We start from the raw sequence: 72,089 nt of genomic DNA, 5'->3' as shown, positions 1-72,089 counted from the left end.
ATAATTATTTTTTCTTCAACAAATGAAAGACTGAAATCAGGAGAAGCCAATTTTTTGAGATCCCCTACTTCATCACCTTTATGACTATTTTGAATTTTCTTTTTCTTATATTATCAAAACATGAATTAATAATTTGCAAAAAATATATGTATAGCAAAAATATAGTTTGCGTTTTTTATGGTCTTTCAAAAATTGCATTAAATTCATGTTCCAGACCAGAATACCCCATTGATTTGATACAATTTAACTATGAAAAGTGCTTCATGCTACTTATCATCAAATATAGATGGATTTTAATTGATGTTTTGTTTCAAGAGCACCAATATACTTTAAAAAACCTATGTATGTATTATAGCAAGAATGTAAAAACTATATGATTCTTACTTCTTTCACAACTTGTTCATTTTCTTGAGTATGTGTTGAACATGTTGAATATAAAACTCTTTTAGCTTTGGGAAAAGCAGTCAAAGCTCTCCTTAATATTAGAATTTGAAAACCAGCTAATCTTTCTAATCTCTTATCTTGAATGGTTGGAGCGGCGGTTTCTATGCGACCTAACATACCTAAAACAAACATTATATTATGAAAAACAACATTATTATTTTGATTATACTACTAATAGATTCACTGCTGGGAATATCTATAATAAAATCCTCAAAACATATATCAAATGATATCTATAATAACCCAATGTTATTCCATTTTTATATTATTAACAAACTGTGCTCATTGTTTTATCTAATAGATTGCAGAATAAATTTAATTAGGAACGAAAACATAATGATTTCATTTTACAAAAAAATAATGACTTCATCTTTCAAATCAAATATTCTTAATTCTTTTCACTAACATGATTGTTGTTGAAGTATTATTTTCACTGAAAATGTTTGTTTTTTGTCAAATTAGCTTTTTTTTATCCACTGAGGAAGTCAAATTTGTATATATATATATAACCATAATTACCTGTGCCTGAACAACTAGGGTCAACTAAAATGTATTCAATGTCTGGACATTGCTCATCAGTAATTTTAAGAGCGTCTTCATTTATAGTTTTCACACAAGTTGAATTGGTTGCTTGAACAATATCAGACAGAACACCATGCCTTCGTGTATCTTTTTCAATTGCATAAATTGTTCCCTTATTTCCAACTATCGCTGCTAAATGGGTAGTTTTCATTCCTGGAGCAGCACACATATCTAAGACATTTGAACCAGGTTCAGGTGCTAACATATGTGCAGCCATGCATGAGGCCTAAGAAAATAATATGCATTAATAATCAGTAATAATTACAATATAATAAAATCATCTAATGATGATATGATCTATAATTAAATTAATGCACAAATTAGATAATTCATGGTTATTTTATAATATTACATATTCATTATATAAATATAGAAATAATAATTATATATTTATATAATTATAGAATATATTATATTATTATGATAAGGAATATTTTTAAATCACCTTGTCTTGTAAAACAATGTGTCCTTGTAAATAGCATTGATAATCATGAAATTGTGTATCAGGCGGAAACACAAGCAGTTCGGGTATATGAAAGTCCGGTATGAAATGTTCAGCTGGTAGTTCTAAAACCACTTTTAAAAAATCTCTGTAAGTCCAATCGATGTTATGCCGAATCAAAGTCCATCCTTCGTCCCTAAAGCCATCTATTGCTTCTTGCATCGTCAGAGTCAGAGTATTGACCCTTACATATCTTGGATGATAGAGTTCTGGCAGTTTTTTATCAGTCGATAATGCTGTTAATAAATGACAATGGAAATAGATGTTAAATGTTCAAAACAAAATATTTTTCATTTTTATATTTTGAAATCATTACATGTTTTGTTATAAGAAAATAATTGATATATGTAAAAGTAGTTAATTCAATACATTTGCATTTCAATTCAAATAAAATTCAAGTAAACTCAAAAACTTAAACTTCTAACAATTTAGACTGGTTCATCAATTTTCTATAGTATGGATTTTACATTAATTCAAAATATGTTTTAAAAAAAACAAATATACAACTACTTTTGTATTAGATTGGCAACCAAGTAACTTTGGATTTTTGTTAGAATTTTCATGGAACTAAATAACTTTATTTTGTAACGAATTGCCCATTTTGATCAATAACTTTTTGTCATCTTTCAAGCAGTATCATTATCTTACACTATCAGATTTTCATTAGCCAAAAACTGAATCGGGTACAATATAACACCATAAAATTGTTCACCACTCAAAAGTAAATACAAAATTATCAGAAAGAAATTTGACACAACAACATTTTTATGACTTCATCACCATAAGCAGCTAATAACTTTTTGTGAGTTTAAGATGCCTTTTTTTGGACCTTTGCAGAAATGAAAGAGCAAAATATAATTCATTTTCCAATGCCAAACAAAAACACAATCATCTATGATATCTAATTGCTTACTATCCATCAACGAAAGGTATTTTACATTTGAACTACGTCAGCAAATCTAAAAATTCAATTGAAACCATCTGAGTGTTAACACCGCAATTACTTAGTTGCCAACCTAATCGTTTCACGTTTTATTACAAAAATAATTATATAAAATAAAATGTAATTAAATTAAATTTTCCAGTAGTATCTTTACATATGAGAAACCAAATTATTGAGAAAAAGAAATATATTTCACATGTATACAGAAAACTTTCACACAAACAGAATACTAAATTTAATCAAAACTATAAATTAATTATTCGTCTTTGGGTTTAGGGGGTTCAGGAATAACACTTTGGTCGATTTCTTTTCCTTCTTCATCATACTCTTTTTCATGATATGCTCTATACGCATAGGCTATAATAACTGCATTTGCTGCTATAACGGCTGTTAATACAGAACAAGCCGTATTAGTAAATCCTACAATATGCAAATGCTCTGCTAAATAATGTCTCGTGCCAAAAAATGCAGCAAATGGGAATGTAAACATCAGAACACTGTATATGAATAAATAGAACATAGCCCAAGTAGCTTGTTTGGAATGTGCAGGGGTCCTAAATCTAGGCAATTGCGTGGTCTCATTCTCAGTAGTGCTAGTTTCCATATTGTAACGATCTGCAACAAACAAAAATATATAAATTACCTTCTTTAAGTTGCTCGGGCATTCCAGTTGAAAGATCTCTTAAGACTGCTTGAAATTTTTTGCTGTAGGTTAATATTGTTTTAACGGGCTTAGCGTCCGAGACTAATTTGTCTTTTTTGCCCCATAATAATTCTGTCATAAGCACTCTAGCTAACCAAGGATCTAACCTAGGTTCATTGAACAAAATACTCGTTCTTTGTATCAATATATCCAAAACTCTAGCATGTTTCAACGTCTCAAAAACTAAAGCATTCAAAGTTTTGATATTCTGAAATAAATAAAAAATATATACATACCTGCGTTTTCTAATTTATATACAAACAGAGTCACATGCTCTGACAAAAAGTTAGGTTCGAATGTTTACTACTTACGACGTGGGTTTGCTCGAATAATAATTGTTTGACACCTTTGCCATCTTCTAAGACCTGCTTTATAATTTTGGCAGCAGTTTTGTAAACACGATGAACTTTCACAGAATGTATAAACATTTTGTTATTATTTATTTATCACTAACTTAAAACTATTCAAAAAACGTGCATGAATACACGAAGCTAATTTATGATAATATCACATTTCTTTGTCATACCAACATACGACGCTCAACCGAGAATAAAAAAAGTGTAACAACATTGAAAGACAAAAAACCTATGTGCGTCAAACAAAACTGTCAAACAAAAAAACAAAACTGTCAAACGTCAAAATAGTACACCCATTGTTATATTGTCTCTCACCTCTCACATTTAGACACCTTTTAGACAGTTAAATAGAAATCCCAAATGTAAGTATATAATTATTTACGAAAGCGGTTCTTTTACATTTACATGGTCATACATTGTCTCTTCACAACCAATATTATTTCAGGGAACCAAACATATAGTTATTCAAAACCTAGTACAGTTTTGTTAGAAATTATTAGGAAATTTTTAATTAGGGCTTCGCAGAGTGTTTTAGTGTAGTTATTTTATTTACCCAGGTAAATGTTATTCAGGTTGTTTTTGTTTGCTTAGTGTGTTTTAATTCTATTGTAGGGTTCACTGAATTAAGATTAGGACTTCAGCCTGAACATCAAAATAGCTACAAGAGTCTTGTAGCATGTAACATCTGATTATTAGAACTTAACTCATATGTATGCATGTATATATATATATATATATATATATATATATATATATATATATATTAAATGCTAGCATATGTATAGTAATGTAATAAACTTAAGTTCAGTCCGATATTTTTGCCTATTTTTATCTTTAAGTGATCTGATTACTTTTTCTAACAATGATTAACATAGGTAATAAGGAACACAATTAAAACCATCTATTTATTTCATCAAATATTTTTATTCAAAATATATACACATACTATTTACAATATAAAGCATGTCACAGGAAACATGTAATAAATAATATAGAATAAATATAAATAATATAGAATAAATATAAAAAATATAGAATAAATATAAACATTGAAATTAAACATAAAAAAGAGAAAAAAATTGCATTTTGAAGAAATGATTAGCCAAACCAAAGTTAAACCGAACAATAAATGAAAACTGAATTTTAAAATTTAAATGGAAGTATGGACAGAAACCTTGTTATATAACTTCCACCAACCGAAAAACCGTATTTTTTGTAGAAGTTATTAATAAAACAAAAATGTATTTAGTTTTATAATCATACAAGTCAATTAAAAATTTACCCTTGATATGTTCTTTCAGGTTCTTATCTAACGAAATAAATTTTATATCTTGACTGTGTCCCACATGTGTCTTCCAAAATTCAACATGAACTGTTCCATTGTGATTAATAGTACAACCAATCCTTGATGGGCAAGCATATCCGGTTTTGTTGCTCGTTTTAGTAAACAAGCGTACAGTGGGTTTTTGGTCATTTGTATATGACCTGTGGCAATCGAAATAAATTGTCTTGTCATCAGTTTTTGATTTATATCCTGAATTGCATTTTACATAATGCGAAAACTCTTTCCGCTCTATGTCCGTTTTCCACAATTCAAAATCTACAAAGTCAAAAATGTAGGTAATTGTGTAATTGGGGTTATAAATTATGAGAGAGAAGACTTCAAACCTTTAATGTTTTGAAACACAAACTGTTCATAATCAATTGTAGTTTTGTGATAAAACTCAATATGATCGTATAAACCTGTGTACCTAGAAAAAACAGAGGAGCAGGGAGGGAGTGGACATCTTATTCTGGATTTCCTTGATGGTGTACCTACAAAAATGATTTATATGTAACACAATAATAAATAAAATGAATGTACATATATAAAAGCACTACATACCTGTAAAATTTTCCTTAGTACTGATTGGGGAACAGGGAATGGGAGGCGTGTGAATTTGAACTTTAATAGAGGAAGTGCAAGGATGCGGCAATAAACTTACGTGGGGATGTTTGTGAAGAGGATCTGATGTGGGTGATAGTAAATTGTAAGGTGATGTCAAGCATGTAGTAGTATATGAGGTGGGTAAAGAAGGATGCTTTATATTTGTTTTAGTGGAGGAGGAAAGGTGTGTAATGTCTTCAAAAGATACCGAAGAAGATTGGGCAGGTGAAGGGTTAGGGATATTATTATGAACTTGGCTCACATGACGAGTTAATAAATATTTAAATTTAAAAGTTTTAAGGCAGAAAGCACACGCATTGGGATAAACAGCTCTTGGCTCTTTGTCATGTTTTTGTCTTATGTGGCGATACAAGGAGCTACGAGCTGTGAATGGAATCTGACACTCGGTACAGAAAAAGTCGCTGTCCATGTTGCTACATAAGTAAAGTAATAAAGTGAAATATAAAATAAAAGTAATGAAGGTAATAAAACGTAAAGAAAATTAGAAGCTAAAAAGTAAATGTATAATGAGTAAAATCTAAAAATAAGCTTATAAAATAGAATGTAACCTAATGTAAATGAGCAAAATCTAAAAATAAGCTTATAAAATAGAATGTGACCTAAAGTGAAATAAAAGTAAGTATCTAAATAGTAAAAATATGAAACGAAAAATAAACTTACGCAAGCTAAGTAAAAATCTAAAAAAACACGTAACTAAACTAAAGAGAAACTTACGCAATCTAAGTAAAAAATCCTAAAAAACACTTATTGTAACTATGAAATATGAAAAATAAGCATGAATTATAATAAGAAGCTTACTAATAGAGCAAAAAAGCAACGCAAGGAAAGCGATCCAGAGCAAAAAAACGAAAAACCGAACCGAAATATGTGAAAAAAACTGTTATAAACAGAATTAGAAATAGCAACAGAACGAAAGAATTCTAATTACACGAAAAGAAAAAGCAGAAAATATAATAAAACGCTTACTTGAAACGAAACCGACGCGACGCTATACCATCACAAAAATGAGAAAAGAACGCGGGACTAAATATTCCACGAAATGACAGGTTATGCCATACATAAAAGAAGAGTTATGCTCTATCCCGGAGCCAACTTCAGAGCGTAGGTGCTTTTTAAACGTCAAAACCCATCTGTCACGTATCAGAATTTAGTGGCTCCTGTGCATGAATAGATTATAATCAGCGCCAACTTCAGGACATTGTATGTCAAACTAGACTTGTTTGACACTAGCTTTGGCGGGCGATTCAAATTTCATACACATAAATAAATATGAATTTATTATATTATAATAGTATATTATTGACATTAAACAGCGATAAGAAATAATTAATTAGTAACTATTAAAAAATAATTTCTTAGATCGTGAATAAATATGACACTAAACATACACTAAAGATTTATACTAGATCTTGTTGGCAAATATATATAAACAAGTATAAAAGTAAAAATCAAGTATAAATATAATCATAGATAAAAGAAGAGTATAATTTGAATACAATATAATATAGTATAGTATAATATAATATAATATAATATAATATAATATATGAATATATTATATTTTATTATTTTCCATTATGATGGCAACTATAAAGGGCTCAATTGAAAATTAAAAAGATTTGATAGCTGTTTTTTAACGAATAAATATAAGTTTACTTAATAAATTTAGGACATAGTATGTTTTCTATGTAAGAGATTTGGCGGTCGATTCAAATTTCATATACATACATAAATATATTTATATGTATAATGTATAAAGTATAATATATATTTATATAATATATAAATATGTTACAGTTGTTCTTAGTTAAGATTAATCAGCAATAGCAAATAATAAATTAGTAACTATAAGAAAAAATAATTTCTCAGATCGTAAAAAGGATTGTAAGGATTTATACTAGACCTTGATGGTAAGAATCTACTATAAAAATAATATAATAAAATATAATACATTCTATTTTTGTCCATGCTAAAATTATTTGATAACTGATAACAAATGATATTAATTTACTTAATACATGTTGTGATAATTCTACTTTGAATTAATAACCAAAAATTCTTTTAATTGCTAAAAGAATACAGAAGAAATGTGATGTGAATGACAAGGAAAATATAAATATTTATTAAGTAAATTAAATATTATTATATTATTTATTAAAATAAAACTTAAATAATACAAAGGATATTTTAGAATATGAGAGTCATATTCATATTCGTATATTACTTAAAAAGTAATTAATATTAACAGATTCGCATATTTTAATTTTAAATGTAATAAACTGAATAAAAAATGTATCTACCCTACATGTGATAATTATGCCAAATTTAATTTTATTTAAATGTAATAATATGGATAATATATTCAATTATTCATACAATAGCAATGAGTATTATTAGGTATCTTTTCTGTTAATAATATTACCAATTTTTTAACAATACATATTAATACTAAATAATTTTATACTAAATTACATACAGTTTGAAAAACACCTATTTACTTAATAATTTCTTAGAGTTTAGTTTGAAGAAGATAATACAGATGTTTTAGTCAAAGGTTAATCTTGGTTTTAAGTCATATTCTAAATATTTTTCAATAGTGTAAAAACCAAATTACTTAAACATGTTAAGTAATTTATAAAAAAAATATTTTCCAATTTCCTAATACCTGATTGCAATTTGTTAAAAAGCAATAATCTATTGAATTAGGTTAGTTAAAGTAAAAAAAAATGAACAAGTTATGAAGAATATTCATAAAATTTAAATAAAACCATTATTACTTTTGATGTTGTATTTTTAGGTTATTTGGTCTTTCATATTTTCGTATTTTTTATAATACTAAACCCACATTTAAAGTTTAAATTAAACTTTTCATGACAATGTTTCCTGACCATGTTATCTCTTGTCAAATGGCGGTGGGTAAGGTGGTAAAGATGGTAAAAATTTGAAGGCAATTCCAGCCGTTGTTGGAGGGTCGCATGGGTCTACATTTATCAAATAATAATGAGCATTGTAGACATCTTCTATGCCCACATTTAGGGGTCTTGAAGTGGGTCGGTATTCCACTACCGGAATGTGAGTTATTAATGGCAACTTGGATGGGTCGTACACATCTGTACAGCGTTCTCTGAAAATAGATATTTGAAATAAATTATTAAATTTGAAGTAGCGTCGTAAATATTCGGTTTAAATAAAATTTATACAATGTTTCATCTATATATGTACAACAATGATTTAATTCACATTTTGTTTTTTTTTAAATATTTACGAAGGAAATGAAAATATTTTACTTAACTTCTAAAAAGGCATTTAAATTACCATCGAGCCATTGTTCAAAACTTTTTTAAAAAAGTCATTATATACTTCAAAGTCTACTAGCTGTACAAATAAAAATTTCGCAAATATAGGAATATTTCAAAACTCCTTAAATTTCAGTTATCAATAAATTATTTAAAAATTTTCTAGTCTTTTAGTAATTTTAATTTTGAAATAGTGGTGCATAGCATCGTGCCTTAAAGCAAATTGCTGGAACTAGAGCTGAATTTTGATTATTTTTGAAAACTGGTTTAAAACTGTTTTTTTCTCGGATGTCTGAAATTGCTGGACCTGCCTTCCTAAAAATTTAATCATTACTTTACTCCGCTAATACAAACGAAATACATTGTGAATCATTCAAATTGGACTCTTAAAAACTGAATTGCTATTTTATGCACTTCTGCCCCGTATCTCCGAAATGGCTAGACCTGTCTGCGCTGATACTAATCACCACGTCTCCCCATCAATACTAATTGAATGTCTTTGGAATCATCAAAATCATGCACGCACACATCCATGCACACATATATACAACAATTTTTTTAAGGTTTGCCAAAATTTTCAGGTACCTTGGAAACGTAAAGATATGCAAAAAGTTTTCTTTTCGATTTTTTTGCGATTATGTACTATAATTAACTACATGGGAAGTTAAAAATTAAATGTTTTATTTGAGATTTTAATAACATTAAAATAATTAAAACGTCTCGATAATTTCTAATATATTTAAATACAAAATTTCAAAATATTAAAATCGAACTTGGACTCATTCACAATTTCAGAACTTCTTTGAATTTTGAATTTTTCCAAAATCTAAAATATCTAAGTCCTTTATTTTAATGTTTCTAGAAAAAATCACTTATTTCTCAATCAGTTTCACAAAGTCTATTATATTACAATTCTAGCCATACAAATTTTGCTCATATTGAAATATTTCATAACTTTTTCATAAAGTTAAATTGTTAATATTTAAAAATCTCCAAGAATTTCACTAATTTTAACGTTGATACATACATTACCATACTTTAGAAATGTCGTTAATTTCGAATATTTTTAAGATACAACTTTTTTTTTCTAAATTTTTTTTTCTATGGCAATCAGAACACAGTATAATTCTATGAGCTATTTGGGCTTATATCATTCACTTACACACAATTATTATGATAAATATTATATCCATAGTTGGAGAATCACTCCAATGGGTGAATATGTCACCAATACAGTTCATATGCGCAATATTTTTCAAATTTTCAAAGTTCAATGTTCATAATATTTTTAACAAAGTGTTCGTCGTTTTGATTTTTTCAAATTTCAAAGTTCAGTTCAGTTTCATTGTCAGCCGTAAAGGAACATTGTATACTAAATGGGCATATTGGAAAAACAACTCAATAGTTGTTTTCCCATTCGTTATAATATTAACAATATTTTATTGATAATGATATAATCTTAACTATTCACTTATAAATAATGACTAAGTTATTTCAATCTTTACTAAGAAAATTGATGACTTAAATCCAGTGGAGCTTTTCTTTTCAAACTTTGTCGATAGTTCTCTGTTATTAATGAAAATTTGTTTATTGAAAATTGTAAAAGAATTATTCCAAAAGTCACTTGTATTCACATTCAAAGTTCAATGTTCATAATATTTTTAACAAAGTGTTCGTCGTTTTTTTTTTCAAATTTCAAAGTTCAATGTCCATTATATTTTTAACAAAGTTTTTGTCGTTTTAATTTTTTCAAATTTCAAAGTTTAATATCCATTATATTTTTAACAAAGTTTTCGTGGTTTTAATTTTTTCAAATTTGCAAAGTGCATGTAGTGCTAAAGGTCGTGAATTTCAGTATATTGAAATCGAACTTAAGGTTCATTTACAACTTCAGAATTTTTTGAATTTTGAACATTTTCAAAATTTATAAAATGTCAAAAAATCCATGATTTTTGAATTTCTGGAAAACTATCTGATTTTAAAGTCTATTAGTCTAATGCCGCACATTTATAGTAACTTCATAAACTGCATATAATTATTATTTATATTTATACTCATATTAAATTTTAATAACTATATGATTGTTCATGACTTACCCGCAGTTATTCGACGCATAATGATAATGTTTTCCGCAAGGTGCCAAAACCAAACGCGGCCGTCGCGCTTTTCTCTTGTTCTTTCGAGGGCATGGGGGCCCACAATGATTCATGTTGGTTTTGATAATCGAGACTTTTGAATTTTGTAAAGTTATATTGTTTTTTTTTTATTTTTTATATTTATATATTTTTTTTTTTTTGTTTTTTTTTTTTTGTGGCTTGGTGAAGTTTAAAATTTAAGCAAGATTTGTTTAGATTACTTGGATCTTAAAATATTTTATGTTTTTTAATCTAGGGTTGATTGTTGATATTTATATATCAGAAGACTTTATATTAGCATACAGAAAACGATACTTTCGAATAAGTTGAGTTTTTGTACAAAATTTGCCGTTGTAGTTTTGAACGATATTCTAATAGGTCTGACTGTCACTTTTATTAATTTATTTATTTTTTATTCTCTATTTTATTTACAACTGTCCAGTTAAGGACATTCAATAAATTTGGGAAATTTACAATTGTCAGTCGTAAAGGGACATTGTGTACAAAATGGTCATGTTAGAAAAACAACTCAATAATTGTTTTCCGATTCGTTATAATATTAGCAATATTTTTTTGATAATAATATATTCTTAACCATATACTAATAAATAATTTCTTATAAATAATGACTAAGTTATGTCAATCTTTATCAGGAAAATTGATAACTTAAATCTAGTTTTCCTTTTTTTTCAACCTTCGTCGATAGTTCTGTTATTAATGAAAATTTGTACTGAAATTTCTGTATTATTTCTACATTAGTCTTATGAGCACTGTCCTAACTACTTTATGAATGTAGTATTTATGGTAAGATTTTGTTAATTCTTAATACACTGACCATATGAGATTACTTAGATTTTTACGGTTAAGGTGGATAATTTTATTTTAAATCACTCGCATGTTGAATTACATATAAAAACAGATTAATTTCAAAATTTGCTATTATTGTACTAAATAAAGACATGAGGTGTATTTGTATTTCACTCGTAAATATGTCGCAATCGCAATAGGATGCCATTAATGAAATTATATTGATAACAATTCTTATTTTTTTTTATTTTTCTATCTTATATTTTTCAGTCAGTTTTTAATTTTTGCTTTGCATCCATTTTTTCTGAAAATTTTAAAATAGATTTCAAAATGTTCAGCCTTACACCTTAAATAATTTTTTTAAAATAGCATAATTATTTGTAATTACCTGATTATATTCATACAAAAATAAGCGATAGTTTCATTTTAATTATTTAGATATTTATACAAAAATAGTAACATATTCATACAAACATAAGCGATAGTTAAATTAATAAAATGCTTTTTTATGAAAATAGTACGGAACAGAAAAACTTAATAAATAGTAGTTAACAAGGTAAAAATTATTATCTATCACTAAAATTTTAGTGTGAATAAAAATGAAATATTTTAATATTTTCAAGTATTAGGTTTTTGAAATAATTACTTTAAATTTTTAATTTATTTAAAACCTATAGTTTTTGCGTAATAATATTTGAAATCGCTTATTGTGTTAAAAAATCTAGGTACTGAACATTTGGTAAATTAATAATTCAACATCGATTTATTTAATCAATACATAAATAACCAAAGATTTTTTACTGAAAATCGTTTATTTAGTTTCAATTTTATATTTGATTAAATTCATGAATTTCTTCGATTTTGATAAAAAAAAAACAGATTTTTAAAATTTCCAATCAAATTTTACCTAGTTTATATAAAATTTTAAAAGTTTACCTAGGTTGAATTTTATAAGTAATTTTAGGGAATTTTTGGATTTGCAATTTTTTAACTTCCCGTAGGGCAAGTTATAGTAATTTATCTCTATATTGGAAATTTCTCGACTTGCCTACCGAATGATAATGAATTCTGTAAACCACTAATACGAATCTAATATTTTTTTGAATTGGTTTAACCGCTCCCTAAATCGCAAAAAAAACTAAAAACTCTTTTTTACTAAGGTTTGCCAAAACGATCAGAAAGTGTTGAAAGTAGAGATATAAAAATATTTTTCATAAATTTTTGTCGCGTACAACAATTTTTATCATACCCTATGATATGTTAAAACAAATAAATTTTATAGATGGTGTTCTTTTCCAATTCTAAAAGATTGAGTTCAAAAGTCACTTGTTGTTTTCACGCAAATATTGTTTATAATTGCGTGTATAAAATATTTGGTTTATACATTTAAATTATTTATAGTATAATCATATATGCAAATACGGTTTTCCTTCGCAAAAATTGCTGATAATGCTTGCATAGCAAGTTTTACTATACACATAAATATTTTGTTACACAATTTATGTAAATCGACATTTTGGAATAATGTATGATTTAATAATATTGTTAGTTTCAAGTCGATTTATAAAATTTGTAGGTTTCAAACGAGAATCTATTGTATGATTATATGCATTATATGAGAGTCTACATAGTCAGACGCAATAGGTTTTTCTGCTGAAATAAACCTGGACGTAGAACTTGTAAAACTTGAATCTATGATTAAAAAAACTAAGGTTGTCAAATATCTCCCTTCCGCCTTTTTGTATTATAAACCAAGAGCAAAAAAGCGGAAGGGAGATATTTGACAATTTAATATGAGTACAGATTTAACGCTAATTTACTTGCTAAAATTAGTTTGAATGCTTCATATTGTCTTCGATGCACGATACACAATAGTGATTTGTATCTATTTTTTTTAATTGCAACACGTGTATAATTACAAGTTGATGACATTACCAAAAATGTGCAAGAACGTTTTGATAATTATTTATAGTATAGATAATATTACAAAACTATAATTGGTATATTTTTAACATATATCACTCGTATATTTTTTCAACTCTGATTTATAAAACCCAATTGTTGAAAATTGTTTTTCAAAAACATTTGGATGGGACTTTTTTTTAAAAAAAAAAAACATTATGAGTTTGTTAAATCATATTGAAACTATGTCAGCCTTATTAGATTAATTCTAATAACAAAAAATCATCAAATATGGATGGATTAACCATACGAAGTAAGGAGAAGTTTTAGCCCAACAGCTCATAAGACGTAAGATTCTGATTGCTGTTCAAAAATTAAAAAAAAAGAAAAAATATTGAAACTAATGTACATATTTATTTACTTACTTAAGGTAACGGTACTTTTGTAATTCGTGCAGAAATTTCAAATGTTTTACCAAACTTAGGACCAAGCGTGCGAAATTATTATCCTTTGAATTAAATTGTCTATAATTGAATGGCAAAAATTATATACAAATTAGTCTGACTACAAAGATTAAAAAATTCACAAAATTTCTATAAAAAATCTCAATTTCCGAAATACCAGAAATTATTAATTGAGTTTTTTTTTTAATTTGAAATTTTTATATTTTCAAGATTATAACCATTATATTGCTATATGTTATTTACTAGATTACACTTCTATATATTACATCTAAAATATTATAAAAAAATTGACTGTTACACGATGTCGAAAATGAACATAAATTGAGGGGACTACAATGTTTGAATCAGAATAGATAGCAAAATTTTATAAATAATAGCGATGTTAAATTAATCATCAAATTGATATTTTAAATTTATTGGAGATTAAATAAAAAACAAAACATTTCAAATTTTTAAAAATGATTTTAAAACATTGAAGATATTTTTTTTGAAGTCTGTATACCGCCACGTAATTATGAAATTTATTAAAACTCTTTATATTTAACTCGTTATAATTTAATCTTTGTAGCTTTGGACTGTATTAAACACTGATTTGTTTTGTATTTGTATGTATTTGTTGCAATTATTATTACAATCACTGATTTGTCACTAAGTTATAATGAAAGAAGATTTATTTATTGATTATTTATTATTAACTTTATCTTTAGAAGTGGACAATTAGTTTCATTAAATTCTCTCTTACCCCCCTCTACCAGGGGTAGCAACTATTCCGTGTAAAAGATCAATGCCATGAATATTGTCACCTTCATGGTCAATGTAATAAAACTAAAATACGTTCGAACAAAGTCCAAAAATGAATAAGTTCGAAATTTTTGACCTTCTGGAAATAATATGTAAAATATTCGAAATTTTGGAAAAAATCTGTAATCTGTAAAATATTTCCAAAGGATTTGGGGAACATGAATAAGAAATTGGTACCACAATATTATGCACTTGCAATGGCGCGAAGTTGGAATGCATTGCTCGTACCGAATAAAGGTGCTCAATAATGCGAGCATTGTCCAAATAGTTCGATATTTTTGCTGCTATTATATTCGATCATGAAGTCCATTATAAATTTGGTTTGACACACTTATCAACAAAATGCCGATGTGGCAATCGAGCTTCGAAATCAAAAATCAAATCGAGCATAGCTCATCAAATTCTGAGCATCGAGTAAGACATTACGAAATGACACGATGTGCTCTAGCACATTAGTCTATGTGTTTTGAAAAAATCGACCGGCTCAAAGTGACAAAGTGGGGGCCCACCGCACTTTGCATTCGCACATTTGCGCCCAAAACCAGGGCCGTAGCAGGAAAACAGGGGAGAATCCAAGAGCTTAATTCTGGAAAATAGATAAACAAAAACAAAGCTAAAGTTTTTCAATCATTGAGATTAGTATTAAAGTGACCATACGTCTCGGTTTGGCCGGGACAGTCCTGCATTTCCACCTTGTGTCTCGGGTTTTTCTTAAAGCAATATTTGTTCCAGATTTTGATTTTTTGTTCCGGATGCCCCGATTTGTCGAAAATTAATAGTTAATTTAACAAAAATTAAGAAAATTAACAGATGCTATTTTTTTCAAATTAATTATGAAGAAAATTAAATAGAACATATAGATAAAAAATGTAAGATGTATTATAATACCATAGATAAAGAAGTATTAATTAATTATAATAGAAAAAAAATTTATTTAAAAAAGCTGTTTTTTTATTGTATCCTTGAATAGCATTTGTTATAAAATATAAACAACTAATAACCCCCCTTTCCCCAACGTCCCAGATTATTATAACTAAAAATTGCCGTCGCAGATTTGACTTAAAAAAATATGGTCAACTTATAGTATGGATTAGTATTGGTGCTAGACAAGTTTTTTGATACTCACTAGTACTGTAAATAAATAGTATATGAATAACAATAATTCATCAATTAAAATTTTAAATTAAATCAGAAATATTTATATAGGGTAGGGCGGGCACAAAGGTTCAATTTGATTTTTGGTACTACTGTCTAAACCAAATGAACTACATCATAGCACACGTGTCAAATACATAAGAGACACATACGTTTCTTCACAATCTTAAATGTTTATTTTTAATTTTGAAAAAAAAAATCTTAAAAAAAATACTTATATTATTATAGTTAAACTTTTTTAATATAGGGTAGTGCGGAGCTTAAAGGTTCGAGAGAGGACTTTTTAACAACAATAATTGAAAGTCGAGGGAAAAATGTGTAATTAGCAATCGCAATATCGCTTTCAAGAGATAAACGGCCATGTTTGAAAGCTCAACTTTCATGAAGTTTTTGCGCCCAAAATGAATATTAATAATAATTGACTTGAATAAGTTAATTAATTTTGATACTCCTGACATCTTATTTACTAAAATCAGAGTTGCATAATAATAAATGAGAATTTTTAAAATTATTATTTCAAATTGACAATTGACAAGATGTACCCTAAACATTTTAGATTTTTAATGCCAACATTGGCTATTTTGATAGCGTAAGGAAATAAAATTGACCAACAAGTATTTTTAATAGCAGTTTTAAAATTTTACCCTGTAAAAAATAAAAAATGTAAATATCAATCTATACTATTTAATACAGTAATTTTATAAGTATTTAGACTTATTAATAAATATTTTTTATATAATCTCAGTTTCTACATTATTTGTGAATTTTTTTTGTCGAATATATTATTTCTGAAAAAATAATTACCATAATAGTTTAAGAATAATAGATTTCATAATTTTCACAAGTATTTAATATATTCAAAATCAAGAATTGTAAAAAAATTCACTTTTGTTCAAATGTATTACTTATATTATGTTGTAAAACGAAAAGCTTCAGTAATTCACCATAATATACAGGGCTTTGCACCACTGCATAAAAGCAATGATTAATATTTATTTGAATTTTTTATTGTTTTTTAATTAAAATAAACATTGTTAATCAGCAGGTGAAAAATACGGCAATAATAGCAATATAAGATTATAAATTTATTGTGATAAATAAAATTACTATATCAATATTCCAATTGATCAAGTTATTTCAATCAATTGTGCCTAGCAAAAGTTTTAAAGGCAAAATTTTTTGTTGTATTTTTCATGCTTTCTATTTAATTCAATGTATATTGTACGTGTTCAGTTATACTCGTTTATTGGCAAAAATCTATGCAGGATAAAGTATATTAGTATATTAGTACTTATAGCCAAGCTAATAAGTTTGATTTTTGATACTAATATTTTTTATATTAGTTTTTTATTTACAATCTGTGTCCCTTTTGTCTTTCACTACAATTGTTCTGTGATTGAGTTGACATGCAAGGAAAACTTCATCCATCTATTTATCCACAACTGAAATTTTTTCACTTATCTTTTATCACTATACAACATAATTTTTAAATTTTAATTTAAGTACTCAATCTATGACAACAAATACAAATTTAACTAGCTGTAAGTGGAATTCTGTCTTGAGGCATTTATGGCATCGTGCCTTAAGGCAAATTGCTGGAACTTCCCGTACCGAAATGTTCGAGGAATACTGAATGTTTTCAAATAGATTATTATAAATATTGTAACATTGTCTAATATTTATGAGAATTATATAAACTGAATTGCAGAGTTGAAAATATTTGTAAAGTATATTAGAACTATAGCCAGAATTAAAAATAAAATCTGAAATATTTTTGATAAAACTAAAAAAAAAAAAAAAAAAAAAAAAAAAAAAAAAAATTGAACAAAATTTTTTTTTCCAAAATCAATTATTTTGTTAAGACAAGCAGAAAGTTCTTTGAATCATTTAAATCGGACGCTTAGTTCTCTCAAAAACTGCCATTTTTTACATATTTAGCTCCATATCTTTGAAATGGCTGGGCCTGCCTTTGCCAAAAACTAATAAGCACTTCTCCCAATCATTACTAATTGAATGCTTTTTAGATCATTCAAATCAGATACTCCGTTCTCTCAAAAATTCGATTTCTATTTTCTGCACTCTTTGCTCCGTATCTCCGAAACGGCTGGACCTGCCTTTGCCAAAAACTAATCAGCTCTTTTCCCTATCAATAGGAATCGAATGTTTTTTGAACCATTCAAATCGGTTGATCCGTGCGCCCTAAAACGTGACTGGAAATTTGTATCCATACATACATACACACACACACACACACACACACACACACACACACACACACATCCATTTTTTCTGAGGTATGCCAAAACGTTCAAAAACCTTCAAAACGTCGAGAAATGTTAAAATTTTCAATTCCGATTTTCGGCCCATTACAATAACTTACCCTACGGGAAGTTAACAAGAGTTAAATTTATATTTGATGTCATAGATTTAGTACTCAGATCTTAAAACGTCTATTCATCGATAAAAAAGATCTAAACGAGTTAAAATATAAAGCAAACTCTGTACCCCCAAAAAATCCCATTTTCCCACAGCATTGTGCATTTGGCCGCGTAATGAGAATTAGCATCGCGATGGCGTAGAGCAAATTATAGACAAATATTGCACCTAAGAATTTAAATAAACATTACATCAGATCGTCTAAGCTTTTATTTTCTTATGTCTTGACTTGACCTCCACAACAATTCGGCGATTTATGTGAGATTCCGACGATTAATGAATCATATACGTCAATTGAATGAAATTAATGAATGGGTCTGTTGGATTGTTGGCATAGTCGATGTCATCTACGTCAAGTTCGGTTTGTCCATCTCGTAAATGGATTGAAAATCCCAAATTAGATATAATAGTCAAATCAATGAGGAAGGGTAATAAATGAAAAATTTAAATTTGTATCATATAACAGGAAGCTGATTTTCAAAAATTCGGTGGTAAGGAAATAAAAAATTAACATGTAAATTAAATGCAAGATACAAGATAGGAAATGGTAAAAGCTGTGCTTTCACATTATGGATCTAGTTTATAGGCCAAAAATTTATAGTTCAATAATTCAAGGAATAAATTCAATTAAATTTACTTTCTACATCTCTTCTTTAGGAATAAATAGTCAACAAATTGTCTCCTATCTTGTGAAAATTATTACGTCTTTGTGTCTATATTTAAGCACAAATATCTTTTTTCTCAGCTAATTGTTAGCATTCTAAATTTTAAATGTTAATTTTTTTTTTAAATTTTCTACTTCTTTGTTGTAATAATTTAGTCGAGTTGTATTATTTGCGTTTCCCAACCGTTTTCCTTTCAAACTAAAAAGTAAAGCTTTAAAATTTCAACAAATCAAATATAAACTGAAGGAGATCTTTCCTAGTTGCTGTTGAACATGTTTTCAGAAAATTAAGGTATGATGTGTTTTGCTATCAAAACACAATTGGCCTTAACTCATTCAATAGCATAAAAAGGCACAGATGTTAAATAAAATGAAACGTGTCATGATTTAAAATTATTCATTATAAAATCATAGTTTTTTGATTTTTATCAAAAATTCATTAGTTTAATTTCTAATTGATATATTTCTACAAAGCTTTGAATATTTTAAAAGCTTTAACGCAATTTAAAATATTAATTGAGGAAACAACTCGGTGGATTTTCGTTTTTCTTTCAAACTAAAAAAGGTATAGCTATAATAAATATAAATCGATAAAAAAATTTCAGAATCGCTACTGAGAATGTTTTAAGAAAATTAAGGAATGATATCTTCAGCTATTAAAATATATTTGTCTTTAATTCATTTTAAAGAAAAAGACGCAGATATTAAATGATAATTATTTCAACAAACACTGTTTGCATTTTTATTTTGACTATTTTATTTTAAATTACTAATTACAAAATAATGCTCTATTAGTGTTTATCAAATATTAATTAGCATAATTTCTATTTATAAAAAGGTTTGGATATTTTAAAAGCTCTAAAAGAAAATTTAAACTATTGAGATGAAACGACTCAGCAGATATTCCCATAAGTTCTGTTAGTGAATGCATACATTAATTAAAACAATTTAAATATTTTTGAAATATTTTGAAATGTTTCATGTCCTTTAAACCTATTACCTGTATAATATCATTGTAACAGTTTTTGAATTTCAAAAATATTCACAGGATTTATTATGAAAATGTTGATTTCTTTAAAAATTACTTTTGATTTTATTTAACGATCAATTTTATTTAATTTCTTATATTATTATATTACCGTAAATTATTATTGATTTTTATCAAACGACTTAATTTTTTGTAATCACTGCACCTATATTAGAGAAAACGCAGACGAATGTAAAATTTAAATTCGCAGACTCAGACGTGTATCTTTTCTGATAAAATTGTCAAACAATTTAGCATGATATAAGAATTCTATGAAATATAATATTTGAACAAAGACATAAACTTCTCTATAAAAATCGAAATGCATTCCATCCAAATGAATCGAGAGCAGAATGAAATTTGATGGAATGCATTAATGAAAATACAGATTTTCAAATATATTGATATTTATGTAAAAAAAACTTATTTTTTGCAACATTTCATGACTTTATGCATATCATAGGGCAATAGTTAAAGCAGACGAATGCATAGATAGATATTCAGGCAAACTTACATTCTTTAACGATGATTCCAGAGAAATGTACTTACATCGTAATCACATCAAGTTCTTATGAAAATTCATTTTTATTAAATCTATTTTGAATATATACTCTAAGTGAGTGAAGCGAGGCTTAAAGGATCGCAAGTTAAAAGATCCATCGTCATTATCTCAAAAACAAGCGAAGTATAGAATTTTTTATTTATCCACTAGTTACCACCTTTATTATTACGGCGGCGCTATCAGAAAATATACTGAAATGTATCAATTTTCATATCAAAAGTTTTTTTCGTTGGCAGTTTTTATGGTTTTGAGCTTTTGTATTTAGTTTATGATACCTGAATATAATTTCTAGGTATACATTATTTTGATACATGTTATGCGCTGCCATGTAGTTCAATTAGTTATTAATATAATACTAAAAGTCTTATACCAAAAAGTTATTATACCAATTTTATTTGAAAAATAACTTTACATAATATGTCTGAATTGAATTTGAAATAAAAAACATTTACTTACTACTGAATATTTTTGCGCTAAAAATTATTGTAAATATGATGCAAATACGAAGATTACTTTTGATATATTTTCTCTAGGTAAATTTTATAATTATATATTCTTGATAGATTAAAAAAATGCATGCTAAGCTAGGTAGACTAGAGATCTTTGGGATCTAATACTCTATAGGATGATCAATATTTGATACAAACTATATGAAAAATAATTATTATCTATTAATAGGTGGCGAATACTAAGATTAGTAGTTCATGGCATCGTGCCTTAGGGCAACTTGCTAGAAATTCCCGTACCAAAAATTATAATTTTTGAAAAAGATTCAAACTTTTTTTAGAAATTTGAAAAAAAAAATAGATTTTTGAAAATTTTAAAATTCTTGAAAAAATTTGACCTTTGAGAAAAAATAAAATTTTTTTATACTGTGAAATCTTTTAGAAATTTTGAACTATTTTTCAAAGTAATCGCGATACATAAGCTGCTGTACTAACGAAATATAGAGACGCGTGAGCGCTGCGCCGCAGTCTAATGGATAAACATTGATACGAAACCCATGGAAATTTTAACAAAATTTGTTTTTCTTATTAAAATATTCAGAAAACATTTGTTAATTTGATGTGCATATGTCTAATAATCATTTTTGTCTCCTGAACCGCTAATCTTGCCTTACCAAAAATTTTACCAGTTCTTCATTTTGTCAATACAAATAAAATGTTTTTTGAATCATTCAAATCGGACGCTCCGTTCTCTCAAAAATTGAATTACCATTTTTGGCACTTTTTGCTGCGTGTGTTCGGAACGGCTTGGCCTGCCTTTGCTAAACACTAATTAACACTTCTCCTTATCATTAGGAATCAAATGTTTTTTGAATGATTCAAATCGGTTGATCCGTGTTCTCGAAATCGTCGACACACACATACATTCATTTTTTCTAAGGCATGCCAAACTGTTCAGAAACCTTTGAATCGTAAAGATATATAAAAATTTTCATTTTCGATTTTTGCAAATACTATTACTGCGAAGTTGAGAAGCTTTTTTCTATGCAAAATATTATTGAATATGTTTTTTAGGTTGAATTGAATTTTGCTTTTCGAAGGACCGATTGTAAAATACTTTGATTTTGTAACTAGTAATATTTATTTTACTTTAAAAACATAAATTACATCGTATTTATAATAATTTAATATGGTTTTATTCCGTGTTGAATGATTTGAGTTTTAATTTTATAATAAATCGATTGATGATTTTTTGTTTAATATATCAAATATATCCGCATGCTTTGATTGGCGCGAACAGAATATATAGAAAAACTACATAAAAAATGCAACGTTCAGCTAAGTTTGCTTAAGCTTGTACTTCAACAATCCAACGTGAATGTAATTAAATAAATTCGTATTTATACAGAACCCTCAGTGTGTTGAGTACGAGATAGTATTATTAATATAAGGTATTTTTAATATTTATCAAAGTTTTCCGTAAGCCATATCGACAATCAATCATTTCTCCTAACCCAAACCGGTGTGTAAGTGCAATAGTGCATCCGCGCATCTCTCGTGGATCTTTGCTTATATGAACCCAACTTAGAAAGCTGATTATTCTCTAAATTGCAAGCAGATGCATAATCTTCGGCTAAAACTCGATAATCTAGTATTGGACAAAATTTAATTGTCACTTCCTATATATAAAAGAGCGTCTTGTCTGCTCATAGCATTTTGTAACTATTGACCTAAGTGCGAACCTGTGGAGTCGCGAACACAAGCGGCCGCGAGTGCGAAGAACAAGTGTTGGCGAAAAAAAATCACTTGAGTCAGTAGTTTATTGGACGTCGAATAGAGTGCAACAATTAATAAGTAATATAATTGGAATCAGGATTTTACATGCGATTTTTAATCGAATTAAAGGATCAATCCCTTTGGAATTGATCGATTTTTTCGATAAACTTATCCAAATTTTCGGGTACCAAAATTATGTGTGACACATTTCGAAAAATTAGGATTTGAAAATTTCTAAGTTGGAAAGCAACGTGGATATTTGCACACGTGTAGAATTGACTTTGCTGAAATTGCAAGGACTAGTGTGGAGTTTTTGATATATTTTTAATTTTTTTTTAATTTGGTAGTATATACTGCAGAACTGGAGGGCGGTAATAGAAATAGGTATGTGTTTAAAAATATTTTTTTTGATTTTGTGATATATTTATTTTTTAATGTTAAAATTTATTTTTTGTTTACGAACAAATTTTTGTTAAAATTTATTTTTTGTACGACATAATAAATTTATATTATTTTTTTTACTATTTTACTAATTAATTAATTAATTAATTTATTTACAAAAATGGCTATTGATTGTGTATACTTATGATAAATTTTTTAATTGACTTTGCTTAAAATTAAAAATATGTAAAAGAACGTACTAAATTTAATTTTGAATTGTTTTAAATGAATTGATTATTAAAAAAATAGTTGATTATAATAATATTTGATATCAAAATACATAAGAAAAACTTTAGAATATTTACGAATACATTTTTGTTAAAATTTATTTTTTGTACGACATAATAAATTTATATTATTTTTTTACTATTTTACTAATTAATTAATTTATACATTCACAAAAATTTCAATTGGCTATGTATACTTTTGATGAATTTTTTAATTGATTAATTTAAGCAAAATTAAAAATATGTACTTACTAGAACGTAATAAGCTTAATTTAAAATTTATTTTTGATTTTTTTTAAATGAATTGATTATTGAAAAAATAGCTGACAATAATAATATTTGATATCAAAATACATACCAATAACTTTAGAATATTTAAAAAAAAAAATTATAAATATGCTTATCGAATTACTTTGCATATCGCTCGATGCACTTTTTTCTATACCTGTAATTAAATACGGGCAAATTTTTGTATGTGCAATATTTTTTGAAATTATTATGTATTACATAAAGTTAAATTTTAGTAAATAATTATAAATAAAATTTATTCATAATTATTTAAACAAAAAATTAAGCTAATTATTAGTAGAAAATATTTTTTGTTGCAATTTAAAATATACATCTTCTTCTTATCTGCAATCCTTGAAAATTTTCTACGTTTTTTATATTTTATTAGATTGATCAGTTCAAGAATAATTTCATTCATCAATTACTAGATTATTATCACTGTATTGTTGACAAATATCAATTTGGTGTGTTAATTTGTTGTGTATATAGAGTCATTACATTTGAAAATGATGGCCTATGATGTGTTATTAACTAATACTATTCGTTAAAAATGCTCTTCGGAAAATCCGCGCGATTTCAAACATTGTATTTGATTAAATATACATTATATATATATATATATATATATATATATATAATATATATATTATGATTTTGGAATTTTTCAGTATAATTAGATACAAAATTTTGATGTATTTCGAGGCATTGTTTGTTAATTAATATTATTAATATATATATATATATATATATATATATATATATCGATTTTGGATTTTTCAGTACAATTAGAATTAAAATTTTATTGTTGTATTTTGAAGCATTGTCTATTAAATTATATATATATATATATATATATATATACATACACGTGTATTTAAATAACATCTCCTCATATTCTGGTATTTTGATTCCAGTGATGATTGACAATTCTCAAGTATTTACTCATGACAAAAATCTCGAGTTACCACAAGTTTATTAAAATTAGTTGATTTACTTGCTTCCATACTATATTTTTTTAATTTAAAATGTATTGGATGATATCATATTTATTTGTTATTTTTATATATTTACGAGGACTACAGTACTCTTAAATGAATATGAATTTAAAAATTTAAATAAAAATTAATTATTAAAAAATAAATGTATTCAATAAATTTTTTTGCAATTTTTCAATCAGCTTCTATTTTATGTTGTTTGTCGAAATTTGAAAGCTTGAACTTCGGATGGCATTTTAGAAATATTTTTAAACTGCATTTAAAATTGTTGAGAGCAAAAATTTGGCTCCATATATTATCTACGCACTTAAATAGTTTGAATTTAAATAAATAATCAATTGTATTTTTAACAAACTATTTATCTAACTTCTTATACTATTGACTCTTAAGTCGAATTTCTTATATATACTTCGTTCTGGGAAACCTGACATCATGCAGTAGCGATATCCATTTTTACTTAAAATAAAAAATATGTTCACAATTGAAAATAACCCATTTCGGGCACTGCGGTGTGATATGGCAATGGGAAAATTTTCACAATATTCTTCCCTGAATTGAGTTGGAGTTACCTCAGGTCACGGACCAGACTTACGGCAGTACTACCCTAGTACTAGTTAAAAAAAATAATACACTACACCCCCTTTTCACTATTTTATTGAATTGTGTTGAAGACACAAACGTTTCGAGATCTCATCTTCAGTGCAAATATGTAAATAATTTTAATTACATATGGTCATAAAAGCTTGAAACTATTTTCTTATGCAAATAGTATAAAACTATCATACATATTTTTTTTTAATTTTCATACAATATTTATACAAGCTTATATTTTGTCGTGAATTTGGTGTGTTTGTTAGTATTTCTTTATTTTGTTTATATTTTTTTAGAATTATTTTTACTTGTGGTGATGGTAACATGCCTTAGAAACGTCTCCAAGATAAATAAGAGAGAAAGCAATAATTTGTTACACATCAACAAAAATAAAATAAAAACAAAATTTGAAATTATTTTTTTTTGTATAATATTATAATACAATAATGATAAGTAAATTAAAAATGGTAAAACCCTTTAGTCGCCTTTTAATTAAATCAATACATTTTAATTGTGAAAATCAATTAATCTATTAAACTTACCCACTCTGATAAGTAGAGTAGACTAATTATAAAAGGTATATATTTACGTGGACTATAGTGCTCTTGATGTATATGAATGTAAAAATTTAAATAAAAATAAATGATTTAAAAATAAATAAATTCAATGAAAATTATCATTTTTTAATCAGGTTTATACCATAATGTTACCTCTTCTTGCTAATTCAATAAATAATATGAAACTGTTAAATATACGTTATCAAAAAATTTCTCTCAAATATATATATATATATATATATATATATATATATATATAATCCTTGATATCTATTTGCATTGATTTGACGAGTTCGTTGAGCAATTTCGTTCTTGGTCTTTGATAATTTAGTATTCTGTATCTTTGTATTACTGTTTTCTCTATGTCGTGGTACCTCGTGTACTGTACTTGTATTTATGTAATACTAGTTGTATGAAAGATGTACATATAATGTTTACTTTAACAATTTTCGACTCCCCGTATATTCCATAATCTTGTTTCAAACGGCTAGTTAATAAGTTAGAACGGGATCATATCGTGGTTTTACTCAAAGCGTGCTTTGATAATATACTATATAAAGGGAAATAATATTCTGGAAATTCTAGATTTCCATTGATAAATTAATCTTTGAACATTGAATTTTGATAGCATTTTTTATGTAATACTTATATTACAAATTTATAATTAGCATTGTATACAATTTAGTGAATTTTTCATGACAATATAATTAGAGAATGTAGAAAGTATAAGAGACAGAAATTTATCATTTTCACAGAAGTTTTAACAAGCTTGTGTCAAAAATAATGAAAGTAAATAATTGGTTTAGTTGCGTAAAAAATCATGTAATTTATATATATAATATTGTATATTGATATCAATAAGTTATTTCTACCGTAAACTGATTTTAAAATTCAAATTTGAAAGATTTGAGTTAGAAATAGTTTTGTTAACGTTTCTTGGTCCTTTATTCGCTATTTTTTTTGAAAATTCAAAAATATTCGTTAGGTATCAATTATTGTCAATACATAATCAATATCTATATGACCGTATTGTCGATATGTGACCAAATAACCAATCATATATCAAAATTGACCGTCTTGTTTTTTTCCAATTAACAGTTTAGTTTTCAATTTTCAATCCTGATTCGATTTGAAGTATCAAAGTTTATTTGAAAACTATCAGTAGAAAATAATTTATCTTGATGAATTGATAAAGATTAATGAGCTGTTTTTTAGTAATTGATATTTAATCAATGATTTTAATATTACTTGTTAACTTTTTTCAATAATTAATTTATTTAGCTTACTTATTATCATCTTTATATATCTTATTATAATCAGAAGAATGAAAATATATAAGCTAAATGAAAATTTTCAAAGTATCAAAAATATCTAAAACAAAATGTAATAATTTTTCCAAGATTTTTAGCGTTAGTCTACTTTTACTTTTTTTTTTAATTTTTAAATTTAAGATCAGAAATAACTGTCGGTACTAATTTAGGGTGAATTTATAATATTTGTTCAAGTTTTTGTGCTTGTTATTTTATTATATCTTGTACTGTTTTCAATTTTAAATCATTATTGATTACCTTGCTTGTTACTTACTATGATATATCGTTAAAAATAATAATATTGCTAAATATATCTATGGATAATCGCTAAATTTGATTTATCTGCGCACCCCCAAAGTTAGTAGTTTACAATTTTGAAAATACAAATCAATTTTAATTCTTTTTGATAAACTTTATTATTAATTCCCGTTGGGTAAGCTATAGTAATCTCCAAAAAATCAAAAATGAAAATTTTTGTATATCTTACCGTTTCAAAGGCTTCTGAACATTTTGGCATACCTTAAAAATGTATGTGAGTGTGTAGTGTGCATTTATGTACAATCGGATATAATTTTTTGTCAACGATTTGGAAAGCACAGATCAACCGATTTGAATGATTCAAAAACATTCGAGTTTTATTTATGAGTAATTAGTTTTTGGAAAATGCAGATACAACCGTTTCGAAGTTACAAATAAAAAATGGCAATTCTGTGTTTGAGCGAACAGGGCATCATGTTAGAATTATTCAAAAGCGGTTCATTTGTATTGGCGTGATGAAGAACTGATTACATTTTTAGAAAGGTTGGTCTAGCTGTTTGGGATATGTGGAAAAAAGCTCCAAAACCTGATATTTGGTAATCACAAAATATCATTGGACATAAGCACATCAAATAATCAGATACTACATAGTGATTTTGATAACAGATACAAATTTTGTTGTCATTTCTTTGGTTTCTGTACCAGGAATTATAATGCTTAGAATTACAATACCGCTCGTCGCCTAATTAATAAGATCTCACATTTTGTCTATAAAATATGATGTAAAAAGTTACAGTATTTATAATAATCATTAAAAAATAAAAATATTTAAAACATTCTTAATAAATTTTTGTTGATTATAGATTATATTTATTTTTTAAAAGTTCAATAGTAGAGCAGAAGGCTCTAGCAATTTATCTTAAGGCACGATGCCATGCACCACTGGTTATACTTTTGCACATAGTTTTATAAAATAATTACCAAAGGGGGGTATCCATTAATTACGTGAGGTTTTTAATGAGAGGGGGGGTTGATAAAAAATCACGAAAAATCACGTCGGGGAGGGAGAAGGGGTCTAGTAAGATATCACGTGTATTTAATTTTCACCTATATTTTCAAAAAAAAAAAGGTTTTTGTAAATTCAAAAAATTTGTTCAGAAAATTTTACGAAATGCAAATAGTACAGGCAGCCGAAAAATTAAAACGCTTGAAAAGAAAATGGCCCAGTGATTTACCGTCAACAACATAATTTTCTCTGTTTTGCACAGGAAAATTTTCAAACAAGTTACTTTTAATTATTATTCATTATTGATTATTGTTTTTATTATTAACACTATTATTTTAATTATTATTTATTCAATTATTTATTCTATTTATTTTCTTTAACTCCTTTTATTCTATTGTTTTTTCTTCTTGATTTTGATTTTCAATACCATAACTTTTAAATTATAGATTGTATTGTAATCTGATTGTTAAAATTAGCAGAAATAAAAAAAAGAATATTTAACGTTAGGGGAGGTTAATTCTAAATATCACCAAGGGGGAGGGGAGGTTCAAAAATCCCTAACAAATCAATCGCGTGATTAATGGTACTTCCCAAACCATTTTATGCCGCTTTGGACTCTATAATAATAAACTAAATCAAAGTAAATATTGTTAATAAATGTGTCCATGAATGTTCTGGTTCAAGACAGTTTGCATCGTGCGAACCGCCGACCCGCCGTCGTCTTATTCGCCTATAAGTTCTCCAGTTGGGAGTGCGAGCTTTCGGTTTCACGCGGAGCTCCTTCTCCGCGTTTGACGTATGAATTATTTATAAGTGTTGTGTGTAATTGTCGATTGGATAATTTTTGCATAACTAACGCATCGAATATCAATCGAATTGTTTATTTTATTTGTTTTAATTCCGAGTGCCGATCGGGATTTATTATGGTGATATAAAGTGGAATTGAATTTATTTGAATTTCAATTAGATATCATCATTATTTGTTACGCCGAGGTGGTTTACATGCGTGCACATTTTTAAATTTGTGCATATAGTTTGAAAAAAAATCATGTAAGTTTGATGAATGTGGTTGGTCGTTTTGCTTAGTTTTAGTTTCCTTGTGAATAAATTATTTAGAGCAAATTTTATAAACACTGACAAAAATTTGTTATGAATCACAAATTTTGGTACAGAATTAGTCTTGACTTAGTATGATAAAGTTGACACTTTAAATCTTCATGAAATATGATACCAATCTAGAATATATCTTTTTGTAGAGCATTCAGATATCTTCGCAATATGTAGAGAAAGGGTTGATCAAGACAAATATTAACATAAAAGTATTAATAATATTTATTAAATGCTTTTCCCAAAGATCTACTTTATTTATACTAGCCTCACCTTGTAATGCCTACTTTGTAATTGCTCTCATTTAAAAAAATTAATGTTTTTCATCTATTCCTAAAAAATATTAAATTAATTAATAAAAATATAAAAATAATTAAAATAAATAAAAATTCACAATTTTTTTTTTAAACATGATGTAGGGCAGGTCAGGGCACAAAAGTCCAATTTGATATTTGGCAAATACACCGTGAAAACCAAACCAACTACATCAAAATAAATAACACATATCAAACAAACAACTATCTAACTATCCCATTTTTTATTAATTCGGTAAAATACTTAGTTCATCATTGTAAAACTATGTTTTTTGGTTATTTTTCAAAAATTTGTCATCTGGTCCTTCTTACCCCACAAGCGAGGTAAATTGGGAAAGCCAGGGGAGCAAACAAATCTAATGTCTTATTTTTAATTTTAAGAGGATTTTACAAAAAAAGTAGCTACATTATTTAATTAATGCAAAATATAAATTTCATATATAACCTGGATCTCGTATTTTGGCGGAAATTTTTATTAGCGTAGTTGGAATAACTAGTAATTTATTTCTTGTAAAAATGCTTTTTTTTAACTTTAATTATTTTAATTGAATAACGTATATTTAAAAATCTTTTTTTGTTTTTAAGGTTTCGTAAACTAAATAATAGTGCTCACGACCTAAAATGCTATGGATTTTCATATAGCGATGATAGTCGTAAGAATCAAAGTGAGGCGGGGTATATATTTTTTCCCTTTACTTTCAAATACTGTTTGTAAAAAAAATCTTAACTTTTCTTGTTTTTGAGATATCGGTGGCTTTTTTACCCGCGGATCTTTAAGCACCTTTCTACTCTATATATATTTTTAAAAATAAATTTACATTTATTTCAATTAAGGTCTATATTTCAATTCTATTGAGGAATATATTTATTATCTCTTAATATTGTTCGTGTACAAACCACAATAAAATAATAATATTTCTATACTACTAATATACTACAATTATACTATTGAAACAAATATTAAAAAAAATCATATACTATCAGAAAATATTTAAATGCGACACAAGAAAACTGAAATTGATAATTTAAAAATAGAACAAACTTTATTATCATAATTTTTCGTATAAGCTAAAAGCATATTTTCATCTAGGACACATTAAGTTAAACCGAGTTAAATAAATATATTATTATACAGTAATTGAATGAAATATTATTAAAAAAAGAAATATAAATAGAAATATAATCAAATAAAAATAGAAATTAAATATAATTAGAAAAAAATCTTGCCCTAAAAAATCTAATAAAAAAACATGTTAAGAAAAATTATACTCTATATTAATAATGTTATACTGAAACTTGGTATTTATAAAATATGAAACTGATTTCTTTTAATTGAACATTATTTTTAAAAACGCAGAACTTGCTATTTGTGAAAAATTTTATATAAATATTATTATACCTAATATTTTGCAAACTTGCACCGATGATCATTTTGTTTTGTTTTATACAGACAAAATCTATTTTTATTTAGATTGCATTAGATTGCTATTGTAATCTTAAAATCATTATTAGTGTGATTCTATTATAATTGTGTCAGTTGCACAATTCAATTAACTATGAAATATTTTTGGGACCTTGAGCTATTTCGACTCGAATGTGGAATAGTTTACAAGTGCATAACACACTTTTCTATTTATTTTATTTTTATTTAATAATTGAAAATACTGACAAGTACAAGGTCCAAGTGTACGAAGCCATACGCAATAAAAAATATTTTTCACGTTGCCATATATATTAATATTTATTATGAAAGTATTTTTTTTTGATATTGTTAAAATTTCAACTTAGTTTAGATAATATTTTTTTAATTCAATTAATGTAATTGAATATTATTATTTTTATTTTTTTATTCTCTTTATTGAATTACAATCTGTCTTTACAAAAAGGAAGACATTCAGTAATTTGATGATATATGAAATAAATGTAATTGAACATGATTTTATGATTAATATTTATTATCAAAATAATCATGATATTTTTTAATATTCCTATATATATATCATTCCTAAAATATGAAATATATTATAAAAATATTAATTTAAGATTAATTTAAAGGTTTGAATTTTATGTTATACCACTTTTTCTAAAATTTCAGTTGTTTGTCTTTTTTGTTTTGATTTTGTTAATACATTTGTGCCATAGTAATGTTTTTCGAAATTGATCTATAATTCAAATACCTTTCTAGTGTAATATTTTATGAGCAATTAATATTTTATAAGAATGTATTATGCTAATAAATAATATTACTTATAATACATTAAATTATTAAAATGATTAAAAACAAAAAAATAATTGAATATTAATAGGATGTTAGATTGTCATTATTTATTTAATGTGTTTCATATTAATTTATCATTTTTCTGAACATGATCTCTTAATTTTATTTTTGCCTCAAAGCTTTAGACCTATTACGTTTAATTCAGAGATTAAAAAAAATATATATATATATTTAACACTACATAAGCCTAGGATTTGAATAAACTGATTATGAACTTTCAAGCTTCAAAGTGGCACTTCTCGCCTGTCTTTTGGAGCTTTATTTGATTGATTGGTTTACGAGTATTTATAGTATTGTTTCTATTTTTGATACAAGTTCTTGATATTCAGAGAATGTTATAATTAATTTATAAATGAACAACTTACACGATTAGTATAGGTTGAAACATATTAGCAATATTTTTCTAAACGTTGAGTTGATTCCCAAATAATGGTATAAACAATAAAAAACACAATAATTTGCAAATCAACCAATTTCTACGTTAAACTATTAAATATTTAAAACATAATAAAATTTACTAAAATTAAATGATATTTTGAACATTTGTAGATATGTACATAAAAATAATTTTTATTGTCAGAAGCAGATTTTTATTTTCAGAAATGTGTGTAACACAGTACAACATAATCATTTATACAAAGCTTATGAATATAATATAACGATATAAAACAAAACATAATTTTTTAAAAAAAGTTAATAAGAAATCTCTGTAAAACCTTTTTTTCATATATTGAATTTTTCTTTCCCTCTCTCTTTTTCATTTTTTCTTAGTTAAGGGCTCCCCCCTTGCTTTAGTGAAAAATCTTTTTTTTTTTGCAAAAATGTTTTCCAAAACTAGCCAAAAATATATCCCTAAAATTTCAGGAACAAATTATTTTTTTGATTTTATAAAAACTTTGACGCGCGATTTTTTGGTTTTGAATTTTTTTGATTCTTCCTAATTAGCGGGAAAGATAGGGAAAAAAACTAAACGTTCTATCAAAACGAGACAAAATTCATTGCATTCAGGATTAAATTCTATTCTAGTTGAACCTAAAAAAACTCACAAGACTATAACTAACCTACTTTTCAAACAAACTAAAGTGATATTTTGTTCAAGTTACAAAAAATTGGAGAATTTCTCATATTTTTTTGGATTTTTCTATTTTAACTAGAGTCTATACTATAGACTCTAGTATAGACTCTATACTATTTGTTTTGATTTCCCACCAAATGACACCTGCATGCTCGTGGCGCATCGGCAAAAAGATTGTATCCGGCATATTATGGCATATATTTTAATGAAAAAAATTGAGAAGCATGTTGAAATAAATAACAAGAAAAATTCGTATCAATTAAATATTTATTTCTGTACCTAAAATTTCTCAAAAAGGTTATAATATCATTACTTAAATAATTATCATTAAAAACAAAACCAAATGTCATTTTAGTTTTATATATTTTCACTGCTTATTTTATAACTTCAAATTTTAAGTAGACTTTACAATAATTTATAATGAGGGAATGCATCTATTCACACGTTGGCCAAGCTGTAGTCCAGATAGGGAACGCGACATGGAAACTTTACTGTCTTGAAGACGGTGTTGAACCGAATGGCATATTAGCTAATCCTAGTAAAAGATCGAATTGGCAAGCAGACAGAATATAATGCTATATCCCATTCTTCAATGAAAGTGTCATTGGTCAATTGGTCCCAAGAAGCATTATGGTTGACCTGGAGCCAACGGCTATCGATGAAGTTTAGGTAGGAACGTATGAAAACCTTCTCAGAATAGATAACTTGATAACTGCTAAAGAAGATGCTGCCAGTCACTACGCTCGTGGTTACTATTCAATCGGAAGAGATGTCAAAAATGTTCTGCTTCGCGTGCGCCGGCTCAACTGAACAATGTACATGTGTGCAAGGTTTCTTTGTATTTCATTCATTTGGAGGTGGTACTGAATCTGGCTTTTCATCGTTGTTAATACAAAAACTCCCTGACACCTACCACAAGAAATGTAAGTTACAAGTAGCAGTATATCCAGCTCTGCAGGTGTCAACGGCTGTTGTAGAATCCCACCATGCCATTTTAATCACACATGCAACTATTGCAGCAGCAGATGTAGCATTTATGGTTGATAACGAAGCTATTTATGATATTTGTCGGACCAAATTAGGAATTGAACGACCCCGCTACACTAATTTAAATCGTTTGATCAGTCAAGTGGTTTCATGAATTACTGCTTCTTTTTGTTTTAATGGATAATTAAACGTCGATTTAGGTGAATTTCAGACAAATTTTGAACCGGTACCGAAAATTTACTTTTCTAGACTATGCATCAATTGTTTTAGTAAATGAATCTCAGTATGAAGTTTCAAGTGTCAACGAGATCACAATTCAATTGTTTAAGAATTTTAATCAAATGGTGAAATGCGATACAAAAAGAAGTAAATATATTGGTTGCTGTATGTTTTATCGTGGAGATGTCGTGCCAAAAGATGAAAAAGCTGTCATAACTATTCTTACAGAAAAAATGCATAAAATTTGTTGAATATACTATAGACTCTAGTTAAAATAGAAAAATCCAAAAAAATATGACAAATTCTCCTATTTTTTGTAGTATAGACTCCAGTATAGACTCTATACTATTTGTTTTGATTTCCCACCAAATGACACCTGCATGCTCGTGGCGCATCGGCAAAAAGATTGTATCCGGCATATTATGGCATATATTTTAATGAAAAAAAAAATTGAGAAGCATGTTGAAATAAATAACAAGAAAAATTCGTATCAATTAAATATTTATTTCTGTACCTAAAATTTCTCAAAAAGGGATTTTTTGAAGCCTCTAAAGCAGGCTTTCCCCTTGTTAAAAAAAATTATCTGTTTAATCTACACCGAAAAAATTACAAGAAATACTTGTACAATCGTATTGTACAATACAATCGTACTGAACGCACACTTTCGGAGACAAATCATCGTTATTTATTTATTTATTTATTTATAAATATATAGCCCACAGATTTCTCCAAGAGGACTCAAAAATACAATTATTTGACATAATGAATAACAATTAAAATATACACAAAATTACAATATATAGTTAGTAACATAAAATGCTAAGATAAAATTTCATATAATGCAGAATGTAACAATAATATTTATAAACAGAAAATAATAAGATATTTGAAAGAAAATAAAAAGATTAACTTGTGCAGATGGAGATTATTTGATTAGGTGATGTGTTGTGAATGTCTATTTCATTATTAATTAAGTTAAAGTTAGAGGACATTAGTAAAATTGGCGAATTTAAGAGAGAATTAGATTTAGGGGTGGGATAATTGAAAAATAATTGTGAACGCGAAGATAGCCTTGGAACATTAAAGGATAGTTGATTGAGAATAAGAGGACAGTCTATAGAATTATTGCAAAGCTTAAATAAGAACATAATTGTACAGATAAATCGACGTGAGGCAAGGGAAGGAATACCAAATTCTTTTAGTAAAGTGTTGTGGTCAAAGCCACGTTCAGGGTAAATTTTATATGTTTTATAATAAAGGTATTTCAGAAATTTTCGCTGAACCTTCTCTATCGCATCAGAGTTGTTGATATGATGAGGGTACCAAATAATCGAACCGTATTCTAATTTTGAACGTACAATAGAATAGTACATGCAAAGAAGTGCATTGGTAGACTTAAATTGTTTACAATTTCTTAGTATCAAACCTAAAGATTGATGTGCTCTATTGCAAATATCAGTAACATGATCTGTGAAAAACAAACCAGAATCAAATAGAACACCTAAATCGGAAATTTTATTACATCTATCAATGCTGGTGTTAGAAATTTTATAATCAAAAAGTATTGGAACGCGCTTATGTGTAAAACTAAGAATCTTGCACTTTGATATATTTAGATGTAATTTGTTATAGATACACCAAGATTGGAAACGGTCAAGTTGAGACTGTAATAATAAGCAGTCATCAATAGAATTTATTTTGAGATATAGTTTCAGATCATCTGCAAATAATAAATGTGGACAGTTAATAGTATCAGAAATGTCATTAATAAAAATAATAAATAATAGTGGACCAAGAATGGATCCCTGAGGAACTCCTGAACTAATATTTTCAATGTTGCTCAAGAATCCATTAAGAAAGACAAACTGCTTGCGATTATGAAGATAACTCTTGAAAAAGTGAATAAGTGAAGAATTAAGACCAATCTTAGATAATTTAGTAAGGAGAATGTTATGATCAATTTTGTCAAAAGCTTTGCTGAAATCAGTGTAAATAACGTCAACTTGTCCATTGATGTCAAGATTCTCAGCTATATATTGTTTAATACAAATTAAATTTGTTATCGTAGAACGGGCAGGCATGAAACCATGTTGATTAATAGAAATTAAAGTTCTAACAGAAGGAATTCTCTATAAATAATTTTTTCAAATACCTTAGCAAAGTTTGATAATAATGATATCGGCCTGTAATTAGTAATGTTTGATGTAACACCTTGTTTAAAAGTTGGAACTAATCGTGCAATTTTCCAACAATTTGGAAAAGTGTTTGTACGCAAAGATAGATTAAATAAAAATGCAAGTGGATCAGATAGAGTAGATGAGCAATCACGTATAAAGAAAGATGGAATACCATCGAAACCAAATATTTTGGAGTTCTTAAAACTTGCTATTGCATGTTGCACAGTACTAGAATCAATTTCACCTATATCAATCATGATTCTATCATTATGATCAAATAAAATGGGTATGTCAAGTTTAGGCTGATAAACACTAATAAAGTAAGAATTAAATGCATCAACAATAGCATCAGGAGAATCATAATATTTGTCTAGATAGCACAATCTATTAGGAATAATATTAGAAGCAGTTTTATTACGCAAAAAAGACCAAAAATATTTAGGATTAAGCGATAGAGAATTTTCAACGTCAATAATATATGAATTATGGGCATCTTTCATAAGTATTTTTATTAATTTCCTGTACAATTTAAAATTTTCATAATAGAAAGTGATATTGGTTAACTTGTATTTATTATGATAGTATTTCTTCATACGGAGGTTTCTAATAATATCAGAATTAAACCAAGGCTTAAATTTATTGGAAGAAAATTTCTTTGTTTTAGGAACAAATTTATCTAATAAGCTATAAATTGTAGCGTAAAAAAGATCACATGCATCATTAATGTCAGAACATGTATACAAAGAACTCCACGATGTATTTAAAATTTCCCTGTAAAGATTAAGATAATCCGCTTTGTGGAAATTGTAATGATAGTTATTTTTATTAAATTGCAAAGTATTGGGTGTGGAAAAAGAAGATGTAAGGGAAACAGAAATATAAAGAGCAGGATGATAATTGTCCTCAGGTAAAAGGGGTTCGGTATCATGAATTATGTTGAAAAGTAAGAACAAAACACTAAATCCAACAATCTGCCACTGATATTGATAACAGAATTATATTGGTTGAGACCAGATAAATTAATAAAATTATAGATAAAGTTACATTTTGCATTAGTAAGATTATGAGATAATTGATCGAAATGTGGAACATTGAAATCACCAATAATTAAAACATTTTTGTCTGAAACATAAGATTCTAGTAGATCAAGGAAAGCTTCAAAATTCTCAGTAGATACATCAGGTGGAACGTAAACGGTCAATACTAATATGCTTGAATTCTTGAGGATACACTTGCAGCCAACAATATCAATCATTGGAAGCGATTCACAAATAAAGTTCAATTTCAAAAGTTCACAAGTAATATATTTTTTAACTGCAAGAAGTACACCACCACCACGATATTTATTGTTGATACCATAAGTTCTATCACATCTGAAAACATTGAAACTGTCGCAAAAGAATTCAGAGTTGTGAACATCGTTCCTAAGCCATGTTTCAGAAAAAGCGACGAAATCATAATCAAGATAACTAGATGCGAGCAGGCAGTCGGAAATTTTAGTGTTGAGTCCACGAACATTTTGATAGTAACATGTAAAGACATTACTATCTGTGGGCGAAATTAGTTTAAAGAGTTTATTAGTTATCATCGAGCTAAATTTTCTACGCAAAAACTAATTGCTGGTAATTAACTGCTAATGTTCAACTTATAGCAAGAGAACAAACAAAGTAATTTATCTGTATAAAAGTAACAGTTAATATTAAATTGAATCGTTCAAAGAAACCTTTATTTGACTCTTTGAAAGCAATGCGGTCGATAGATCGTAAGGGAGCTCAATGCAATAATGGAAACTTGTTAGAACAAACATACTTTTTCTTTCTTCCTTTGGACCACATCTCAAAATCATACTGATTTGAGCTGTTAAGACGATAGTCACTACCTGGCACAACCGTACTCAGTCTATTTATAAAGTTTGCTGGTATAAAGGTATCTGAAGATTTTCCAAAAACCCTCGTTATTGCCGCGCTCTCTTTGCTGCCGCTCAGTTGAACATTGCATTATCTTAATTATCGTGCTGCTACTAATCAATCGTAACGTCCATATCACGTTGGGCGTTAAAACGCTATTAATATTTAGACGAATTCCTCTAAAATAACGTATAATTTTAATAATAATGAATAAAGCACACAATGATGACAAAGAGTCGTTTTATCCTGAGTTAACGCGTGCGCAGCTAATGACGTATGCGATTATTTCAAGCGAATTACAAGACAATGAGCGCTTTGCTAACTAAGCATCGGCAAATATTGATGATTTGCGGATTACGCTTCTTTGCTTAGCAAACAAAAAATCGAAACAAATCGATGCCTTTGTTTGTCCATATCTTGCTTATCAATGTAATAGACTGAGGGCTGTGCATGTTTTTATACAATTACGTAAATGATATTGATGACATGATAATAAGAAATAAGTTGTGAAAATTAACACAATTGATCTTATTACTTCATGCGCTGAATGGTTCAAACCATCTGATGTCACAGTACAAAGTTCCAAAGTAACTAGAACAGAACTGTAGAATGTTAGAAAAAAAACTAGTGGTGTATGGTGCATCGTGCCTTAAGGCAAATTGCTGGAACTTTCCGTACCATAACAAAATGTTCAAGGAATATTAAATGTTTTCAAATAGATTATTATAAATTCTGTAATATCATCTAATATTTATAAGAATTATATAAACTGAATTACAATGTTAAAATTATTCACTATATACAAGTGAGCTTTAGAACTTTAACCAGAATTAAAATTGAAATCTGAATTATAATATTTTCGATATAAAAAAAAATTGAAATGTTTTCTAAATTATTCAAATCGGATGCTTATTTCTCACAAAAACTGCCAATTTTTGTACATTTAGCTCGCTATCTTCAAAATGGCTGGACCTGCCTTTGCCAAAAACGAATCACCACTTCTCCCAATCATTACAAATTCAATGTTTTTTCATAATGTTTAATACTCCGTTCTCTCAAAAACTCGATTTCTATTTTCTGCACTCTTTGCTCCTTATCTCCGTAACGGCTAGATCTGCCTTTGCCAAAAACTAATCAGCACATCTGCCTGTAAATAGGAGTCCAATGTTTTTTGAACCATTCAAATCGGTTGATCCGTGCGCCCGAAAACGTGGACGAAAAAATGGCATACAAAACACACACACACATACACATCCAGAGGTATGCCAAAATGTTCAGAAACCTTCAAAACGTCGAGAAATGCAAAAATTTTCATTTGGGATTTTCGGATACTATAACTACTAATTACTATAACTTATTTGTAATAATTTTATGTTTTCTCGACGTTTCAAGTCATTCTGAATCGAATGAGACCAAAAAGGGAAAAGTTTGTGTGTGTGTATGTGAACAGATTTTTTGCCATAAATCGACGTTTTCTCAAAAACGGCTGGACCGATTTCAAAAATCTCTTATATAGATTTTTATATAGTACAAATATTGTTCCCATAATTGCTTTCAGTCAGTGCCTTATATTTTTATATTCTGTTCATAAGCGTATTATTGTTACTAACTACAACAAAAATCGTTATAAACGATTTTGGTATTTATATCTTTGTTTTCAATCTATTTTTACACCCGAGAGATGGTTGTGACACTCGTCAACTCGTCGTATGATTTGATTTTATGACAAATCCATCGTATTTATGGACAGTATTTCAATATTTCCATGTAGACAAATGTTCAAATTACCATTTAATATTTTTTCTCCGAGATAACTGGCAACTAAACTTAATATTAAAATTAAAAAAATGAATTAATTACAAAATTTGAACATGCATTGTGAATGTGTAAATATTCATATTACACCATTATTTATTACTAAGTAAATTTAATATTTCGGACATTATACCAATTCAATATAATTATATTGGACAGATTGTCAGACTATATATAAATTTACAGTTCTGTTGTCTGATAGTCAAATCAAATTCATCTATGGAATCGTTAGATTGTAATCTTTCTCTAATGCCGAGAGATCATTTTGGGCTTCGTTAAATGCTATTTCTTCCATCCCTTTGTTGATGTACTAGTGTACAAATGCTCTTTTTGCATACATCAGATCTTTGTTCTTCAATTTGCTCGAATTTTTTTATAACATCGATACATCCCTTGGAGGCCGATTATTTAGACAACTTTAAAACCGGAGGGCACCATTCAACAAATTTTATGCATTTTTTCTGAAAGAATAGTTATGACAGCTTTTTCATCTTTTGACACGACATCTCCACGATAGAACATACAGCAACCAATATATTTACCTCTTTTTGTATCGCATTTTACTATTTGATTAAAATTCTTAAACAATTGAATTGTGATCTCGTTGACACTTGAAACTTCATACTGAGATTCATTTACTAAAACAATTGATGCATAGTCTAGAAAAGTAAATTTTCGGTACCGGTTCAAAATTTGTCTGAAATTCACCTAAATCGACGTTTAATTATCCATTAAAACAAAAAGAAGCAGTAATTCATGAAACCACTTGACTGATCAAACGATTTAAATTAGTGTAGCGGGGTCGTTCAATTCCTAATTTGGTCCGACAAATATCATAAATAGCTTCGTTATCAACCATAAATGCTACATCTGCTGCTGCAATAGTTGCATGTGTGATTAAAATGGCATGGTGGGATTCTACAACAGCCGTTGACACCTGCAGAGCTGGATATACTGCTACTTGTAACTTACATTTCTTGTGGTAGGTGTCAGGGAGTTTTTGTATTAACAACGATGAAAAGCCAGATTCAGTACCACCTCCAAATGAATGAAATACAAAGAAACCTTGCACACATGTACATTGTTCAGTTGAGCCGGCGCACGCAAAGCATAACATTTTTGACATCTCTTCCGATTGAATAGTGACCACGAGCGTAGTGACTGGCAGCATCTTCTTTAGCAGTTATCAAGTTATCTATTCTGAGAAGGTTTTCATAGGTTCCTACCTAAACTTCATCGATAGCCGTTGGCTCCAGGTCAACCATAATGCTCCTTGGGACCAATTGACCAATGACACTTTCATTGAAGAATGGGATATAGCATTATATTCTGTCTGCTTGCCAATTCGATCTTTTACTAGGATTAGCTAATATGCCATTCGGTTCAACACCGTCTTCAAGACAGTAAAGTTCCCATGTCGCGTTCCCTATCTGGACTACAGCTTGGCCAACGTGTGAATAGATGCATTCCCTCATTATAAATTATTGTAAAGTCTACCTAAAATTTGAAGTTATAAAATAAGCAGTGAAAATATATAAAACTAAAATGACATTTGGTTTTGTTTTTAATGATAATTATTTATGTAATGATATTATAACCAGTCTCAATCGTTTTTACCCATCTTCGGTTCATGGACTTTCAATAACATATACTTTTAAAAGCGAATCGATGTATCTCGATGAGGAGGACTAGCGTTTATAAGTTTTGTGCAACGATCGGCCAAGCCGTTTTTATAAATAGCAGAATAGTGAAAAAATTTTCGTCCACGCTTTAGCCGCAATTCTGATTTGATTTTGATAATTCAAAAACCGTTTGAAAGATACTGGTTGGGAATCGTGCTGATTAGTTTTCGGTAAAGATCGGCCGGGCCGTTTTCTTGTAATAAAGTGTTAAAAAATATTCTTCGACGATTTTTATGATTTTTTTTGACGGTGGACACCATAGTCTTATAGATTACACTAAAATATTACGGCCCTACGACAACTCGTTTAACTTTAAAATTCGTCAAAGTTTGCAAAAATTGGTATCGTTTTTTTGTATTTTGTTAAAATTAAATTTTATCGACGTTTGTTCAAAAACGCTTGAACCGATTTCAGAAATTTAAAAGCCATCTCGATGAGGAATATTGTTTCTCAGTTTTGTGCGAGGATCAGCCGAGCCGTTTCTTTGTAATTAACTGTTGAAAAAAAAAATTAAGCCGATTTTTATGGAACTTTTTTTGGCGATTTTTATTATGGTCTCATAAAACTTACTAAAATATTACGACCTTACGACAAGTAGTTTAATTTTGAAAACTCATCAAAGTTTGAGATAATGAGTAGTTTGTTAAAATTAAAAGTAGACGATTTATTTGGTATAATGATAGAGTACTTTGTCTTAAAGAACATACTAAACCATTACGGTCCTACGGAAACTGGTTCAATTATAAAAATCATTGATTTGTTGATATATATGTGAAAATCATATCTTACCGTAAAATGAATATAAAAAGATATATAAGTTCTATGTCATATATTACAAATACAACATAAAGCAGAGTATATCGTAGAATTCAAACAGAGTATAAGTTACATATTTCTACATAATTCAAATATGTAATTATCTGTGGTCAAGCCTTGAACAGCATATCGGGCCAATACGCATTTTCTGCCTTCTTCAGGTACACCCAGAACATTCGCGAATTACTCATTTTTGTTGGCACTTGACCTGGCTGAAATGATCCAGGAAATTTCAACGTGGAAACATAAATATATTCACCCAAGTGAAACTTTAAATGGCATAGCTGGTCTTCAGCCTCCGCAATTACTGACACGTCTTTTGCCATTGGCCGGTTCAATCTTATTAAAAGGGTTAGAGTTGAAGCAGTTTGCCTATAGGTAAATGATACCATTTTCTGGCATTCATCCTCTTCAGAATCATAGTCAAAAAGCACTTCTAAAATTTCTTTTTCCTTTCCGTATGAATTCTTTTCAGCCACTGACGTATTTTCCATTATAACCTTAGGGTTCATTTCTGTTCTTTAAAGAACAATTTTAGTCTTCAAATAAATAATTTTTTTTTTGTTATACCACAAATTATTTATCGATATTTTTAACGATTTTTTGTTTTGATTTTCAAATCATCGATATAACGATCAAAGATTTTTGATTTTATATTTTCGATGACTAGATGCAATGAAGTGACAAATTTATAAATTTGAAAAATTAAATTATAACTATAATTGTCAAAGCACAATATCGTTGTGTGAAGTGTGAATACAATTTTCACTAAAAAATTCATTAAATTTTTTGAAAACTTATGTTTCTATTATAACGGTTTACGCAAAAATATCTCAATAAATATTTCAGATTTTTTCATAAATTATATATATATATATATATATATATAATAATAATTATTATTATTATTATTACTCGTCACGTCAAAATTTCATAACTATCTTGGTCATATTAAGCGTAATGAAAACCTATACGTCTAAGTTAAGTTTTTAGATTGATGGATACCAATACCATAGCTTTTATCTATCAATTTCTTTAAAATTAAATTAAATGTTACATGTCAAATCTAAATGCAAGTAATATAAGATTATGTATCAATGAAGCACTGTAGAATTATTTAAATGGGATACATCAATTTAATGGTTTTATATCTTATATCGTTTATTATAATTAAATCAATAAAAAAAATCATCATCCCATTGATTTAATAATTGTGTGTGATACATGAGAATGACTCGATTAATATGTAGAATAAAAATGAATATTATTTGTTACTCATTCAAATCGCATAAATTGAAATGTTAATGTTGAATGCATTATGCATATTGCGTGTAAGTCGATGCTATACATTTTGATATTGTATGCATTTTGTTTGAACAAACAATTTTTGAATACTACAAAATAATTAGTTCGACTAACATTCCTTTTTATTTTTACTATACATTATTAAAAAGTGTTTGAACAGAAAATTGACCTTGCAATTGAAAAATGTCCACAATATTTTTATTATGCACTCTGCAATTCTTCAGCAATTATTGTTTATCATACATTTTTAAAATTTTTTTTTTTAAATTGAATAGATGCCCAGGCAAAATTGATTAATTTTGTCATTGAGGAATGCTAGTGCTAGCAAAATCAAAGTGTTGACTCTGTCGGTTTGATGATTAAATATGATACCTTATAAATTTTACATATATGTATATATATATATATATATATATATATATAATATGCACGTGACTCTCTTCTAATGCAAGCTCATGATATTGAATATTTTCTGATTTGTTTCATTTAAATTATAATTTATTAACAATTACAAAACTAATATAGAAACATCTAACTTAATATATATTTTTTTAATTTCATGTACATACAGATTTAAAATTTAATTTATTATATATTTTGAAAAATAATATATGTCAACATTAAATTATAACATTAAAATCTGTTTTAAACATAAGACCTCTCTTGAGTAAATAAGACAGACTTCTATAAAAACTAGATACAAATTTCTCATTAACATAAAATATTTAATGTATACGGAACCAAAATAAGTGGTAACTAGTGGTGAATGGCATCGTGCCTTAAGATTAAATTTTACTCTAAACTTTGAAAAAATCAGATTTTTGAGAAATATTAAATTTTTGGAAAAAATTGATTTTTTTGGAAAAAAAAACTTGGAAAAAATTGTTTAGGAATTTTTGAACATTTTTTTTAAAGAAATCGCACTGCTTTAGCTGCATGGAGACGAAATATCGAAACAAGAAAAATATGTATCCGCACACGCACACGCACACACGCACACCCAAACACCCACACACCAACACATACAAACATTGTCTAAGGTATGCCAAAATGTTCAGACAAGGTCGTAAGGATATATAAACATTGATTGATTCGATTTTTTTAATTTTTGAAGTAAACTGAATTGAAGTAAATTTATCTAAAATCTTTCACAGTAAAATTTATGTAATTACCATATTCCATTCATGATCTACTACATTAGTAGAATCATTTTGTCTTACAATCAAATCAATCAATCATATCATAAATGCAATCGATCCATGAGAACAATGTCTGAGAATGCTTGAATGAAAGAAAAGCTCTATTCATATATTAAAACTGAGACTTTTTTTAATAAGTTATACTTTGCAATATATTTTATTTGCTACATTTGACTTTTATGGGCTCATAAAATTCTAATAAGTTATAACACTTCTAACAAATTACGTAAGTGAATGTAAGCATTTTTTAAGTAAGTCATACGAGATGGTTTTCTTTAACTTATGATAATATTTTCTTATGAATGCTGACATTATTTTGTTGCATATATGATAAAACATGAGTGGGTATATGAAAATTTTGAATCACTCTTACATTATGCAATTGCATATTAGCTATATTATTTAATTTATTATGCAGATTTTACATCTAAGCTGGGATTTTTTCAATTTGTGCTTTACCACTCGAAATCATGTTTTAAAAACTTATTTTCATTCTTGAATTACCATTAGAAAAAAACAACTATTTTCTAATTATTTAAAAATTGTATGATTTAAAGTATACTTGAACAATAATAATATATTTTGAATAATTTACAGTATAAATCAAATAATGTTTCAGTTGAGAATTCTCTTCCTTTACACTAAAGACAAAGTTTACTACGTACACTACATTCTATAATCATAAATTTATTTTTTACAAATATTTTATGACACTTAAGTTTTATAAATTCTTCATGCAGGCTTTTTAAGAAGATTTGTTATATTTTTTCAATTCAATTATTCGAAAATCTGTTGAAGAAAACAATGAGCAGAAACGGTTAAGTAAGTTTTAACATTAAAGTGTTTAGGAATATAAAGGTCACTTAAGTAAAAAAAATTTAGAAACACTGGCATAAACTATTACCTATAAAAATAAAAATTAATCGAATTGCTATTTTTTATCTATTAAAACAAATTTGTCTGTGACTATTGACATTGCTTCATTCACTTAAAAATTTAAAAACAAGTAATTTGAGTTTCGTACAAAAACTCTAAATATTAAAGTAAATAGAGCCGGACATATGCACGTATTTAAAAATAAAAATGCATCAATTTTTTTACATCGATTTAAATAAAAACTACATACGGTTATACCTAGTTTGTTTTAATTTTTTTAAACACTTAATTTATTGTAATTTTGTGCAAAAAATCTCATTTCAATTGACTGATGCCTTCTATAAGTAAAATATGGTTCTACTTTTTTTCTCAAGTTTTAACTAAAAATGAATACGTCTCTGTAATTGTTTATATTTATTGAATATTAATTACCATCCTGTTTAAATAATTTATGATAATAGACGGGGGCGCGATATTGTATAAGTTTAAAATTTCAATGCTAATCGAGACGTGTTTTTTCTCATACCCATATATTGTTAAAAAATTATTTGTATTGAACAATTATTATGTTATCTTGCCGATTGCATATTTTATTTTTTATAACCGGTATTATAATTGAATAGTGATGATAAGAATTAATTTTATTCGATAAATCTCAGTATGGTTACAAAAGATCCGAAATGATAATTATATTTAAGTGCAGATAAACAATAACAAATTAATTGCGATTAGTTCACAGCCAATATTGCGCATGATCATTTTTTTGCATAATTATGCGAATTACATAAAATTAACATTTTAACAATTTTGCAAATAATGAAAAGATTAAAGATGTCTCGTTAATGACTTTTTAGAATCCGTTGCATTGTTTGCCACAGTTCGTATTATACAGATTTCTATAATCTGTGCCAGAAATTAATCATATTTTTGCTATTAACTTCGCGAAGAAAAAGTTTATGTTGTTGACAGAAAATCTGGTTTGTTAATTTTCAATTTTATCTAATTAGATTTGCTTGACGTTTGAAGGCAATAGTTAACTAATAATTTTACTGAACATTAGTTTGTTTGATGCATGGTATTTGTTGTCTTTTAGTTCATTTAGTTTAGACAGTGTAATTACTGAAAGTCACCTTTGTGTGCCGCTCTACCCTAATATATATTTATCATGAGAAAAGTAAAGACACAAAGACAAATTTGAAGTCAGAAATTGATAAAATTCTTCGCACTTATTATTAGAGTGATCTCAATTAGCTTGTATATCCCATTGTGTAGTATTTCTTAACTCGACTACACCTAGGTCCATATCATAAATGAATTCTATACAATTCGCTGAAAAGCTTCAAATCATTGTCAATCAATATTCACTAACAGATCGACCGAAACGAAAAAATCGGTCGAATTATTATTAGCAAATGCAAATATTTGATATCACTTACGTTTCGACGTATCACGTATATTGCGGAATTTTAATTTAGAGAAAATAAATAGCCCGGACACGCCTTGAATTTTAAAACGGAAACCGAAATCATTACCACAATTCAAATACTAACAGAAACAGACAAACACTCTAACAGAAGAGAGCAAGTGCCGATAATGTTAATGTTAAGACCGTGCCATGAATTGCTTTGCCGACTTGAATGAAATTATTCAGGACATGTTTCGACACTTGGACTATTTTGTGACAGAATTATTATATAACGAAAATTTCTAATCAATAGCGAAATTTTATGCAATAACATAAACAAACATTTAGCGAAATGCAGCTTAGTGCGAGGTCGTTCGGAGAGTGATAAATTGATTCACGACAGATTTTGTGATTCTACCGCCAAAGCCCGAGGGCAACTTTGATGTCAAATTTCCACTTAAGGTTTAAATCTCAAATATAGCCTCAAGTGAAAATCGACTCTCGTGCACATATATAATAAAAATGTCAGCAAATACTTCGATTATAGTTAATTAGTCATAATTGGATTGGACAACTGCTAGGTTGCAATTCATTCAAAAAATCCATATAATAATAAAGTCACAACAATTACTGAATGTCCTAAGTATGACAGATTGTAATTAAAAATGTTATAAAAAAGTTTTAGTGATTATTTTCTAACAGCGATAGAATTTAAGAATTCTATAAGCAATTGCAGTGATATTTCTTCTCAACTATATGGTCTTTCAGAAGACTACCCCATCGTTGTCCTATCTATTTCATGGATTTCTTGATTAGAAGGCAACCCCAATGGTTGTTTTCTTCTAATTGTGATGATATAATGCAACTTATTGCGGAAATGCATGGAAAGGATATTTCTAGGATTTTAGGATAGATGATTCAATTTCATATTTTTGCGCCTAACTTAATTTGCACAACTATTAGTAAAGATATATAACGAAGCTTGTATCTGGACAAGTCCAATTTGTCGCCAAAAAGTTGGTGACTTTTTAAATATGGAAAGCGATTAGCATCACTTCATTACATTTTTCACAAAATTATATTGTATATAACTTTAATCTGTTTTTGAAAGAAATATTTATCAGCAGAGATCGAATAACTATTGATTGAATTTTTCTTTTGTAAAATTGTTTTTTCAACTTAATTTACATTTTTTTACGTTTACACCTTTGCCAATGTAATAGTTCGTTCTTTATACCATACCCACATGCCAGCTTTTATAAAGATTATATAAAATACTGTTGAAGCTAAAATATTAACAATATATACAAAACAATGAAATAACGTATACCTAAAAGTTATAATCATTTATCAAAAACTATATAAAAGAGCACAAAACCAAAAAAACTACCAGAAAAAAAACTTTTTGCATAAATTGTTCATACTTTTAGGTTTATCTCTTTAGAGACGTAACAAGATTTAAGGAGATTGCTTGTTACACATATTTTGCCTTCTACTTTATAATAGTATCACTCAAAAATTCTGTAATTTGCTCGTTTTTGAGATAATGATGGTAGGTAGACCGTTTTACCGACTAATCTTCAAGCCTTGCTCTATCCTGTACAAATCTAAAAGCTCTAGTTTACCAATTTAGACACATTAGACATATTTTATTTTATATAAATTATTTTGTCACTATTTTTCGAATTATTCGAAATTTAAGAAATTTTCGAGATTGTTAATATTTTCTGAACCATATAGAGTCAAAAAATATTTATTGCAATTTTTAAAAGTAAACTATTTTTCATTATAAATTAACAAAGTATTTATTGAAAACTGTTTAGTCAGAAAGTATTTAGTGTGAAATATTTGTTAATTTTATTTCGTGAAAATTTTAAATAAAATTTTGATAATTTTTTAAAATTTTGATTGTCTTTTATATTTAGTTATGTTTAAAGTTTTTGGAAGTATTTGTTGAATGTACTTTGTTTGGTCCTTTAAAATCGCTTTAAATTTGATAAATCAGATTAGAATATTTTCTCTATCATAAAGTAAGTCGCAGAACATTCTTTTTGCGTTTGATAACTTTATTCTTAATAAATTAAAAAATGTCCCATACACTTTTTTTTCCAAATATTACCTTTTCTAATTATCGCATCTCTACATATAATTTAATTCGATTTACATATGTTGTTGAACTCATTGGTTCTCATCAGTAATGTATGAAGAGACAAAGGTAAAAATACACGCTATTCAGAAAATACAATTCATACTTTCTATATCTGGATTGATAATTATATTACTTTTACTCTTAATTAAGAAAATATGATTACAAATTTTAATCTGTGTTATATAAGATATTCATGAATAGAACATTGAACTTTAGAAGAAGAAAAATTTTGTTGCAATTAATTTTGATATTCGTTGGACATTTTAAGTAATGTTATTAATGATTATTTTTTACTTGATAGTTTATGATTATTGTTGGTTATTAATGTGATTAGTTTAAAAGTAAACATTTCAACATTTATATATAATAATTTCACTGAAAATATTTTTTCTTAAAAATAATATTAAAAAACATATTCAACGTTACTAGATTTAAAATGATTCCAAGCATTATCTGAAGAACAATAAAAGAACTGATTTTCGAAATGTAGAGCTAATATTTTGAAATAAAATAAAACAATTTCCAAGCCTTTTGCTCAAAAATAAATTTATATATAAATCAATATAAAATATTTAAAATTCATAGCTATATATCTAATTAATTGTAAAAACCCAAATACCGTATTTGAGTATTAATAGAACGCTATTTGGGATATATTCTTATTTTTTAAGGGTCTTTTTTACAGTTTTCAAAAGATGCTAATTAAAAATATTAATGTCATTGCTGACTATTCTACTAAACTAATTATAAGAGATATATATAACTTTTAAATTCTTATATTCTGATTTTAATTTAATTCAAAAGTTGATTTTAAACCGTTGTTTAAACTCATCGAATTTTGAACTACTTGTTTCTTTAATTGCTAGGATTTATCACTAGCAAACATAAAACTATGGTATAAAATAATTTATTCCATGAATATTATTATTTGGCAGTGTTAAAAACTTATTTTAAAATCAGCAAAACCTGTAAGGAAATATTTGTTTTAGTTTATTCACTATCAATATTTTTAAATGATCGCTAATTATGTGTATTGAGTTTATAAATAAAAGTATGTATCTGAGCATTCGTATTCAACCACAAGAAGTCAATTTAAGTATAGGGTGTACCAGAAGTCTTCTTAATTTTCAAAACTCATAGTAACGTTGATATACACGAGTATGAACATCCATTATTAAATCCATTATACATTATCCAGCATTCACTAATAAATCAAATCATCCACAAATTATTGCACTAGACTGATTCTTTAAAATTTATCATAAAACAATGATCTTGAAAATGTATGAAATTTATCATAAATTAATAGACAAGTATTGAAAAATCGTCAAAAAATATGTTTTTTAGTATCATTAATATTTGCGAATAATTGTACTATTTATTGAGAATGAAATGAAATTGTGCTGATGTTGGAAAAGATCGGCCGGGATAAAAAACAAATTCAGACGATTTTTATGATTTTTTTTTCGACGGTCGAACCATAGTCTTATAGATCATACTAAAATATTACGATGAGTCGTTAATTTTAAAATTTTTTTAGCTGACAAAGAAATTAAACATAAAATGTTAACTGCAAATTAGAAGATTAGAATTCGGAGACGGAGTAAGCCATTATTGATTCAGAAAAATTGAGTGCAATTCTTGTTTTTACTTTTGCGCTATATTAAAAGCTATATCAATTTCTGAAATCCAAATTAATCCTGCGATTTACTGCGAGGAAACTAAGTTTTCTTCTACGAATTATTGAATCAAGAGAAGAAACAATTTTAGGAGGCCAAGGCCACTAGAGCAGACCATTTGCGAAATTTGCCATTGGATGTGAATGAATAACTGACACGATACATTAGTTTTGACAAACTATTTTTCACCTTTTTGTTAGTGGATCTCTCGTAGTTGCTGCAATGAATTGTGCGTAGTATTTGCCGACTGTTTAATCATTGAGGATATTTTACACTTGTAATGTACAATTACAAATTGGAAAATGACATCATAAAAGAATAATAATATTATTATTAATAACTAGTTCAACTAAACTGGCTGTTGGGTCCAAAGTCTAATCTAATAACTTACAAATAATTTTTGGTATATGAAGTAGTCTTTAAACCAATATGGATATACGGCATTCCGCCTTGGGGTACCAAAAGTTAAACTTACATGAACATTTTGTAAGGATATCAAAATAAAATTCTTAAAAAAAAATTATAGTCACCCTAATATGTTCCAAATTGGCTGATCCAACAAGACTTCAATTTATGAGTATATATATACAGTAACAGAAGAAATCAGAAGACTTGCATCCAAGTACAAGGCAAGACTGGGAGACCAAATATTGCCTAAAGAATCAAAAGAACAAACACGTTAGATTTGGCATAGCCAACATGTAATTTAGAATTTTTTTCGGCATTTTTTCATCTAATTATAAGATATTATCTTTACACATTAGTCGTTAAGATTACTGAAAACCTTTTCAGGCATTAAAAAAAATAACTAGTTTGGTATGCCAACTGTTGGACTTACGAGAGTATAAATGTGAGTTTTGCAATTTTTTTTATAATTATAAGAAACCTAAGAAGTTAATGCGATTGATTTAAAGCTGTTTGGAGTTACCTTTACCAGATCTCAATGGGCTTATTATGATTCAAAAAATAAACATTTTTAATTACACAATGAGCTGTTGCCTCCAAAAATTATTATTTCTGAAACCCTGCCTTTATAAAATATCAATGGGCTTTTTATGATTAAAAATTTAAGCATTTTTGATTACCAAATGCAGTTAACTCCGAAAATCCTATTATTTCCAAAACACTATGCTTTTGAAGCTGCTTTTACCAGAACTCAATGGGATTATTATGATTTATAAAATAACCATTTTTAATCACCAAATACTGTTATCTCGTAAAAAATTTTAATTTTCTAAAACCCTGCCTTATTATTACTACAACTTAATGGACTTGAACTGTTTTGATTTAAAAAACAAACATTTTTATTACCAAATGCTGTTATCTCCAGAAATCCTAGACTTTCCAAAATACTGCTTTTGGAGCTGCCTATATCATATCATGATTTAAAAAACACACTTTTTGATTATTGAAAGCTGTTATCTTCAAAAGTTTTATTATTTCCAAAACTCTGCCTTTGTAGCTGTCTTCATCAAATCTCTGAATTCAATGGCCTTTTTTTCTAATTTCTTAAAAACATATAGATTTATAGACATTGAGATTTATTCAAAGCAAACACTTCAACAATTTCAATAAAAATATTGATTTTATAAAGGGATTTAGTAAGTTTTTGCTTTAAAATTAATTTTAGGTTTCGTACCAAGAAAGCTGAAGGAAAAGATTCTAGTGAATTGGTACTACACTAGAATCTTTTCCTTCGGCTTTCTTTGCAATGCCGTCGTCTTGTGATGAAACGGCCCAATAATGCGTAGAACATATCTATTGCATATATGTTAGCAAAACTAAATATATTTATATAATATAAATACCAATACCGTCTCGTCGGGCGTCTCATTTCGTCCGTGAGTACATATTTGTTCGAAGCGTTTTCTCTTGTCAACCTTGTTGGCGCATCGGAACAATGTACCTGTGCTTTACGCTCATTATAAATAAAATGTCACATATCTTGTTGAATGATAAATAAAGAAATAAATAAATAAATAATGCATAATTTACACAAAAACCACGCCCAACGCGGTTTTGTTTGAATGAAAACTTTCCTGGTCGGCGTAGATTCGTTCGAATTGAAATTGAAAGTCTGTCTGAATAATCTCGCGAGACTGCTTACTCTTGATTCTATTTCCGTGGAAAAAGCTTAATATTTAGTTGTTTCTAATTTTATTTCAACAGCAATAAGAACTACTCTGTGTTCTAAAAACTGCTGTGATGCTTTATTAGAAGGCAACCGAAAAGTTGCCATTTCTCCTTGTGGTAAAATTTTTACATACTGTTATAGTAAATACATTGCAGCATTACTTCGAAAAGCTATTTTTACTTCGAAACATATTTCTGTATATATTTACACATAAAACTACTGCTGGATATCAGGTTGTACATTGCGCAATTGAGCTTGAAACCTTGAATTTGCATTAAAATTAATGATACTATTATAAAGAATAATTCAGGAGATAATTTAATAAACTGAATTACTAATCGTTTCATTCTTGGAAGCAGTTGTGTAAAATTATTTCAAAACAACAACTTTTATCAACATTTTGAAAGACAGTAATAATCTTTCCTAATCTTATACAATAAAATTGATTCTGATGATTTTTTAGTTTGTACTTGTGATAAACAGCAAATCTACAGATATCTTTATTTACCGCATACTTGTTTTTTATGAATCAACCATATTCCAGAGATTTCTGCACTGGAATCTCTGGATGATGTTTATATTGCTTTTAACCCCGAAGATTTATGCCATATGTTAAGATCGATTTTAACACTATTTTGTAGATTATCTGCACAGGATTTTTAACTCATCAACTAGTAAAGTTCTTTTAGAACCACCTAAAGTAGTCTTTTCTTTCTTATATTTGTTTTCCAATTTAGCCTCCTATCCAGATGTAGACCTAGAATTATATTTTCTTCTTTAATCATTATTGGTGGGCACGTTTTTTTCTAAGTATGAACCAAACCACTCAAATTCATTAAAATCGTGGCAAGAAACACTTTTTTAAAAGTGTGAACTCTAAAAGGACGAAAAATGCCTGTTTTGTCAATGTGGCAAATTACAAGTTCTCATGCAACTTCAAAACTTTAATACATCTTTTGTATTTTGAATTTTTCATATATTTGTATACGCTTATAAAGCTCTTGCTGGATTTATTACTATTTCGTTTCATATCATTATCATTCCAACAATAATTTTATCTGTTTTTGATATGCATTAAAACCATTTTTTTATCTACAAAAATCATTGACAAAATTTATTTTATCTTCATTATATTAACAATTTTTAACTGTATTGTAAGTCATTAAAATTGCAAATATGTCTTATTCAATAGGCATTATAATCAAAATATTCTTTTGGGATTTTTGAATTTTATTGCTATTATGTAAACAATTATAGAGAATGCGTACAGGTTTTACTTTTTACTAAGTTTAAATTAGAAATCTTTACAAATTGTAATGTGCGAAAATGCTCTTTTTACTTGATATTGTTTTTTCTAGTAATATGCATAATAAATTACTATATTTTGAGTTAAATTTTATAACTTGAAGTGATTTCAACATTAACATTTATAATCTAGAGCCTATCTGAATTACATAAAATATGTTTGGTCCAATAAAATAAAAGTATATGAATATAAGAATAATTAAAAATTAAAAAAAAAAATAATTGCTATGAGTTGACATATATAAAATATTACGCAGGCTCAAATCTAGTTTTAATTAATCGTCATAACAGCGATTAAAAATTTGAATAGATAATCTATGACTTTTCAAGATATGGATTACGAATTTGACATTGAACATAAATTACTGTAGATATTTATAAATATAATTTGTTATTGTTGTATTTTAATTTTTTTAATATGTTTTGATTTTATGCTAAATATTTTAATTTGGGGTCGAACGGAGTTGCGCGGGTACGATAAGTTTTACGATAAAATATTTTAATTACACTGTTTGGTAAATGAGGTAATTAGATCAAATAGTACTAAAATATAGTTTATAATAAGTTTTGCATGTTTGTGTACCTATTTATCTACAATATTTTTGTAATTTTACTGAAAAATTCTAAGTGATTTCAACGCTAAACAATTTAGTGGTCTTAGAGTGCGGGTCCTAGAAGGATTGTTTCGATTTGAGCTTAAACAGCAACTTATTGCTAAAATATTAGTCAAGGTACTAAGTAATATGTTAGTTAATTTAATAAATGTTCGAAATTTTTAATTTAATAAAATGTGTGTCGATTTTTTAAATTTATCAATGGTATTAAAATTGACATAATGACGCTCTTCAAAAATTTGGATTTGAAAGAAAGATCAAATTATTTTTCAACTTTGTGTAGTCCACATAATAAAAATCCAAATTTTTAAATTAAATTAAAATCAAACTTGATAGACAACTTGTGGAATAGTCTTGGCTTGTTCAATGCAAAAATTATTACGGTAAAAGTATTTCATAGTTTGTAAAAACAGTCTTCACCGGTTTATGAAATTTATTGGACACATTTCAGAAATTAGACAATCCTTTGATAAAAAAAAATTATTCGTTTATTATAAAAATTTGGGAGTTACAATGATTAGTTTTTTGTTTAAATGATCTTATAATTATTAATGCAACTTTCAATGATACAAAATATATCAAAAAACGCGCAGAAGAAATGATGATATTACTTATTGTTTGAATTATAATTTAATATAAATTAATAACTGCATAAAAATATAATTTAGTATATATACTAAAAATTAGTGATGGTAAATCATTTTTGTGAAAATTAGATTATTATTGATTCATCGAATTAACTTTATACATCACTTATACAATTTAACTGCATTAAACTATGAAGAATTGATCATTTATTAATGCTTATGCTTATGGGAATTAAATTTCATGCTATTGAAATCGTTGATTTAAATTTTAAAAACGGTTAAATTTAAAATATTATACTAAATCGATTTGTCAAGTATGGAAACCATATGATAATTTGATATTTTAATACATTTTACTTTGCCTTATTGCTAAATATTAAATTAGCAATTTCGAATACTAAGTTCATACAATAATCAGTGTTTATTAATTTTCTTTTATTTCGTCGTATAATTAACAACTGTGTCCGATGGACATCAAGTAATTTTTTTGACTTATGCTACAAAAATAAGCAGTTGACAGCACGTAAATTAATGCATGTTTGGAAGAATACCCAGTTGCATTTTTTATTTATTAGAGTAAAAGTTATAGGATTACATGGTTTATGGGTTAAATAAATTCATAGGCGTTTTTCTTTTAATCTCTTGGTGTAGAGTATTTAAAACATTACTCTGAGATTTCTTATTTTTTTGTTTCACGTGTTTACAATATATTGTTTACTACAATCTCTGTTTCCATCAGTTACTAGATGAGTTTTAAATAATAGAAATGATGGCTTATTTCCCAACTGTGGGAATGCAATCAAGTATTCCAGCTGCAATTTCTTTTGTCCCAGGTTATCGGCAATTATCGACGGAAATCCTTCGCACTTTTCGTGAATATCAACTAAACAACCATCAATGGTGTTTAATTAGAAATAAAAGAGAAGTAATACATCCTTGGATCTTATTAGCACATTCTCAGTACCCGCCTAGCCGACGATGTCGACCTTGTCGTTTTGTTTTGAAATAAAAAAAAACGCTTTTTAGCTTTGATAAATCAGTATTGCGAATGATGTGCATTACAATTATAGTACTCTATGATGTCCAGACGTCGCCAACCTGGATACACACACACATACACACATTCACACATTAACACACTTCGAAAATTATTTTATTGAAAAAAAATTATACTTATAAAATTAACTCATTAAAACCCAGTAGGTAGGTGCCATATAATTACAGATTAAAACAATTTTAGAAAAAGACAAATGTTTATAAAACATTAAAAGTATTAACCCTTAAAAAAATCCAAAATATGCATTTAGAAAATATTTTATACCAGCGGTCGTGAAACTTTTTTAATTATTACCCCAAATTATTTTTGTCTAAGATATTATCCCCATGGCAAAAAAAGATTACTTCCATACAGGCAAAAAGTACGTAGCAATTACAGTAAATATCAATTAAAAAGACATACTTTTTGCCCCCAAAATTTAATTTTTACCCCAAATTTTTTTTACCCCATTCGAGGTAATTTACCCCGGTCTTCGACCACTGGTTTATACAATGAAAGAGTTTCACGTTTTTATATGAAAATTCATACTTTATGTCATATTTGTGGTCAAAGTTGTGTCTAGTTTCCAAAATGTTCATAATTGAACGTTTTTCATTTATCATTATTTATAGACATCAGTTAAAAAATAACAAATTTTAAAGTGACCTTATTACATTGATACATTAATATAAATTGGTATCTGAAACTGATACAAATGACATGAAATGTATAATTTGAGAAATCTAATTGAAATATTTTTTTGTATACCGGACATAGCCATTATTTCAATAATACACATTATATTTCTAAAAATTCCTTCAGAAAGAAATGCAAGCTAGTTTAAATTTAAAATTTATGTAATTTAAATTTTATTGTTTTCATTTGTATATGAAATAAAATTGATGCAAATGATTATTTTTTTACCCATTTATCATTTGCTGGGTTTAGGATTAGGTTTAGGATTTGCTGGTTTTAGGAAATCAATTCATAGTGTTTTTTCAAATTTTTTAAATACCTCCAAAAATTTGTTCAATAATTAATATTGAAATTGATACGATTATATTATATCAGTTATGAATTTAAGCAGAACAGAAATTTATAGACTCATCTGTTTATTACTTTCCTTTTTCACTTTTATATTTTTATTTTATATTTTTATTACTTTTGACTTCCCGTAGGGGTACAAAAAAATTGCTTTAAAATACGTCATTTTCTCAAGAAATTTAAGTATTTTAAAAATCTAATTTTTGCAGAGTACTCAAAAAATCTGAAAGCTTTTTTAAAAAAAATAATTTTTGGTACGGGAAGTCTCTGCAATTTGCCTTAAGACACGATGCCATGCACCACTAGTTTGTTTTATATTTATAATCATCTAACGGATAATATGCATGGGCATTACTATCACTTTTAATCCTATGTATATATTTGATTAAATTGCATTTTAACTGTAAATCACAATGTTGCTAATATTTATTGATATCTGATAAATTCTAATTATAATTTATAGTTTAAACTGTTTCTTAGTAATGATCACGTATACAAAAATATTTATATCAAGGGGTCGTCTATTAATCACGTGAGATTTTTACGGGGAGGGGGGTTTAACAAAAAATCTCGAAATATCAGGTGGGGGAGGGAGGGGTATGGTAAGATATCACGTGTATTTATTTTTTAACTGATTTTTTTAAAAAAAATTCAAACATTTTCAAAAAAAATCAAAAATTTTAGTTTTTTGACGTAACTAAAAATACACGTGATATTCGGCGGGGGAGTGGGGGCTAATTTCGAATATCACCACGTATCACCAAGGGGGAGGGGGGGTCCAAAAATCCTTAAAAACTAGCTCACGTGATTAATGGACGCCCTCCAAGCTATTTTAAGAAAATATGATACAAAAATAATGCTATTCAAAACTGTGCTATTTAAACTATATTAATTATTGTCCTAAGTCATTTCATCGCTTGTGATAAAAGTGAATCACGAAAAGCTAGTGCTAATAATGCATCACCAAAAAAGGTTGTCCTCCCCACATGAATCGCATTCTGTACGAACATGTGCACGATTATTAATAATCAGCTGATAATGCACATTGTATTGAGATTTTACTAATTGAATTTTATATGACGTCCGCCGAACTGATTTCGAATTCGGTCCGCGTTGATATTGGTGTTACCCAACGTGCTAAAATAGTCACTGCAATGGACACCTCGTGGCGGAATAACCGGCATGGGCGGCATAAAAGAATATTAATTTATTATAACAATAATTGGTAATGGAAATATCGATTAAAATAGTTGTGAGTGAAATTAGAATAAAAATGTATCCGAAAGGCATGCAGATAATATTGATATTAAGGGTTGCATATCCACTTGGAAATATGGGTAGTAGAGGAGACTGGGTACGGTTGTACCAGGTCGTGACACGGTAGTGACAGTCCTCATAACAGCTGAACTATACTGATTTTAAGATAAGGTCCAAAGGGAGAAAGACGAAGTATAATGGCTCGAACAAGATTCCATTATTGTATTGAGTTAGCGCCCTACATTAATATGATCTGTAGACCGAATTACTTTTAATGAGCCAGAAGTAAGTTTTTTTGTTGGATTTATTTTAATAATAACTGTTACTTGTATATAGATAAATTACTTTGTCATTTTGTTGTAAGTTGAACATTAGTAGTTATTTATCAGCAATTAGTTTTTGCTTAGATAATTTAGCTCTGACATAATGATTAGTTTTCAAAAGTGGGCTTTGGGTACGGTTGTGACAAATTTTAGGGTACGGTCTGATATGTATTTATTACCCTAAGATTAAACAAATTAAAAAAAAACCTAATTTAACTAACACAAAATAGGAAAAAGTATGAAAAAGGAAAATTCAATACAAGAAGAAAAGTAGAAAATTCACAAAGAATTTTTGATAATTCTGTTTTATTATATATTGTTACATTTTATTCATAATCTTTGTTTGAATGTTTATGTTGTGTTGTATTACAGATTACTGTTATTAACGACAATACAAGTCATTATAAACCATTTTGGTGTTTATACTTAATGTTTTTAACCTATTTTTATGCCTGTCACAACCGTTTGCGGGGATTTTATAACAAATCTATTATATTTAAGAACAGCATTTTAGTATTTTCATATTGACTAACGTATGAATTACCATTTAATTTACTTTTCTCTCAGTTAACTAAATTAAAATAACAAAATTATAACTGATAATAAAAGTGGTACAACCATACCCAGTCTCCTCTACTGCCTTAGAGCAGGTCTGTGAGCTGGGTTAAAATCAACTTAATTCAGGGAAATATAGTGTGAAAATTTCCCATTGCTATTTGACACCGCTATTTTTAATTGAATTTTTACACATTTTTAAAATATATTTTCAAGTGAAAACGGATATCGCTGCTGCACGATGTCAGGTTGTTCAGAAGGGGGGGGGACCCCGTTCAGGCTACGCGTTTAATCGTTATATTAAATAATTTTTTTTATTCTATGTACACCAGTATTAAGGAAATTCTAATCATAACTCTAAATATTTATAGATATCAGAAATGAATCGGGCGCTGCTCAATTAATGTAAAAACAAAAACAATATTTACATTTTGTACATTTCAGTAAAAATTCTAGCCTATATAAAATAACAATAAGTAGTATCCTAATATTATAAATTAGTAATCAAAATTATAAAGAAAGTAGAGAATTTAAAGAGGTATGATTTTGTAATATAAACATGACAAAGAATTAGAATTATTTAATACGGGAATTAATGTAGATGAATCTATGCACAAGCTAAAAATGTAATTTTAAATAGTTGCTAAATTTTTAATAATACTTGTTTTGCAATAGCTAGTAATAGTGCACATTTGTTATACCATAGTGTAATGCCAATAATAATGTTAGATTTATTTATAATATTAGAATACTATGTTTTTTTTCTGAATGAAGGCTAAGAGTTTGATTCAATCCATACTTATTTGTGGTAACAAACATATATTATAAAAAATCATAAAATTTCCAATTATTGTTGAATATTACTTAAGATTTTTACGAATTTGGTTTGAAATTTGCACTTTGATTTGAATTTATACTACCGGATATTAATATGACAAGATGTAAAATTTAATTTGGTATAACAAACTTAAGTATATTGCTTTATATGAAATATTATATTGAAAATCAATGTAGGGTCAATTTTAGTCAATATTTTAGCCAATTTTTTTTTAAAACAGAGAATTTCGCCCTACCAATTATTAACAACATATATAATGAAAGTGCATTCATTTTCACATAAATATATTTCATTTATTCGCTCATCATCATTTAGTGTGTCAGTAGTCATTATTGTACATCTAATTTAGTATGTTAGTCACATAACGTTTCGATTGATTAGCATAGCTTCGTCAGTATTGCGTCGGCACACATGAATAAAAGAATACTTTTGAAATCTTAAGAATGTTACTTTGTTATTTATGTGTTTCACATTATAAAGGAAAATAAATGAAAACTAGATTTGTTGAATTCATACATAAGTAAAAGACGTATTAATTGACATATTTAAACTGATGAATTTTGAAAATCTGATCACTAAGAGTGATACAGATAGTACTAATATATTAGTAATATTAAGATAAATATTTTTCTCAGAACCATGCAGTTAATTACTGTTATATTTCATTATACTTTAATATATTTCCAATTGTGAATAAGCCGATTTTAGGCACTACGGTGTGAAAAGCCAATAGAAAATCCGTCACACTATTCTTTCCTGAATCGAGTTGAAGTTTAACTCATCTTAGGGACCAGCCCTAGGGCATTACCAACTATTATTTTTATTATATTTGATTTTATAACACAAAATCATTTTTATACCTAACCTAAGATTTTGCTAATATATTTCATATATTTGAACATTATATTTGATATACGTTTCTGATATAGAAATTATCAAGGTAACAATTTTAACAATTTTAACAATTTTGCCGATTTAGCCAAAAGTTTGAACATTTCAAGTTTTAGAACTCTCTATACTTTTTATTTCTTTTTTTAATATCTTATTACTTACTATTACTACAGTATTTTCAGATCAAATTTCAAAATATTTGAAAATCATTTCTTATATCGTAGATAGAACTTTGGGCGTTACCTGTAATATTAACTCTTAAGTTACTCTGTAAGTAGAAAACATCCAAACACTCGCACTTTTGCTAATAATGTTTGTATATTTGTTACTCGGCTTATTAATAATAACTTAATCATAATAATAATATAATATTAGTTAATTCAATCATCAATTCTTTCTATATAGATATATTACAACTATAAAAAGTACTACTAATTTTAAGTGTTAATTAATTTTTTTCAAATTTGTATACATAAGGAAGTGTTAAAACACCGTACTATTTTTATTTTGCTAAATCTTGATTTCTGTAAGCCATGTATTATATACAATTTTAGAAAAATATTATCAAGAACTTATGTAGTTCAACATAGAATGGAAATAGAAGTGAGTAACTGATCTTCTTATCTAACCGGAAAATGCAATTTTTCATTGGTTATACAATTAATTTAACAAGTTTAATTATACATAATTTAAATGTCGTCTTTAGAATGTCAGCGAAAGCAAAATTTCTGTTATTTTCCTATTCGCAATAAGAATTCGCATATATTATGTTTATAGGAAAAATTATGTAACGTATGCATCTTATATAACAAAAAGACAATTTTAATCATATAAAATGTATATTCATATAACTTTCCACATAATTTATAACAATGTGAATTTTTAACTGCGGATTTCTTGTTCGTAGTTTTGAGGAAATAATGATTCGATCAGATTTTAAGTAAATAAATATAGTGACTCTCACCTTGACTAAGTACTCATCTGAAGAGTTCCTGAAAATCTAAAGACGCATAATATGAATAATTTATTTTGTTCGATACAAGATTTTTTGATAATGAATTGGCAGAGGTCCAGATCACTAGCGAATTTATTACGCCTTTGGAATATTTTTTAATTGACTTACTGGGTAGAGAAAATAAATGCTTTACAATAATAACATTTAACATTCAAACACAATCAAAATTCATTATGAACAAAACTACTGCTAAAAACAATAACAACATAATTATTTAATTATAATTATTCCAAAATTAAGATTTTACTGAAATTATTTTGTAATAAATAATTTTAATTTTGTACTATGCTAATGTAGTAGCTTTTTATATATTATACTGCATGATTTTTTTTTAAACAAGGAAAATTTCCAATTTTTTTACTTAATTTTCATAGAATTCAGTACTACTAATACACGCCTGAGGATGTAAAAATCATCTTTTATTTTAAAACACATTCAAGTTGAAATGCTCTCCAAAATTTTATTATAAATATTTGTGAATAAGACATTTGATGCTAACAAATTACTTCATTGGTATTTTTTTTAGAATGTCACTTCTAAAAAATTGTCAGATTATTTGCTGAAGTTAAGGCTATTTTAAGATTCTTGTTGATTGGACCTAGAAATTCAAAATAAATTTTTAGATTATTAAAGAGTCTTATTGAGTGTAGCCAAAATGTAATTTGTTATTGTTATTTTTACTGACCAAGACAATATGTTGAGATTACTAGCAATAATCTGAGATTTTCATTTAGAGAGAGCAATCATGCTAATTGTTTTTTCAATATATAAACGTTTTTAATTTTATTTAAATTTAAATGATAAATAAAATTTATTTATCATATTTTATTTTATATTTCATAAGTTCATAATACATGTAGTATTCTATAATATTGTCTTCAAAATAGTAATTTAATTGATACCATCAAGTTGATGGATAATTTACATATCCATGATAAGTGTTAAGCACTATATATATCAGGGTGGTTCTTAATATGGATATTTTCGAATTTCTTTGTTCTCAGGGGCTCAAATGTTTTCAAATTGATAAAAAACAATTCTCTGAAAGTTTTAGCTCTTAATATTAACTTTGAGATAGTCCGCACTCCAACCAAAGTTTCTATGGAAATAACATGGGTAAAATTCCATTTGTTTTATAACTTAGCGACAAAGTGAATCAAAATTTTAAGAATAACATTGTATTCGCTTATTTTAATCATAAATTTAAAATTTACCACAAAAATTTAATATATTTCATAAAATTTATGAAATTTAATTTTTATTTTTGGCTGGAGTGCGGATTATTTTAAAGTTAATATTAAGAGCTAAAACTTTCAGGGAATTGTGTTTTATCAATTTTGAAGCATTTGAGCTCATGGGAACGAAATTCAAAAACATCCATATTAAAGACTACCCTTATACGTTATATTTATTTGCACTTATCTCCAATGCCAGTTTGTTATTGATGCAAATTTTGAAATTAGTTAATTTTTTTATAAAAAAGTAATATTTCTTACCTTTCAAATTACTTAGATATTGTTATTCTTTCCAGAATGTCAGACCAGTCACCGCATTCGAGTATAGCAAACGGCGGCGCTGGTTCGAGCAGCAACGTCGCAATGATCTCTTCCTGGTACAACGGAAGATGCGTCCTGGTCACAGGAGCTACTGGTTTCATGGGCAAAGTATTGGTTGAGAAGTTGTTGCGCTCTTGTCCAGGAATCAGGAGGGTCTATTTGCTCCTTAGGCCGAAACGAGGTGTCGAACCGGAACAGAGGCTGAGAGAGATGACAGGAATTACTGTAAGGGAATTAATTTATTTGAAATATAGGGACCGATTCTGCCGCATAACAGACAAATGTTACGGCAACGCCATGTTACGGTTCAAGTTTCATACATCATGGTACTGAATCATACTGAATACTGTCAAAATGCCATGTACTTGCTGTGCATTCAGGCGTTTTACACATAAACTGCAACGTCTTTTGTATGTTATGAAGTCGAGTCAGAAAGACCCTATTATCTAACTTTGTTTTTTGACATTTATGCGGTTTCTGGGTTAGGTTTTTTATCTGACAACCTGAGAAAAACGCCTGACTGCAAACCCCATAGATTTTGTCAATATTTAGAACAAATTCGTATGGAAAGATCTTCATAACATAGCCTTTCATAACGTTTTTCTGTTATGCGGCAGAATAGGTTCCACAGTAAACTTGAATTTTTTAGGTTTCGAGAACAACGTTCAAACTTTATACAACGTACTATTTATTGCTTATTATTGTTATTTTGTTACGCATGTTCCGAACATATTTTCACATATTTAAGTACAAAGCATACTAGGTTTTATTTGAATAGATAAAAATGTAAAGGTATTTTGCTTAATTCGTTTACATTATTATAAAATGGCTACAGAGCTTTTTTGATAGCTTGGAAGCTATGTTGCGGAATCTCATCTTAGAAGATACCACAAACCTTGTTTTGTCTTTGCCTTAATAAGAGCTCAAGAGGATCTTATCGTTAGCATATTGTCTTCTGTAAAAAAATCCATTTAGATTTTTTTGGCCGACACCAAGTGCTAACAAAGTTTGTTTCGATACTTGTAAATTTCAATCTGAACATTTAATTGAATATCTGTACCAACCATCTGTTGAATATCTGTACCAATCTTTAAACCTTATATTCTTAAGAAACTTTGATATATTAATTAACAAGTACACGTGGCATATTTTAATTTTATTTCTAATTCCAGTTGTTCGATACAATAAGAAGAAACCAACCACATTTGCTTTCGAAGCTGCACGCGATTCCTGGTGACATCACGTCTCCTGGTCTCGGCTTGAGTGCAGAGCACGCGCAGTTACTTCAACAAGAAATCAGCGTCGTTTTCCATTCGGCGGCAACTGTTAAATTTGATGAAAAGCTCAGATTAAGTGTGGAAATGAACGTTCTGGGCATGCAGAGATTAGTAGAACTGGCAAAGAAAATGACAAATTTGGAGGTAAAATTAATAATATATATTCAGTTCTTAATTAATGATCGAAGTTCTACCTTTTATCAATCTAATTTTTTAACGATTTTTGTTTCTGGTGAAGATATGATTTAATACTGCTTTTTTGAAGTGACACCAACAAATTTAATAAGCACTGAAAAATAGTTAGCCAGTATATTTAGATGTCGATCAAATATGAAATTAATTATTGAAGTCAAATTAAATGATTTTAATGGTTAATTATCAGTATTATATAGTGCTTTTTTTCCAAATTGAGAATGCTTCATCCGATAAAATAAAAAAATGATTTATTACACTTTTAATTTATAATTCGTATAATTTATTTGTTTGTTATTTATGTAAAAATAGGCATTTGTTCACGTGAGTACAGCTTATTGCAATTGCGACCAAGAGGTTGTTGCCGAAAAAGTGTATCCTCCACCAGCCGACCCAGAAACCGTTATAAAATGCATCGATGTGCTAGATGATCAGATATTGGACACTGTTACAAAATCGTAAGTAAATCTAGATTTTAATAAAATTACTACTAAGACAAAAATTTCAGTTTGGATAAAAGCGTTAATAATGCACGAAGCTCATTGCACAATGGATAGGACAGGTTGCCAAAAATTGTAAAAATTTCAAACCATCGATTATTTTTTTATGAATATAACTATTATAAAATAATTATGATGTTTTTAAATTTTTAGATTAATCGGAAATAGACCAAACACTTACACATTTACCAAAGCTATGGCTGAGAGCGTAATAGTTGAAATGAGTGCAGGTTTGCCAGTGGCAATCGTTCGCCCTAGTATAGGTAAATAGGAACAACTTAATAAAATTACATTACAAACATAATAAAAGCATTTATTAATATTATATCATTTAATTATTAAACTGGTTTTTAAAACTATCAGTATCAAATATTTATTTTAGTTACGGCGGCTTGGAAGGAACCATTACCAGGATGGGTCGATAATTTGAACGGACCCACAGGACTTTTGGCTGGAGCTGGCAAAGGTCAGGCAAAATATTTTTATAGTGATTTGAATTTACTAAATTCTTCTAAGATAAATTAAATATTTATTTCTTCTTACAGGTATTCTTAGGACAATAGTCTGTCACAGAGATTTGCTAGCTGATTTCATGCCAGTTGACGTTTGTATAAATCTGTTGATTACTGTAGCTTGGCATACGGGAATTAACAGGTGTCATGTGTAGAACTTATCAATACACTATAATTATTCATTTGACAATAATGAGCTTAATACACTTTTTTAGACCTTCGTCTATTCCCGTGTACAATTGCACATCAGGAGCCGTCAATCCAGTGACTTGGGGTCAATTGGAGAGTGAGGGTCACAAAAGCCTTTTGAGAAATCCATTCTCTGGTGTACTGTGGTACCCAGGAGGTTCATTCAAGAGATCACGCATTTATAACTCAGTTTGTGTCACGGCTTTTCATACTATTCCGGCGTACTTAATTGATGTTATGGCTAGACTTTCTGGAAAGAAACCATTGTAAGTGGAAAAAGGATTTTGATCATAATAAAAATATTGGTTGGTGTTTTTTAAGCTTTATTGATCGTATGAGTTCATTTCTTGCTAGCACATTTTTGCAGCTTTACATTTTTTAGTTAATTTTACAAAATATTATTCAAATGCGGATTTTTTTGGTCATGACAATAATTTGATCTATAGTAAATTGATTTTTTTTTGCAAAAATAGCCGGTAAGAATTTTAGGAATTAGGAATTAGGAATAATGGGTTTGCAATTGCTGCAACATTAATCAACTGTTCATCAAATTGATTTGGTTTTACTTTAGACCTCGATTTTCAATCGCAAAGAAACCTGGCAAATTTTGACGGGCTCTTTAATTTTTGAGCAAAAGCGATTTGGACTTGTAATAATAGTAAACTGTTGAACTAGGAACAAATTTTTCTGTTCTATTGGTTCTGATTAATAATAAGAATGACTATGAAATTTCTATTTATTATAGTGAAAGATTATTTTGAATACGATGACTTCCTAAATATTTATATCTGTTTAACCTATCCTTTTCTTTCTAGTATGTTGAACGTCCAAACAAAACTGCACCGTGCCACATCTTGTCTGGAATTCTTCACAACCCACGAATGGCGTTTTCCAAATGACAACGCCCAACGTTTGTGGCGATCCTTGAGTGAACAGGATAGAACCCAATTTCCATTCGATGTCACCGGATTAGACTGGACCAAATATTTGGAATGCTACGCTTTAGGAACCAGGAGATATATTATGAAGGAGGACGATTCGACGCTGCCGAAAGCTAGGGTGCATCTACAAAGGTAAGTGCTTGAAAATAGATCATTTTGGAAGGTGTTGGTTATATGGTGGAAGGTTTTTATATGTTACTAATAACATTTTTCATTATTAACGTGCTTCATTCATCGCATTCACTTAATCATTCATTAATTCTGTTGAAAGTAGAGCAAATAATTTTCTCTGCGTAATTTTAAGAAAGTATACGATTACTACTATTATCGACGATTGAAATACGAAAATTGGCCGCGGTCGCCATTTATCACATAATTGAATCGTTAAGTCCCCTGGTTGTTACTAAATATAATACGGAAAGACCCAAAAGACTCCAGTACAGTAAATAGTAGTATTTGAGGCGTTGTTTTTGTCTTTTACCTTACCACTAAAGATTGTAAGTTTATTTTGTTTTTTATTAGCGTCATATTTGGTTCGACGAAGAACCAAACCAATTTATAATATTTTTTCAAGTGTTCTTGATTATTTTGAAATTTTCCATTTACAATCTGGTGCAATATACGCATATGGTGAGATATAGTTGATTCAAATTAACAAGCGAATAAAAATTCTCTTGTTTTATTTCACTCAATAGTACATCATGTACTTATCATAGCAATTAACTAAGCATTAGATTATCTTATCATTTTTAAAAATATCAAGAATGATCGGCTTATATGGAGTGCCAGGATTTTAGAAACATTGGTTTAATACGCTTTCATAAGCAAATCATTAGTCAGATCATGTTAATTTTATATTGAATGATGTTTATAAGATATTTTGATTAGATTATTCTTAGATTGGGTGTTTTATCTCTCTGGGTCTTTAATTTTAAAGTTTATATTAATTATTGATGTTTGTACAAAAATTAATTACTTATTAAATCTCACGTTTCGATATTGAAATAAGTTTACTTTTTAATCAATTATCAGAAAAATTGATTTAACAGCAATTGCTGTTCTTTCTTAAAACTGCGGTCAAAAATTTATTGATGGTGTTACATAAATATAAATTAGTGTATTTTCTTCAAACATAAATATAATGAATTAAAAATCTGAATTATGACTCTAAAAATTCTCATTAGTAACACTGAATCATAATATAACTTTAACGTACATAAAAATTAACTATTATATATATATATTAAAATACAATAATAAAAAAGTAGAACAAACACTCAAACAACAATACGGTACGATCAAAAATATTTAAGATATTTTTATTAATAATTTTTTGCCAAAATATTGTTAAACATAATGGAATAAGTTTGTCGTAGAATCACTTTTCAATTCACAAATATATCATTAAAAGTTATTTTCTGAATTTATCTAATGTATGCATATAAATAAATACAATATATACATAGATAAAAATATCAATTTATTCCTTAGCCTGGAACATCATGTGCTTATCATTCATGGGGTTGGCATTTTACTCAAAAAGAATCTATTAAAATTAATTTAATTTTTCTAGAATATTGTGGCTAAATTGATTTTAGAAAGCTTTATTCATCTCATTCACTTATCTAAAATATGTATATAAATAAAAAATCATTCATGCTCATTCTGGAACATTATGTGCATTTCATTTATGGGGTTGGCATTTTATTGGAGAAAGTCTTTTAAAATTAATTCAATTGTTCCGTGATGGCTAGATTGCTTCGAGAAAGGATTATTCTAATATATCTACATCTAATATATGTATATAAAAAACATACATCGTTGTATAAAACACATATAACCATAAATAAAAATATAAGTACTACATTCAAGCTTCATTCTGGAACATCATGTGCTTTCATGTGGTTGGCATTTTATAGAAAAAAATTATTATAATTAATTTAATTTCTTCAGAATATTTTATGGCTAGAGAGATTTTAGGTTTATTCATCTCATTTACTGCATCCAACTAATATTTATATATAATTCAACTCTTGCGCAGATATATAAAAAAATCATTCCAGCTTCATTCGGGATCATTATGTGCTTTTCATTCATGGGGTTGGCATTTTATTCAAAATACTATATTAAAAATAAAATTTAAAATTTTCTCAGGATGTTATGGCTAGATAGATTCGTGAAAGTCCTTTTATTATTCATGACCTGGCGAATCCTGATTCGTCACAGCGCCAAAGCGCAATATTTGAACCGCATGCTCTGGCGAATACTGCACATGTTCCGGAGACAGGTTACGAAAGCTTGACAAACCCTGGAATTAAGTCAAATGCTTTGATGTTCGATTATTTTAATTGTTATCGATAGATTTATAGAACTGCGCGATATTACAAAAATCTGTGTAATGTTATGATATTAATGTCGAAATCAGAGACAGTTTGGCATAGATGATAAATAATCTTATAATCATAATAATATATTTTTTAAATAAATATCGGAAAGAAAAGAATAGTATTTATAAAGCTGGAACATAACATTGTATGCTCTTCGCAAGACAACATTATTAACTACGCAGTTGTAATAAAAAATAATTAGAGCGAAGCCAATGAAGTTTCGATCAACAAATTGATCAGTATTTTACTCGTATATTGTTCCAAAATATTTTTTTTACTACTAGTAACAATTTTACAAACATTTGACTGAATTTTAATATACTTACCACAAGTGAATAAATATTTGATCAATTTTATTCGCATGGTATAGCGTTTATTTTATACCACAAATACATATCGTATCCAAAACAAAATTTCAAAAAATATTTTATACTATAATTGTTAGAGACTCAATAGTGAATAGTGAAACCCTGTTTTTAATATAGTTTCAATGTAAAGCAAAAGCATTTCTTAAAAATAAATAATTAAATTCAGCATTCAACTCGAATATTTAATTAAATGGTATGAATATCATAATGTTGCATAGAAAAGTGTTCGCGCTCTTTTGTAAATCTTATGTAAGAAAAATATGTACGAAAAATATAAATATTATGGTGGTCCTTAATATGGACATATTCGAATTTCTTTGCTCCCAAGGGCTCAAATGCTTCCAAATTAATAAAAAATAACTCTATAATAGTTTTAGCTCTTAATATTAACATTTAGATAGACTGCACTTCAATTAAAAGTTTCATATATTTATTATTAACATTTGTCGTTAAGTAAATTCTTTCGCCATCAGTGATAACATACTTTTAGCACTTGTAGTTTTGATGGCAATTTATTACTGATAATTTGAGTTTCTACATCACCAATTAAATAAATATTTTGCTGCAAAATTAATTTTGATGTCATAGTAAATAAATATTTCGTTAAATAGCCCACATGGATTTAATTAGAGGTTAAGTGAATTACAAATATTTTTAAGTGTCATATTATTTGAGTTCACATTTCATTACAGATGGCGCAATAATTTACTTGATGACATATGTTAATAATAAATATATGAAACTTTTGATTAAAGTTCGGTTTATCTAAATGTTATTATTAAGAGTTAAAACTATTAGAAATTTATTTTTTATTAATTTGGAAGCATTTGAGCCCTTGGGAGCAAAGGAATTTGAAAATGACTATATTAAGGACCACCCTAGTAATATATATATATATATATATATATATATATATATATATATATATATATATATATATATTATAAATGTATACT

The 72,089-nt window shown here is 27.5% G+C and overlaps 3 protein-coding genes and 2 pseudogenes across 3 annotated transcripts in view; 2 read left to right on the top strand and 3 right to left on the bottom strand.

Annotated features, from left to right (window-relative positions):
• The window catches only part of LOC113374740 (probable 28S rRNA (cytosine-C(5))-methyltransferase), a 35,955-nt gene extending 32,337 nt beyond the window's left edge, over positions 1-3,618 (bottom strand). Inside the window, exons 1-5 of the mRNA XM_026614712.1 lie at positions 3,486-3,618; positions 3,115-3,382; positions 1,472-1,764; positions 964-1,252; positions 385-563 (exon numbers count right to left, since the gene is read on the bottom strand). Coding sequence (XP_026470497.1) covers positions 385-563; positions 964-1,252; positions 1,472-1,764; positions 3,115-3,382; positions 3,486-3,602 — 1,146 coding nt within the window. The 5' untranslated portion in view covers positions 3,603-3,618. The remainder of the gene's footprint in view (positions 1-384; positions 564-963; positions 1,253-1,471; positions 1,765-3,114; positions 3,383-3,485) is intronic.
• Positions 3,619-4,300: 682 nt separating this feature from the next.
• LOC113374739 (zinc finger protein Xfin-like) lies at positions 4,301-5,947 on the bottom strand. Its single transcript, XM_026614711.1, has 4 exons — positions 5,416-5,947; positions 5,199-5,345; positions 4,813-5,130; positions 4,301-4,386 (listed from the first exon to the last, which is right to left on the bottom strand). Exons 1-4 carry the CDS (start codon positions 5,885-5,887, stop codon positions 4,301-4,303), a joined length of 1,023 nt encoding a protein of 340 aa, XP_026470496.1. The 5' UTR covers positions 5,888-5,947.
• A 17,207-nt stretch (positions 5,948-23,154) lies between these two features.
• LOC113374737 (putative fatty acyl-CoA reductase CG5065) lies at positions 23,155-70,680 on the top strand. Its single transcript, XM_026614709.1, has 10 exons — positions 23,155-23,333; positions 64,743-64,992; positions 65,940-66,188; positions 66,549-66,694; positions 66,890-66,999; positions 67,119-67,202; positions 67,282-67,390; positions 67,464-67,703; positions 68,253-68,510; positions 70,533-70,680. The coding sequence occupies exons 2-10, from the start codon at positions 64,744-64,746 to the stop codon at positions 70,678-70,680; spliced, it is 1,593 nt and encodes a 530-aa protein (XP_026470494.1). The 5' UTR covers positions 23,155-23,333; position 64,743.
• On the top strand, positions 33,817-34,875 carry LOC113374738 (annotated as a pseudogene).
• LOC113378771 lies at positions 41,226-41,976 on the bottom strand (annotated as a pseudogene).
• Positions 70,681-72,089: the final 1,409 nt, after the last annotated feature.

This window comes from Ctenocephalides felis, unplaced genomic scaffold (assembly GCF_003426905.1).
Source record: "Ctenocephalides felis isolate EL2017-DRISC unplaced genomic scaffold, ASM342690v1 CF-g0.4_SCAFFOLD_01886, whole genome shotgun sequence".
NCBI classification, from domain to species: domain Eukaryota; kingdom Metazoa; phylum Arthropoda; class Insecta; order Siphonaptera; family Pulicidae; genus Ctenocephalides; species Ctenocephalides felis.
Note: the sequence above shows the minus strand (reverse complement) of the source record. Positions and strands in the feature narration are given on the sequence as shown.

What these genes read in the sequence shown, in the direction of transcription:
- LOC113374739 (XM_026614711.1), bottom strand. Translation starts at nt 5,887, where the DNA reads ATGGACAGCGACTTTTTCTGTACCGAGTGTCAGATTCCATTCACAGCT. An exon ending in TACTAAGGAAAATTTTACAG is followed by an intron (nt 5,346 to 5,415) that starts GTATGTAGTGCT and finishes TCATTTTTGTAG; the next exon opens with GTACACCATCAAGGAAATCC. An exon ending in TGTGTTTCAAAACATTAAAG is followed by an intron (nt 5,131 to 5,198) that starts GTTTGAAGTCTT and finishes TTGACTTTGTAG; the next exon opens with ATTTTGAATTGTGGAAAACG.
- LOC113374737 (XM_026614709.1), top strand. Translation starts at nt 64,744, where the DNA reads ATGTCAGACCAGTCACCGCATTCGAGTATAGCAAACGGCGGCGCTGGT. An exon ending in AATCGTTCGCCCTAGTATAG is followed by an intron (nt 67,000 to 67,118) that starts GTAAATAGGAAC and finishes TATTTATTTTAG; the next exon opens with TTACGGCGGCTTGGAAGGAA. An exon ending in CTTTCTGGAAAGAAACCATT is followed by an intron (nt 67,704 to 68,252) that starts GTAAGTGGAAAA and finishes TTTTCTTTCTAG; the next exon opens with TATGTTGAACGTCCAAACAA.